At 38.7% G+C, this 72,089-nt stretch overlaps 1 protein-coding gene across 1 annotated transcript; it reads left to right on the top strand.

Annotated features, from left to right (window-relative positions):
• The first annotated feature begins 48,021 nt into the window (after nt 1-48,021).
• On the top strand, nt 48,022-48,654 carry LOC127218489 (claudin-34). Its single transcript, XM_051179529.1, has one exon. It carries the CDS (start codon nt 48,022-48,024, stop codon nt 48,652-48,654), a length of 633 nt encoding a protein of 210 aa, XP_051035486.1.
• Nucleotides 48,655-72,089: the final 23,435 nt, after the last annotated feature.

Raw genomic sequence — 72,089 nt, 5'->3', positions numbered from 1 at the left:
TCCTTATGGTGCCATGAAAGCAACTCCTGGAGGACGGGGCATTTAGGTCAGTTTCAACACAGAGGTCTCTGGGTGTGCTTTCTGAAGTATATGGTGTCTTTAGCAAGACTGATCTTCAATCTCCGATGAGCAACCAAGTGCAGCAGCAATAGGCTGTATGTTTTATTAGTCTCATAGACAGCCCTGTTCAACAACTCCAAACAAGGTTTCTCATATCTGGCATTGGAAGTTTTGTTAGGTGGTCTTTGTGTCTTGGAGGGAGCACCATTAGGCAAGATGCATTCATTAAAAATACATGTATATTTATGTACTGAGTTACAGGCATTTTAGATTTTTTAAAAACATATTTGATGGCATGATTCCTTGTGGCTTTCTCAGCCATCCATATTGTTATCTACTTTCCTTCTTATCCTGTATTTACCTTTCCCTTCTATAAAGTCCCCCCACCCATATTTCCATTTCCTCTAAGGTATCAGTTGTATCCTATCCACACTTAATCCTCCTAATGCAGTCTCTTCTGTATCTCTCCATAACTATACATTCAATTTCATCTTTCTTCAAAGTACCTCCCCCTGCCTTAGTTCCTTACTTTATACATAACCCTGTGGTTATACGGATTATAGCATTCCTATTGAAGGATTAAATGCTAATATCAACATATAAGAGACATACATATGTCTTTTTGTGTCTGAGTTACCCCAATCAGGATGATTTTTTTTTCCAGATCAATCATGGTCATATGAATTTTATAATTTTGGTTTTTTTTTTTTTAGTTACATTGTGTAAAGGTTCCAAAATATTCATTTTCCACTCATTTGTTAATGAACATCTCTGCTGTTTATTATTTCTTATTTCTTGTTTCTGGCTGCTATTAATAAAGAAGCAGTGAACATGGATGGGCAAGTGTCTCTGTAGTAGGATGTACAGTCCTTTGAGTGTATGTACAAGAATAGTATAATTGAGTTTTTAAGTAGATCAATTCTTAGCTTTCTATGGAACTACCACTTTGATTTCTATAGTGGTTGTACAAGTTTGCACACCCACTTTTGACACATTCTTGCCAGCATAAGCTATCATTTGTTTTATTAATTATCATGATTTAATAAGCATCAGGGAAACAAATAGGCCAAATAGATGTTTATTTAGGGATAAATAATTTACAACATAGACAGATGAACACCAGAATGTTCCTCCGGATGCTCTCCTGTCTGTGTGCTGCAAGCAAGAGAGCTCTCCCAGGCTCCTGCTCAGACCTAGTTTCCCCAGGTCATTTTCACACCTGTCTCCACCCGCAATGGGCATGATCAGTGCCACTGATGCAGACAAAGTGAATATCTCACTACAATTCCCCTTTTAGTCTAAATAAAACATTTAGGCTTGATACAAAACTATATACAAAACAGTGAATAACAAGTGTGCTCTAAGAGAACATAAAAAATTAATACCTACATATCTAGTCCTAGGGTGATGGCATAATGGAGTTTACAATAGACTTGCCCTAAGCTGGAAAGCTTAAGACTAATACCTAATATATCTAACTAGGAAGAGAGAATAATAGTTGTGATAGTTTAATCTTCAACCTCATCAAAGACATGAGAAGGAAAATAACAGTACTAGGGTAGACAGGAAGTGTGGATGGGCAACTTCCAAAAGGTGCAGTGAGGACAGAAACAGCAGGCTACCTGGACAGTCACCCAAGGTCTCACAGTAAAGTTGGTACAGCCAGTTTTGGCCAAGACCAAGAGTAGCTGACAGACCACAACAAAGCAGGGAGGTAGAAAGGCTGTCTTACCATGACTTGGCATGGTTCAGCAGTCTTCTTTGTCTACTGCAAGCACATAGGACAGCATATACAAAACAGTGGTTGAGGTGGGGGCCGTTTCTTTGCCCAAGAGGCCATTAGCCGAAGCGAGGATGGACTCCAGAAGGAGCGACAACAGTGTCCAACATATTTTTGGGAAAGTGCATGGTGCTGTCAGGAGCAATAGTGTCTCATGCCAATGGAGTACTAATATTAAAACATTTAAATGCCGTGTTGTGCAGGTCTATGAAGTGTTTGAAGATTAAGCATCTATGTCTGACTAATCTCATAGGTATAGGAAACATGGGTGAATATTCTGTAATACTCAGGAACTTAGCTAACAAAACTGATTGAAACTTCCCTGAGTAAAGCAGGGACAAATACCTAAGTAATATACATATAAATCCCTAAAACAGAGGTAGAGTAGAAATGTCTAGACAAGAGGTAGAACTATAAAGGACAGCATGATAAAAATATCCTAAATTGTATGAATATACAAAATGTCTTGAACATAAATAAAAGTATACATACATAGAATATGGTAAGGATAATGTGCATAAAACATCATAAATGGAAAGATTTTGCACAATATGACAAAATATAATATACAATTCTCCCAGGAAGGGAATATAAACTTAATTTTACATAGGTTGCCACATATAAGATTATATAACAATGTAAGCTGTATAACACTAATATCTATTTCTAAAATCATTCATAAGAAGATATGCGAATCTACCTATATCCCATCTAAACCATACTTTTCCCATCCATACCCTATTCCTGACTAAAAGAGATACCCAAGTCTAAGCATCACCTTCCATACCCAAACCTAAGTAACTAAAACCAACCCTAAGAAGGTGAATATTGTCCCTAAATGCCAATAGCAGGGAGTGGGGGCATTGTTATCTTAAGATTACCTTCTGCTGAAATCGGATGATGATTGCTCCATGGGATCCTGTAAGAAGAAAAATTTTAGCAGCCGAATTTCTTGACAGGACTGGCTGTGACCTATGTAGCTAGTCACTGTGTGGCAAGAAATGCTTGACTGGAGTTCTATCTGAATTTCTGACCAGGGTGTAATAAGAAGGAGCCCCATTACAGCTAGGTAGTCCAGAGTTGTCTCGAGCAAAACGGTCTCAAACCACAATTAGGGTGATGCTTGTCATCTAGAAGCATCAAGTTGAGTCAAGTGGAAATGACGAAGTGGGGCCCCATCTTCTTTCCAGAGAGTTCAAAGATTGCTGTTAGGAATTGTTATTATTCCTTGTGGAAAACTTAAACATCAATATCACGTAAAAGTTTCAAGTTTTAAGGTACACATATAGGTAAAGGCAACAGGAAGCATTAAAATGTATATAAGAAAATTAGGATGTCAGAGTGAAAATTGCATATAAGCAAATGATTCCCCAGAGTTTGTTTTCTTCTGCCTTACAACAATTGGCTTCTTGATACAAGACAGAAACTGTGAATTTAATCTTAACAACATGCTTGAATTTAGGGAAGGAAAGCCAAATCCAACTCCAAAGCCAGCATTGGTTTACATGAATTGGGATGAGAGGAATACTACATAGTAAAGAGAAAGAGATTTCTGTATAGAAATAGTTCACTATAATTAAATATTTTTTTTTTACCATAAATCAGATTACTCTTCATTAAGTGATTGTTTCCGGAGAGCTGTTTTCTCTTCTGTAGGTACCTACATTTTCAGTGTCGTCTTTTGACGGTTTGAACATGGGTATTCTCTGTTTTCCTGTAGGGAGAAGAACAGAACACTTCCCCTACCTTTGAGAGGTCTCCACACATCTCTTGGGCACCAATTTGTTGGATGACTTGTCATTTCTCTTCATTAAGATGTTTTTCTTGTCTAACTCGGATCTTGATCAACTTGGATGGTATCCATAGCTTTTCCTCTCCTGTAGATACAAATGAAAACCCCTACCCCAGCGTTTCTGGAGGAATGTTAATCTGTGTGTTCCATTGCTGTAATAGATCACGACCCCATAAATTTAGTGCTTTATCAGCCACATATGGTCTCAACATTCTTCTCTCTCCATCTGGTCCTATACATTCAATCCATCTCTTGCTCTGTTTTAACTGAGACAGGGTTCCAGTCCCTAATAATTGAACATTTATCTCTTGCAGGGGCCATCTTGGAGGCCAAGATTTATTAGTTATGATAGTTATGTCAGCACCCGTGTCAACAATATCTACAAACAGTCTGTTATTCATCTTAAATATGAATCTAGGCCTTTGACTATTTATAGATGTTTGCCAAAATATATGTTTTTTGATTCCTTCTTTCATATTTAATTCATCTTCCATCAGTAGTTTGTCATCAAGAGCAGTATGAGTTTTTACAACAGGCACTGGAGTTTCAAATTGTCCTGTGGGAGATTTTCCTCCACAGTGACGGGTAATGTTCGGACCATCTTTGACATGGGGACCTTCGAGAGCCCACCCCACTCCCCTAAGGATTTTCCCGATTGTAAAGGGATTCCTTGCTTGACTCTGGTTGATATACACCCATTTGTCCAGTGTTGGCCTTTGCCAAACCTTTCTACATAACCCAGAAGGCTAAGCCCTTCTGGGAGGGTTATTTATAGAAATGCTTTGCCTACAATTTCTTTTTAGATGTCCTGTCTAACCAGAGTTAAAACATCTGACATTTTGATTATCTTTTCAAACCTTTGTAATGGCTTCTCCTACCCAAGCTTCTATGTCAACATAGTTAAGACCTCTGTCATCTTAATGTCTTCTCAGACCTTCATATATGGCTTCTGCTATCCAGTCTTCAGTGTTATTTCATTATACTCCATGTTGGCTGTCTATAGGGTGCTGATCTGATTTTTAATGGCCAAAGCACTTGTTTGCATTGTTGATTCACATACTCATAAGCTAATGATTCTGAGTATTCACCTAGAATTTGTGTCTGCTACCTCTAATTGTACTGTCATAGACAACCTGTCTAGGAATACACTAAAGCGTTTTCTCGGTCCTTGCCTTATGTTGGTATAGGATTCTATCCTCTCCCCTAGTTCATGAACCTTATCCCAAGCATTCAAAGCAGCTGTACTGCATAGAGACAAGATGTGTTCATCATAGGCAGCTTGAGTTTCTGGGTCAGCATAAAGACCCTCAACAAGAATTTTATCTTGGGGGGAGCTTTATAAACTTTCTTTAAGCCCTGAAGTTCAAGAGCTTTTGCTTCCTCTCTCCATAAAGCCCTCCATTCTAATTGAGAGGTGTTTTCAAGAAGAGCTGATATTAACTGATCCCAATCCTTAGGGGTTACCTTGTTATTTCTTGCTCATGAACCTAAACTTGGTTCTGTTCTCCTCCCGCCACGCTAAAACTCTCCTGCCCGCCGCAGCTGCGGCCTGTCTCAGGGCAGCAGGCTGGCCTGAGGCAGCATCTGCTCAAGACAAAATTGTATCTCAAAACTTTATGATTTCTGCCAGCTGTTGGGAATATGTTTATGGCAGCCACCATCTTGACCTTGTGGCCTAGTCTCACCCCCCCCATGGTTCCTTCCTCTGCTACATCAGCCACCAAGACAGAGGGAGTCTAGCCAGCTTCTGCCCCCAACAGAACCTGTAATTCATTTACCTTTTGCCTTTTATTCTTTGTCTCTAATTTCTTTTTTCACTGACCATGTCATACATAGCTTCACACTCTAGTCCTTCTCAGTTTTACCCAGCCCTGTTTAATATACCTGTACTTTTGATTTAGATTTAACTTTATATACATGTAAGCTAACTTCATACAACTTAAATTCAACTGTATGTGCCTTTAAATGATGGTAACACTTAAGGTTATAAATGTCTATTTCAACCTAACAAAATATTTATGCCACCCAGTCTTTACTATAAGCTGTTTATTAAGGTTAAGCCTCTATTATCAAAGGGAGTTTTTCTCTACCTCTTTGTCCTCTACAGGTATAAGTCTAACCTACTAAGTTAAAACCAGTTACAGTCAGGCTGCCGGGCTCTGAGTAAAACATCCCTCCACAGCCTCTCAGCTTGGATCCAGTTTTCCAGACAGATTAATTAATTACAGGGATAAAGCCTTACCTAGCAACCTATGTTCTTAAGGCAAGTAACTAAAGACAAATTTTGTATACCAAGGTATGCTAAACAGTCAGACAGCCCTCAAATGCTCAGAGATCTAGAGTATATGGCATTTAAAATGTTTCATTAAAAAAGCTTTTAAAACAGAGAGACAGGCCAGCTGCTGGCCCCACCCATTTCCTCCAAGAAGACTGAAGGACACTGAAGAAGCTCCACCCACAAAAGTGGCAACACTAGCCACTGAGTAATCCTGCCTTTCATCTCAACTGCTGCAAAGGGCTCTAAGGACCGTGGACAAGAGGGCAGTGGAATCGATTTTCTTCACATTGCTTGGGCCAACGGTAAGTAAGACTTCCAAAAGCTCCTAATCCACAGGTCTCATGCCATTAGCAGAAGGCAGACATCCTTAAAGCCTAAAACTGTGGAGGACCTGGGGGTGGCTGTCCATGCTGCCAGCTAGTAAGTCCCTGTTACTTTCTAATCATTCAGGTAAAATTTTATAGTTACTTTCTAATCATTCAGGTAAAATTTTATCCTTCTCAAGAACTCTGATGCTTTTGACGACTGGTAGCTTTGTCAGCTTATAGCAGCAGCCAAGGCTCCAATTGTTACAAAACAGTTTCAAAAATGGACATTTTAATGTTGCTGCTGTTTATAGTCTTAACATTAATCAATAAAGTTTTAATAAGCTACTAATCCAATTCTGACAGTATTAAAAACCCATACTATGCCACTATATGATCATAAGCTTACAATTAAGGTGCTTTTCATTGTGCTAAAAATCTGCCAGTTGTATGTGTTAATTCTTTCAGCTAAATCATTTCTAACATGAGTATGCCGCTAATGTGCCTTAATATTTATGTTTTCACAAACTCAAAGGATTCTTCTAGGTTCCAGGGAGCAGAATTGGATCCAATTACAGTACAGGTCAGATTCACTCCAGATAAATATTACTCAACTTTTTCCTGGCCTTGAGACTTCCTAACCTTGTCCTGGGAAACCCTTGGGAGCCCCTCCCCCACCTTACTTCTCCCATTAAATACTTAGACCTAAGAGACAAAAACTTAACCTTGTCCTCTGCTCTGCTAACATCTTGCCAGGTCTCAAAAAGACACCAGCATTCCATACTGTCAGGACTGCTGTGAAACAACCAGCTACCAGGACTTGGCAGCACCCCAGCTTTCTCGGATCCCCCAAAGACAATCTAAGTCCCCAAGTCTGCAGGAAGTAGTCTGGAGAACTCAAGGTCCTTATTCCCTAACCTGCCATGCCCAACCCCCCACCTTTTTAATAACAATAAGAGGTGGGAATGTTAGGAACTAACAGCCAGCTGACCACTGCCCCCAAGGATGGGCAGGAGACTTATGGCCATGTCATTACTTCCTCAGCCTTACCTGGTGGCTCAAGCTTTACCTGGCTGCCAGAGGACTCAGTTAAGCATTCGCAAGCCCCCATTTTAAAGCAAGTGTGCCAAGCACCTCTCTCTCTTGCTCTCTCTTGCTCTTTCTTGCTCCCTCTGCCCCCTCTCTTGCTCTCCCTCTCTCTCTCTCTCTCTCTCTCTCTCTCTCTCTCTCTCTCTCTTTCTCTTCTCCTGCTTTTGGTTGGCCACCCGCTACCCCCCCTTTCTCTCCCCCTCTCTTAATAAACTCCACGTGGGTGCTGAGTCTAGTGTTTGTGTTTCTTAGGCATTAGCTGCATCAAAAGAACAACAAGATTGAATAGATACAGAGACAGTATACATCCTTGTTCCTGATTTCAGTGGTATCATTTTGAGTTTCTTTTCTTGTTGGTTGATGTTGCCTATGGGGTTGTTGTAGATAGCATTTATTATATTGAGGGCATATTCTTATATCTTTGATCTTCCCAGGACTTTTATCATGAAGAGGTGTTGAATTTTTGCCTAAAGCCTTTTCTGCTTCTAATGAGTTCATGTGCCACTAGCTAACCATAGAGTTCTGGAGATCTGTAGAAACAGAGAGGAAGTTACATGTCTAAGCTGAATCAGCAATTGTGTGTGTGTGTGTGACAGAAAGTGAAATGTCTGGTAACAGACAGGAAGTGAGATGCCTTGTCAGAGGGAGCATATAAGTGGGAAGAAACAGAAACTCACCCTCTTGTCTGCAGACACTTAGGAGTTAAGGTGTGTCTTGTTCCTTCTTCTCTCCGATCTCTCATCATTTCCCTCTATATCTGACTCTGGGTTTTTAATTCTTAGAGCAATTAAGAACTCCCATTTTAAATTTTGCTGCCCAAATGTGGGGCCAGCACATGCTGAGTGGAGTTTTTGTCCCACCAGGTCCTGCAGCTGTTTAGTCCAAAATAAACACACAGAGGCTTATATTAATTGTAATCTGTTTAGCCAATGGCTCACACTTCTTATTGGCCAACTCTCTCTTCTTATTAACCGATATCTATTAATCTGTGTGTGTCTTCACATGGTCTTGGCTTACCGGTAACACCTGGGCCTCCTGATTCCTCAGCAGCTACATGGCCTCTCCCTAACTCTGCCTACTACCTTTTCTCTATCCCTGTTTGCATTTTCTGCCTGGCTAAATCCTGCATGTCCATTGGCAAAAACAGCTTTATTCCTCAGCCAATAAGAGAAACATATATTCATACCACACAGAAGGACACCCCCATCACCAGTAGAAAGAACTAAGCAATGTTCCTTCAATTTCTATTTTGCACAATGATTTTATAAGCTATTCTTCACAGGTTTCATAGAATTCTGAATTGAGTCCATCAACCCTTGAGTGGTTTTTTGCCCTGGGGTCTTTTAATTTCTGCTTCTATCTCACTATGCATTATGGGTCAGATTAAATTTCTTCTCTGATTTTATTTAATTCTTTAAGGTTGTATATATAAAGAAATTTATCCATTTCTTGTAGGCTTTCTAATTTGCTAGGGTACAGATTCTTAAAGTATGTTCTTTTTTTTTTCTTTCTTTTTTTTTATGCATATAGAGTATTTTTTATTTAATTTTATATAACAAAGTCCAATTAAATGAAAACAAACATTTATACACAATATTTGGGAATTTGGGCGTCGTTCTTTCCAAACTACTTCCTGCTGGTAAGGGGCGCTGTCTTGGGGGATACGAAGAAGATTCAGATATCCTAGCTGTAGTCTGTAGGGCTGTTTTGTCCAGCTGTTTGGAATGTAGGATCAGCTTGTACTCTGTTTCAGGCGGTCTGGTGTGATCAAACCACATTAGTCTGGAAGGAATCCACATCTTTTCATTTTCTGTGGAAACAAAAATAGAAATACTTTTCCCCAGTAACTTGTTCTTCAACTTAAATTTTGGAGTCAAAGCGTTTTTTTTTTTTTTTTTTTTTTTATTATTATTTTACATGTCGATCCCAGTTCCCTCTCCCTCCCTCCATCCCTCCCCCCAAGCCTTCCCTCCCTCCTTCCCTCCCTTTTGCCCTCTCTACCCTCTCCCATGCACTCTAAACACCCTCCCCTCCCAACCCCCCACCACAATACAATATGTAGGGGAATGCCATCCAGTTGGGGTCATGTAGATCTGACAGGTCCTGTGAAGTAGGGACTAGGGCTTCTCTCCTATCTCTAGAATAAGGCAGTTATCCCTCCATGGGGGATATGTTTGCAAAGTCCTTTTGTGCACCAGGGATACATCCTGGCTCCACTGTCTGAGGTCTCTTAGACTGCTCAGACCTTCTGGCTGAGACCCATATTCAGGGGGGTCCGAGTCAGACCCCTGTTGGCTTCCCAGCTATCAGTCTAGTGGCCCTTAGCTCCTCCTTGTTCAGGTAAGCTGTCTCTATGTACTTCTACCGCATGGTCTTGTCCTCTCCATCTGCTTCTGGGTTCTAGTTTGACTCAGTGTTTATGTATGGGTGTTTGCTCCTGTTTTCAACAGGCATTAGTTGAGGACTCCATGGAGAAGTTAGTTGTTGATCTCACTCTCCGGGAAGGGTATTTATGATAGCCTTTCCACGGAAGCTGAGATTGTTAGTTGGGAGCAGTCTTGTAGTTCCCTCGACCTTTCTTTGTGTTCAACTTTATCTTCAAACCAATATTGGCTCCCTCTTTTATGTTCTCTCTCTCTGTCTCTGTCTCTCTCTCTCTTTCCTATTTTCCATTCCTAACCAGGCTCAATCCTCCTGGTCGCACATGCCTTCCTCTCCTCCCTCTCATTTTCTCCTACTTCTCTCTCCATTAGCTGTCCTCCCCCACTATACCTGAGGTCTGGGGGACTTGTCCCTTCCCAGTTCTGTGAGAGACTTTATATGAATCTCTTAGAATACAACTTGTATCCTAGTTCCTCTGGTGATGTGAATTATAGGCTGGTGATCATTTGATCTAGGTCTAAAATCCATATATGAGTGAGTACATACTGTGTTCCTCTTTTTGTGACTGGGTTACCTCATTCAGGAAGGTTTCTTCAAGTGCCATCCACTTGCCTGCGAATTTCAAGATACCATTATTTTTTTCTGCAGAGTAGTATTCCATTGTGTAGATGTGCCACATCTTCATTAACCATTCTTCAATTGAAGGGCATCTAGGTTGCTTCCAGGTTCTTGCTATTACAAATAGTGCTGCTATGAACATAGTTGAACAGATGTCTTTGTTGCATTGATGTGAATCCTTTGGGTATATGCCTAAGAGGGGGATTGCCGGGTCCTGTGGTAAACTAATTCCCAGTTTCCTGAGGAACCGCCATACTGATCTCCAAAGTGGCTGTATGAGTTTGCACTCCCACCAGCAGTGGAGGAGTGTTCCACTTTCTCCACATCCTCTCCAACATAAGTCATCACTGGTGTTTCTAATTTTAGCCATTCTGGCAGGGGTAAGATGGTATCTCAAAGTTGTTTTGATTTGCATTTCCCTGATAGCTAAGGATGTGGAGCATTTTCTTAAGTGTCTTTCAGCCTTTTTGATTTCCTCCATTGAGAATTCTTTCTTCAGTTCTGTACCCCATTTTTTAATAGGGTTATTTGGTGTTTTGTTGACTAGTTTCTTGAGTTCTTTGTATATTTTGGAGATCAGCCCTTTGTCGGATATAGGATTAGTGAAAATCTTTTCCCCAGTCAGTGGGCTGCTGTTTGGTCTTGTCAACTGTGTCCTTTGCCTTACAGAAGCTTCTAAGTTTGAAGAGGTCCCATTTATTAATTGTTTCTTTCAGTGTCTGTGCCCCTGGAGTTATGTTCAAGAAGCGGTCTCCTATACCAATTTGTTCAAGGGTACCTCCTACTTTCTCTTCTAAGAGGTTCAATGTGGCTGGATTGATGTTGAGGTCTTTGATCCATTTGGACTTGAGTTTTGTGCATGGCGACAGACATGGGTCTATCTGCAGTCTTCTACACACCCCCATCCAATTGTGCCAGCACCATTTGTTGAAGATGCTGTCTTTGCCCCATTGATTATCTAAGCTGTTTTGTCGAAAATCAGGTGTTCATAGGTGCGTGGATTAATATCAGCATTTTCAATTCCATTCCATTGGTCTACCTGTCTATTTTTATGCCAATACCAGGCTGTTTTCAGAACTATAGCTCTGTAGTAGAGCTTAAAGTCAGGAATGGTGATGCCTCCTGATGTTCTTTTATTGTATAGGGTTGTTTTGGCTACGTTTCTTTGGAATACATGGGTATCTGTAGTGATGCATTCCTCTTTTATCTCCAATTGCATTAATTTGGTTCTTCTCTCTCTGTATTTTAGTTAATTTGGCAGCAAGTATATCAAGCATTGGTTTTTCTTACAAATTTAACAAACAAACCTCTTTCTCTGATTCTTCAAAATTTTTATGTTTTAATTTCAACACTGACTTTGATTGTTTCTCGACATTTATTTTTTGGGGTGCCATATTCTTTGTTGTGGAGTTTCTGGTGATATGTTCTGTTACTAATTTTAGATCTCTCCAATTTTTTATGTGGGCACTTAATGCTATGAATTTGCCCTGTAGAAATACTTTCAAGAATTTCATTTTACCCCATATATTTGGGTATTTGGATTTTTAATTTTCATGTGATATTTAAAAATATTAAATTTCCTTCCTAACTCCATCATGACCCATTTTTCATTCAGTAATCACATGTTTAGTCCCCATGAATTTGTTTTTTCTGCTGTTGATATCCAGCTTTAATTCATGGTGGTCAGATAGATTGCAGGGTGTTATTTCACATTCTTTACACCTGTTGAAATCTGATTTGTGTCTAAGTACGTGGTCAGTATTGAAGAATGTTCCATGACCTGCTAAAAAGAAGGCATATTCTTTTATGTTTTGTTGAAACAATTCTGTAAATATCACATAGGTACATTTGATTTATGACATCAATTAATTCCAGAATTTTCTCATTTAGGAGTTGTTTGGGTCACCTATCTATTACTTGATTAAACCGATTCAGACCGGACCCAAACAGTTCAGACCGGTTTTCACCAGTTCAAACTGGATTGAACTTATTCTGACCCGTTCAAACCGGTTCTGACAGAATCAAAATGTTTCATACAGGTTCTGACCCGTTCAAACAGGATTAAAACCGGTGCAAGCAGGATTAAAGCAGTAGTGACTGGCTCAAACCGAGTTAATCTGGATAAAACTGGATTAAACCTCAGAGGACTGGATCAAACCGTTTCAAAACAGCTAAAACTAGTTCAATCCCATTCTGACCATTTCAGAAAAGTTCAAAGCAGTTCAAAAAATTCAAACCGGATCAGAACCGATTCGAACCGGGTAAGACCTATTCTAAATGGTTCAGACCTGTTTAGACTGGTTCAAACCATTTCTGACTGGTTCAGTCAGGATCAAACTGTTCTGACCAGTTCTGATTAGATCAAACTGATCATAACTGTTCAGACCGGAGTGACCGTTTCAATCCAATTCTGACTGGTTAAGACTGGATGAAACTGCTTCTGACCACCCTGAGGCCACACTCCTCTGATCTTTGGACCCTATTGCCTGTCCACTGCTGGAGGAGAGACCCTCAAGGGAGCTTGGGTCATGCAGACTTACAGACATGGAACTCCTGATGCACCTACACCCACAGGGAGAAAAGGATGTGAGAGAAAGGCTCCACCTGCACCCACTAGAATAAGTGATGGGTACATGACAACAAAACACCCAATAATAGAAAGACCAGTATGACACCACCTAAATCTAGGGACTCTAGACCAACTAGAACTGAACACACCAAAGGAGAGGAAACTGAAGAGGACGTCTAACAATTTACTTCATAAAAATAATAGTGGCCATCAAAGAAGATATGAGAAAATCCCTTAAAGGAATGGAAGAAAAAAAAAACAAATAAAAAATTGGAAGAAATAGAAGAAAGACCAAACAAAAATTGCAAAAAATGAACAAATCTCTTAAACGAAATAAGGAAAGCCAAGAAAATAATAATCAAACAGATAAAGGAAAGAAATAAAACCGTTCAAGACCTGAAAACTGGATAGAGGCAAAAAAGAAAACACAGAAAGAATGTTGGAAACAGAAAAACTGGGCAAATGATCAGGAACTACAGATGCAAGCATAACCAGCAGAATACAAGAGATCAAAGAGTGAATCTCAGGCACTGAAGATAAACTACACAAAGTAGATTCATCCACCAAAGAAAATCTTAAATTCAACACCACGGAAAGGCACAACCTAATATTAATAGGCATTGAAGAAGGCATAAAAGCCCAGCTCAAAGGTATAGAAAACATAACCAACAAAATCATTGAAGAAAACTTTTCATATTAGAAGAAGGACATGCAGCATATTGAACTCCAAATAGACTGGACCAAAGACAAAACACCCCCTCAACACATATTAATCAGTTGAAATCTGATTTGTGTCTAAGTATATGATCAGTATTGAAGAATGTTCCATGAGTTGCTAAGAAGTAGGCATATTCTTTTATGTTTGGTTGAAATATTTTGTAAATGTCAGATAGGCACATTTGATTTATGACATCGATTAATTCCAGAATTTCCTCATTTAGGAGTTGTTTGGGTCACCTATCTATTGGCAAGAATGAGTTATATTGAAGTAATTCACTATCACTGTATGAGTGCCAATATGAAATTTTAGCTGTAGTGGTATTCTTTTATGCTGATATGTAACCTTTTTGGTGCATATGTGTAGAGAATTAAAATGTCCTTTTGGTGGGATTTTACTTTGATGTGTGTATAGTGTCCTTCCTTATCTCTGCTGCTTAGTTTCAGTTTTAAGTCTATTTGTCAGATATTAAAATCGCTACTCCTGCTTGCTTCTAGGGCACATTTGCTCGAAATATATTTTTCATTATTTTATTCTGAGGTTATATTTATTCCAGATGATAAGGAGATGATAAGGCATATTTCTTAGATGCAGCTGAATGATGGAACCTGTTTGTCTTTTGTTTCTTTGGTTTTGGTTTATAAGACAAGGTTTTTCTGTATAGCCCTGGCTGTCCTGGAACTTGCTCTGCAGACCAGAGTGCCAGGATTCAAGGTGTATTCCAACACTGCCTGTCTGGTATGTATCCTTGTTGGTGGAAACTGTGACCATTAATATTGAGAGCTATCAATGAGCAGCATTTATTGATACCTCTTATGCTGTTATTATAATGTGGTTTTTACATCTTTCTTTTGATTTACTGTTCTGTCATTGTTTATTCTTTGCATTTCCTTGTACATATTTAGCTTTTGCAGACCGAAGTTTTAATTCTTGTTCCTTCTTTAGAGCTTGATTGGTATTTAGACATTGCTCAATTTTATAGACATGGGATGTTTCTCTATTTCCACTGTTCATGTTTGGTAGTTGTAGTCTGAGCTAGCATCTGTGGACTTTCATATTTTGGAGAACAACTGTGCAATCTCTTCTGGCTTCCTTGAGAAGTTAAGTTTTATTATAATGTACAGGTCTTTACATGCTCCTTTTTTTTTTCAACCCTTGCAGCTTTTAATGTACTTTCTTTTTTCTTCATGTTTTTGATTTTTACATGTTTTGAGGAATTTCCTTTCTGGTCCTGTCTATTTGTGCTCTCTATGTTTCTTGTACCTTGATAAGCACCTCCTTCTTTAGGTTCCTTGAATTTTCTTCTATGAATTTGTTAAAAATATTGCCTTTGCTATTGACCTGGGTTTATTCTCATTCCTCTATACCTATTTTTCATACCTTTGTTCTTTTAATAGATTGTCATATTTCATAAGTTATTTTTCTCCTGGGTGTTTTAAATTTAACATTTTATTTAATTGAGGTATCTCTTTCTTCTACCTCATCTTCTATGCCTGAGATTCTCTTTTCTGTGTCTTGTAATTGGTTAGTGAGCCTTAACTCTGAGATTTTCTTGACATGCTAGGCTTTTAACTTCCAATTTTATTTCAGTCTGTGTTTTCATCAGTAATTCAATTTCTTCTCTAAATTGAATTTTCATATCTTGAATTTTTTTCTTATCTTATCAACTTTCTTCTATTTTCAAGGTCTTCATATCTTCATAATGTCCTTGAACATATTGTTATTGTGAAGTCTGTACCTTGTACTTCACCTATATTGAATTTATCACGACCTATTACAGTAGAGTATATGGATTTTGATAGAGGCATATTGTCTTGTGTTTGTGTTTGTGGTTTCAGTTAGTGTTTTGGCATATACAATTGTGATAATTGAGGAAAATCTAGTTGTTTATATCAGTTATTGTATTTGTGTGATGAGTGTTCCTTATTTTAGTTTCCTTTGTTCTATCTGGATTTTAGGAGAGTGTGGTACCTATGCATTCCCTGGTATAAAGTTCTCTGGGAGGTTAGTTGGTGGTAGAGACAATAGAGATGGGCTAGTAGAAAAGGCTGGGAGGTGCTATGGTAAAGAGTTATGGGGATCCTGTCTACACCAGAAATGATATTTCCCAGGAACATGCAGTGTGGTGGCCGGAGGAGCTGCTGCAAGGATGATGCAATAGAATATTCCTAGAGAAACAGAAATGATAAGGCAAGGGGGACCCTGGTTCTGTATCAAGACACAGAGTCTCAAGTCAATTAGATTGGGGTGAGAATAAGAGGATCTTAATAGAGGAAACAAAGGAGATTGAAAATTGCCTACTGAGGAGATCTGACTATCTGTGCAGAAACTTCCCCAGTATCAGCCCAGCCTTTGTCCTCTTTCCCCAGCCATTGGCTAGAGGTGAGTCTGGGCCCAATTGGGGCAGCCTCTCCCCTACATTCTCACCCCCCCAAACTCCCTGGGTTGGCCTGTGATCCCGCTGCTCCTGTGTCCTGTCCCCATCAAGAGCACCTTTGGAACTCTGATACACCCCCACCAATCCCCGCTGCGAGCCTGCCCCCCTACCCTGTGCCCTACCCTGCCCACTGTCCCACTGCTCTGGTTGAGCACTGGGGCAGAGGGTGGAGCCAACAGTCCACCCTACTTCGGGGACTTCTCGGAGCAACTCTGAACAAAGGAGACCTGCCAATCCACACGGGACTACCTGTAATTTCCACCTGCTTGATATCTGACCCCCCCCCCTCCAGTCCTCTGCTGGAGTCCCGGCCCCTCCCAGAGATCGGCCTATTTCTGAGGGTCCGCTCTGAGTTCCCACAGGCAAGATCCTTGACCACCAAAGCAGGGCCTCTGCTAAAGAAAGAGGCCTCAGCTGGAGAGTGCCAGTTCCCAATGAGATCCAACTATCTGTGCAGAAACATCCCGAGTATCTACCCAGCCATTGTTGTCTTCTGCCAGCCATAGGCTAGAGCCATTGACTAGAGTCCACACTACTTCGGGGGACTTCTCAGAGCGAATCTGAACACAGGAGACCTACCTATCCACGTGGGACCATCCACAATTCCCACCTGCTTGGTCTCTGACCCCCACCTCCAGTCCTCTGCTGGAGTCCCGGGCTCCTCCCAGAGACCCATCTATCTATGCTGGACCACTCTGTGTTTCTTCAGGCATCTTCTACTTGATCCTTATCCCTGACCACATCCCTGGGAACCTGTCTGCAGAGAGACCTCCTATAGAGCTTGGACGACCCAGAGCTACAGATATTGAACCTCTGACCCACATATGCCCACCAGGGAAGTACCATAGAGAGAGGGGAGACCCCAACAACACCTACTGAAAGAAGCTATGGGAAGAGGGCAATACAAGAAAACACCTAACAACAGAAAGACAAGCATGATACCACAAGAATCTAGGGAATCTACCCCAACTAGAATGGAACACAACAAAGCAGAGGAAGCAGAAGGGAATGACTTAAAAATTACCATCATAAAAATGATAGAGGCCCTCAAAGAAGGTGTGAGAAAATCCCTTAAAGAAATGGAAGAAAAAACAAATAAAAAGGTGGAAGAAATGAACAAATTCTGTAAGGAAAGAAAAGAAAGTACAGAAAGCCAAGAAAAAAACAATTGAGCAGGTGAAGGAAATGGTTCATGACTTGAAAACTGAAATAGAGAAAATAAAGGCAACACAAACCGAAGGAATGCTGGAAATAGAAAAACTGGGCAAAAAAATCGGGAACTACAGACGCAAGCATAACCAACAGAATTCAAGAGATGGAAGAGAGAATCTCAGGCGCAGAAGATAAACTAGAAGAAATAGATTCATCGACCAAAGAAAATCATAAATCCAACAAATCTTTAACACAAAACATCCAGGAAATATGGGACACCATGAAAAGGCCAAACCCTAAGAATAATAGGCATAGAGGAAGGTGAGGAAGCAGTGCTATGAGGGAAGTTCATTGCACTAAGTGCCCATATGAAGAAAACAGTATCGTCACATAAGAAAATTAACAGTGCAAACTGAAAGCTTTAGAACAGAGAGAAGCGAACTCACTCTGTAGCAGTAGATGCCAGGAAATAATCAACTTGAGGGCTGAAATCTACAAAACAGAAACTAGTAAAACAATACAAAAAAATCAAGCAACGAAGAGTTGCTGTTTTGAGAAAGTCAACAAGATAGAAAAAACTTTATCCAAAATAACGAAAGAGCAGAGAGATAACATGAAAATTAACAAAATGAAAAACGAAAACGGGGACATAACAATGGACACAGAGGAAATCCTGACACTTTTCAGGTCATACTTTGAAAATCTGTATTGCACCAAATTTGAAAATTCAAAGGGGATGGACAAATTTCTGGATAACTATCACTTGCCACAATTAAATCAAGAACAGACAAACAACTTAAATAGATCTAATACCCACAATGAAATAGAAGCAGTCATTGAAAGCCTTCCAACCAAAAAAAGTCCAGGGCCAGATGGATTCAGTGCACAATGCTACCAGACATTTTAGGAAAAACTAATACCACTACTCCTCAAAATGTTCCACAAAATAGAAACAGAAGGTTCATTGCCAAACTCTTTTTATGAGGCCACAATAACCTGGGTAACCAAGCCTCAAAACACACCACCAAGAAAGAAAGCTACAGACCAATATCCCTGATGAACATCGATGCAAAAATACTCAATAAAATACTGGCAAACCGAATTCAAGAATACATCAGAGAATTCATCCACCATGACCAAGTAGGCTTCATCCCTGGATTGCAGGGATGGTTTAACATACTGAAAATCTATCAAAATGATCCACCATATAAACAAACTGCAAAAGAAAAACCATATGATTATCTCCCTAGATGCTGAAAAAGCCTTTGACAAAATTCAACACCCTTTCATGATAAAGGTCTTGGAGAGATCAGGGATAACATCAACATATCTAAACATAATAAGAGCAATATACAGCAAACCAACTGCCAACGTCAAACTGAATGGAGAGAAACTTAAGCCAATTCCTCTAAAATCAGGAACAAGGCAAGGCTGCCCTCTCTCTCCATATCTCTTCAATATTGTACTTGAAGTTCTAGCTAAAGCTATAAGACAAGAAAAGGAGATCAAGGGGATCCAAATTGGAAAGGAAGAAGTTAAACTGTCTCTATTTGCAGATGATATGATAGTTTACATAAGTGACCCAATACACTCTACCAGGGAACTCCTACAGCTGATAAACACCTTCAGCAAACTAGCAGGATACAAGATAAACTCAAAAAAGTCAGTAGCCCTACTTTTTTTGAGACAACAAAGAGACAGAGAAAGAAATCAGTGAAACATCACACTTTACAATAGCCACAAGCAACATAAATTATCTTGGTGTAACGCTAACCAAACAAGTAAAACACCTATATGATAAGAACTTTGTGGCTCTTAAGAAAGAAATTAAAGAAGATACCAAAAAAATGGAAAGATCTCCCATGCTCTTGGATAGGTAGGATCAACCTAGTAAAAATGACAATCTTGCCAAAAGCAATCTACAGATTCAATGCAATCCCCATTAACATCCCACCACAATTCTTCACTGACGTTGAAAGGATAATAATCAACTTTATATGGAAAAACAAAAGACCCAGGAGAGCCAAAACAGCCCTGTACAATAAAAAAACTTCAGGAGGCATCACCATTCCTGACTTTAAGCTCTACTATAGAGCTATAGTTCTGAAAACAGCCTGGTATTAGCACAAAAATAGACAGGTAGACCAATGGAATCTAATTGAAAATCCTGATATTAACCCACACACCTATGAACACCTGACTTTTGACCAAACAGCTTAAATTATACATGGGGCGAGGACAGCATCTTCAACAAATGCTGCTGGCACAATTATGAGGGTGTGTGGAAGACTGCAGATAGACCCATGTCTGTCACCACGCACAAAGCTCAAATCCAAATGGATCAAAGACCTCAACATCAATCCAGCCACATTGAACCTCTTAGAAGAGAAAGTAGGATATACCCTTGAACAAATTGGTATAGGGGACTGCTTCCTGAACATAACTCAAGGGGCACAGACACTGAGAGATACAATTAATAAATGGGATCTCTTCAAACTTAGAAGCTTCTGTAATGCAAAGGACACAGTAGACAAGACCAAACGGCAGCCCACAGACTGGGAAAAGATTTTCACCAATCCTATAGCCTTCAAAGGGCTGATCTCCAAAATATACAAAGAACTCAAGAAACTAGTCAACAAAACACCAAATAACCCTATTAAAAAATGGGGTACAGAAATGAAGAAAAAAATTCTCTGTAGAGGTAATCAAAAAGGCCGAAAGAACCTTAAGAAAGTGCTCCACATCCTCAGCTATCAGGGAAATGCAAATCAAAACAACTTTGAGATACCATCTTACTCAAGCAGGAATGGCCAAAATTAGAAACACCAATGATGACTCATGGTCGACAGGTTGTGGAGAAATGGGAACACTCCTCCACTGCTGGTGGGAGTGCAAACTCGTACAGACATTTTGGAGATCAGTATGGCAGTTCCTCAGGAAAATGGGAATTAGTTTACCACAGGACCCAGCAATCACTCTCTTAGGCATATACCCAAATGATCCACATCCATGCAACAAAGACATCTGTTCAATTATGTTTATAGCAGCACTATTTGTAATAGCAAGAAACCTGGAAGCAACCTAGATGCCCCTCAATTGAAGAATGGTTAATGAAGATGTTGCGCATCTACACAATGGAATACTAATCTGCAGAAAAAAAAAATAATGGTATCTTGAAATTCGCAGGCAAGTGGATACCACTTGAAGAAACCATCCTGAATGATGTAACCCTGTCACAAAAAGAGGAACATAGTATGTACTCACTCATATAAGGATTTTAGACCTAGATCAAAGGATCACCAGGCTATAATTCACACCACCAGAGGAACTAGGATACAAGGTGTATTCTAAGAGATTCATATAAAGTCCCTCACAGAATCGGGAAGGGATAAGTCCCCCAGAGCACAGTGGAAGTGGGGGGCAGTGAATGGATAGAGAAATAGGAGAAAACGAGGGGGAGGAAAGGAAAACACGTGCAACCAGGAAGATTGAGCCTGGTTAGGAATAGAAGCCAGGCGACAGAGACAGAGAGAGAGAGAGAGAGAGAGAGAGAGAGAGAGAGAGAGAGAGTAGGACATAAAAAGAGGGAGCCATTATTGGTTTGAAGATAAAATTGAACACAAAGAAATGTCTAGAGTACTACAAGTCTGCTGCCAACTAACATTTTCAGTTTCTGTGAAAAGGCTACCATAAATGCCCTTCCTGGAGAGTGAGATCAACAACTAACTTATCCATTGAGCCCTCAACTAATGCCTGTTGGAAACAGGAGCAAACACCCTTACATAAACACTGAGTCGAGCGAGAACCCAGATGCAGATGGAGAGGAGAAGACCAGGTTGTAGAGACACATAGAGACATCTTACCTGAACAAGGAGGAGCTAAGGGGCCCCAGACTGATAGCTGGGAATCCAGCTTGGGACTGACTCCAGCCCCCCCCCGAATATGTTTCTCAGCCAGAAGGACTGAGCATTCTAAGGGCCCTCAGAGAGTGAAGCCAAGATGTATCCCTGGTGCACAGAAGGACCTTGCAAAACACATCCCCCATGGAGGCATAACTGCCTTAATCTAGAGACAGGAGAGAAGCCCTAATCCCTACTTCAAAAGACCTGTCAGATCTCCATGCACCCAACTGGATGGCATTCTCTACATATGGAACTGGGGTGGGGGGGTGGGGGGAGGGTGGTTAGGGTACATATGAGTGGCCAGAAATGGTAAAAAGGAGGGAGGGAGAGAAGGAGGAAGGGAGGGATGTAAGGAGGGAGGGAGAGGGAACTGGGATCGACATGTAAAATAATAATTTAAATTAATAAAATTCATTGACTCCAGGACTAGTTACTGAGGAAAAGGATTTCTATTTTTGTTTCCAAAGAAAATGAAAAGCTGTAGATTCCTTCTAGGCTAATGTGGTTTGATCCAGCAGGACTGCCTGAAACAGAGTACCAGGTGATCCTACATTCAAAACAGCTGGACAAAGCAGCCTTACAAACTACAGCCAGGATTTCTGCCTCTTTTAGAAGCCCTCATGACAGTGCCCCTTATCAGCAGGAAGTAGTTTGGAAAGAATGACGCCCAAATTTCCAAATATTGTCTATAAATGTTTTTTTCATTTAAATGGACTTGGTTATATAAAACAAATAAATAAAAAATAAAATAAAAAAAGAAAATAAAAAAATCAGTGAACTTGTTAATCTTTTAGAGGACACAGTTTCAGTAGCCAGCCCTTATCTGGCAGTTTTTTAGAGGAGGGAATGATGTGGGGGTTGGATTCCATGCTTGTTGATATAATCCTGAATTGAAGTCAGCCACATAACATCAGACAGCTATATGGTGGGAAGAGGAGCTGTAGAGAAAGTGTCAGGAACTCCAAAGTACCAGGAGCTTAAGCATTCTTAGATTCTGTTATCCACCCCCCCCCCAAAAAAAAGACAGAAACAAAGAAAAATATTCATACCTTAGGACTCAGACAGGCTGGTAGATCCATTGCATCTCATGGTGGCTTTCCTAGGTTTCTGAGGCAGACTAAAGAAACAGGAGGCAGAAGACAGAACATTCTCTCTTCAGTATATGGAACTGTAATTCAAACAGTAAGGTAAATACAACACAGGAAATGGGTATTTGAAAAAAAAAGGAAGAGGATACTTGGAGTTTATATTGGGGAGTTAGAGAATGGGACGTTAAATGCAACTTTAGACAGCTATGAACAAAGCTTACAGTTTCTCCATCCTGAGTTGTTTTTCCAGCCAAGGGCACTTGATCTTTAGAAAGTGTCTTGCCATGGCTATCAGGATGCAGGTAACAGTGGGCAACTGAGTTATGTAATGGTAGTGAAGGGGAACAGGCTAAGGTTTCAACATGGGGCCTTGGTATGGGTCTGACTATTTGTTCAAGGTTTATTCTAACAAGGACTGCACCGGTGGTAGCTATTCCTTGAAGAGAGAGGAAAAGTACCTTATCTTTTGATGAACCTTCTTCCCTGGGATGGTCCCTTATCAAAGTCCTTGACTTATCTGCCCACCTGGAATATCTGTTAAGAAAATAGAAAAGGAATGTCTCCAGCTAGAGGTAGAGTCCTTCTTTATTATAGTATTTCCACCTCTGCTTAGTCACTATTCTATTGCTGTGAAGAGACACTGGACCAAGGCAACTCTTATAAAAGAAAGCGATTAATTGTAGAGTTCTTTACAGTTTTAGAGGGGTTAGTTCATTATCATCGTGGCAGGAGCAGACAGGCATAGTATTGGAGCAGTAGCTGAGAGATTTAAAGCCTGATCAACAAGCCACAGGCAGAAAAAAGAGATGATTTCCTTGGTGTGGGTTTTTGAAACTTCAAAGTCCACCCCCACCAGTGACACATTCCCAATGACAAGGTCACAACAACTCCAATAAGGCCACACCTACTTCATCAAGGCCATTCTTCCTAATTCTTGTAATCTAAATTAGTACCAATCCTTGGTGAATAAGTATTCAAATATATGAACCTTTGCAAGCCATTCTTATTGAAAGCACCAGAGGGAATAAAGGAAATATGGGAAATTTGGAGTATAATAACATATTGCGAAGATTCTTTAGAGCAAATTTTCAACTTCTCAGAATAGAATGGTATCATCGTGGTATGGGAATGAGACAATGTTCTGTTTTTTTTTTTTTGTTGTTGTTGTTTGTTTTGTTTTGTTTTTTGTTTTCTTTAGATTCAAAAAGCAGTATGAGAGTGGCTAACACACTCTGACACTCATTTCAATATGTACTAGGTTTGCTGGTTAAAATAAAACACAGATTTGACAAGTCCAAGGAGATAAAAATGTATTTAATGAAAGCCCACAGTGCAAACAATGAAATAGTGAAATGAAAAAGACAAAAGGCTACATTGGACATAGTTTTGAGTTATTTGAAAATGGACATAGACTTATGGAGAAATCTTGCTGTCATTCCTGGTAATTTTGAATTTTCAATGCAAGGTAAAGTGAATATTTAATTTGCAGTTATAGAATGCATTCTCATGCATGTGGTAAACTGAAAATAAGAAAAATTGTGTCATTTAATAGAAAGAAACCTGCAGGTAGACTTGCCAAAAACATGGCACTTCCAATTTTCTGAGTCTGTCTGGAAGAGAAGGTACATGGAAAGATGGTAGAAATACTATTGCCCCCTTTTGTATGATGAATAATTGATTGAACACTATGAAATGGTAAATAAAGATATTGGCAATGATATTCAGAATTCCTAAAAGTCCAAATAGATCACAGTGTGTGTTCTATATTATTCCCACACGTGCATTACAATGCATTTTATTGAAATACTTAAAACATGTCAAATCTTGAGACAATGGAGGAACATTAGTAATGTAGAGAAACTATAGCTTGATGGATAGTTTTGATTGTCCACTTTTAACGCTGGGAGAATGATGAAAGAAGACATGATGAGCAATTGTCTATATTTGGTTGGCTTGTAGGCCTACTTGTGAGAGGTTACCATGATTACATTCAGTAAAGTGGGAAAAACCTATCTAATATGGAAGAAGATTTTAGACTGCATGAAAGTGTAGACTCATCTGAATGTTAGAATGAATGCATTAATTCAATTCTATCTATTATGAATTGTGGATGTCATGTGCCTAGCTGCTTCAAGTTTTTGGCACCTAGATCAATCAATCTCTAGATTGATTGAAGTGAACCTGGAATTGTGAGCAAAATAAACCCCTTCTACATTAAATAGCTATTTTCATAGTATTTTATGACAGAAACATAAAGAGAAGATGAGCATATAGCATTATTTGTATCCATTCATGCTTATACTTACTTTTGTTTATATTAAAATATGTTCAATAGATTAAAAGTAGTCCTGGGTTTAAGAATGACTTTTTAAAAGATTAATTTATTCATTTATATACATGGTTCTGTCTGCATGTATGCCTGCATGCCAGAAGAGGGCACAAGACCTCACTACAGGTGGTAGTGAGCCACCATGTGGTTGCTGGGAATTGAACTCAGGACCTCTGGAAGAGCATCCAGTGCTCCTAACCTCTGAGCCATCTCTTCAGCCCCAAAAGTGATTTTTTTCTACCTTTGTTTTAGGTTAAAATTCTGTCATATTTATTGGTTTTCTGGGGAAAGTCTTCCAATGTAGGTTAGGCTTTTTGACATCTTATTATGTTGTCCACATTGGTCTCAGATTTCAAAAAACACATGCCTCAGATTCCAGGCTTGAGGTTAAGTTCATGACCACCACATATAGGTTGTGCAAGGCATTTAGTTGTTTTTACACTGACAGTGGTTTGGAAGTTATTTCTTTGTTTATTTATTTATTGGTGTGGTTGGTTATGGGCAGAATACAGAAAATTGCACATATTAGTCCAATATATACAACTATAATCTGAAGTATGTTTCCACAGAACATATTGTCAGGTATTCTGTATAGGAGTACCCTTCCTTGTTACCAGAAGGAAATTTAAGACTATATTTCAAGGTGGGACAAGGGGAAGTAAGGTCCCTCCATTTAACTAAGCCAGTAATGTATAACCCCATAGAAACAAAGATCTTAAGGTGATTCAATTTTCATTCATCAAGAAGAAGTTTTTAAAGGCAACATTCATTTATCTTTTAATAGTCCTTTATTAATTCCATAGAGATACTTGCTGCATGATTTTTTGATGGCACTTTCTGAAGAATGTTACTTCAGGAGTCAGTGTGGGTATATATGTATTTTCATGCTATAATTAAGCAAAAGATAGAGATGGAGCTATGTGTGGGTAGAAGTTATTTAAGAACTTTTCATCTAACTCAATCAAAAAGAAGACTACAAATGTTAGAAATGGGAGACCCCTACTTGTGCCTGAGACCCCCATCTGAATGGAAACATCAAAACGAACACCCTAGCCTTGGGTGCTTCTGAATGACACATGTAGGTTGAGATGAGTGAGGGAAGAGAAATTTTTAAAACTAATCATCTTTGAAAAACATTAAGAAGAGTATCATATGGTGAGTTATTGTTGAAAGTGTGTGTTAGAAACTCTGTACTGTAGGCATTCTGTGAAGGCCCTTACTAATATCCATCATTATCTTTGACCTCATATTCCTGAACATTTTCCTATTAGTGAATATTAAATTGAGATATAGTATGAATATTAGACAAGCACTATCCCATTGAAGTAGTATTTTGACACAAGGTGTTGAAAGGTGATTGGTGAAACCCCAACAATCATCATAGAGCCACCATCCAGTAATTGATGGAACCAGACATAGAGATCCACAACCAAGTACCTGAAATCAAAAGAGAGGGTGGAAGGAATATATGAGCAAGGGAAGTCAAGATCATGATGGAGAACTCTACATAGACAGCTGAACCAAGCTCATGGAAACTCATGAATTCTAGACTAACAGCTGTGAAGACTCCATAGCACCTAACTAGGTCCTCTTATGTGGGAGAGAGTTGTGAAGCTTGAACTGTATGAGGGGCATGTGGCAGTAGGATTAGGATATATTCCTGATGCATGAGCTAGCATGTTGGAGCCCATTCCCTATGCTGGAAGGCCATCCTCAGCCTTAATGCATAGGGGAGGAGCTTGGTCCTGCCCCAACTTAATGTGCCAGACATTGTGAACTCCTCATTGGATCCCTTACTCATGAGGAGGAGTGGATGGGGGTACGAGGGGTGGGCTGTGGGAAAGGTGAGGGTGGCTAGGATCAGGGGTGGGAGTGAGAACTATGGTTAAAATGTAAAATGAAATTTTAAAAAAATATTTAAAATGTTTTTAAAGTAAAAATAGAAACATTGCTTCAAAATTATAGTTCTCAGAGCTGTAAAGAAATCTAAGCTATGAAAAGTTCATTTTTCTGTTGAAGGCCTAGGATTGTTTCCCAGAATCCACATGATGATTCATAGCTTCCAGTAACTCCAATTCTTAGGAGATCTGATGCTATTTTCTGACCTAAGCTAAAACAAGGCATGAACATGGCGCATATACATACATTAAGGGCAAACACTCATGTATAATATATTAAGTAAATGAAATCTACAGTGAACTAGTAAAGTCAACCATTGTAGCTTTTCATAGCTTTAGTTATTTCATATTTAGTGATTTTAATTGGCTGAGCACACCAGTTGACCAAATGAAAATCAGTCAAAATCCACGATCAAATTATGCCAGGCCCCTTTCACGACCTGACTGGAAGGTTCTGCAAATGACTTCACATTTCTGACTGTCTATGCCCTCTTTAAACTTAGAAATAAACTGTAGTTAAAAGAGTGAATACAGTAATGGACTTGGAACTACAACCTGATAAAGACATTGAGTCCAATCTGTAGGGACATTAGTTCCCCCTGTTTGCAAGCATGTAGTCTAGGACACAATGACTACTGGAAACTCACACGGTGTTACAAATGTAGGGGGGAAAGTCATGTGTCATTGTTATTTTTTTTTCTATTGTCACAGGTATCCAATAGTCAAGAGCAAAAGTAGGTCAATATATTACAGAATTTTTAAAAAAATACATGGTTATTAATCTCAAAATAAATTATTAGATATTTAGGAATGTTTAAGAGGAAAATGCTAAAAATCCCAGCCTTCTTCACTGGAGCATGCTAGAACACAGTGTCTAAATGACTGGGAAATATATGGTGAGACAGTCTGAAATATTATGAAAAAGTCGAAGTGAACAATATGTTGGTATTTGTTCCATAATTTCCTGTCAGCCCTCACATCTCTTACATATTTTAAAAATTAATGTTTTAAAAAATATGTTTTACATGCATTGGTGTGTTGACTGTATGTATGTCTATTCATCACTTGCTCCAAATGCCCCTAAGGGACAGAAAAAGGCAATGGATCCCTTGGTAACACAGATGCAGATGTTTGTGAGATGCCATATGAGAATTGTGAACTGAAATCTGGTAGTGAGGAAGAGAAGCAACCACTATTTGCAGATGATATGATAGTTTACAAAAGTGATTCAAAAACTATCAGGGAACTCTTACAGCTGATAAATACCTTCAGCAAAGTAGCAGGATACAAGATTAACTAAAAAAAAAAAATCAGTAGCCATGCTACATATAGCATTGTTCAGTTTCCATGAATTTGTAGGGTTTCTGCAATTTGTATTGTTGTTGAATTCCAACATTAAAGCATGGTTGTCTAGATTCAGGAGGATATTCCAATGTTTTTTGTATCTATTGAGGTTTGCTAAGTTGCCAAGTATGTGGTTGATCTTAGAGAAGGTTACATGTGGCACTGAGAAGAAAGTATATTCTTTTGTGTTTGGATGGAATGTTCTGTAAAAGTCTGTTAAACCAAATTGGGCCATAACTTCTGTTAGTTCTTTGTTAATTTTCTATCTGGTGGCCCTGTCTAGTGGTGAGTGTGGGGTGCTGAAGACTTCCACTATGAATTTGTGAGGTTTTATGTGAGGTTTGAGTTTTATTATTATTGTTTTTTAACAAATGCGGGTGCCTTTATATTTGGGGCATAAACATTCAGAATTGCGACTTTGTACAGATTAATATGTGTGATTAATATGAAATGACCTTCTTCATCTCTTTTGATTGATTTTGGTTTGAAGTCTAACTTGTTACACTTGCTTGCTTCTTGGGGCAATTGGACTGGAAAAAATCTTTTCCCAAACCTTTACTCTGAGGTAGTGTCTGTCTTTGAAGCTGAGATGTGTTTCTTTTATGCAGTAGAAGGATGGATTATGTCTTCTTCTTCCCATTCTGTTATCCTGTGTCTTTTTATAGGTGAGGTAAGACCATTAATATTGAGGGAAAGAAGGACCACTAATTGATAATTCTTCTTTGTTGGTGTTGGTGGTACTGTAAGTAGATTTTTCCCTGCTATTCCTTTGGGGTTCTGTTAAAGTGGGATTATTTGTTGCCTATGTTTTTTGAGTATTGTCAACTTCCTTCGTTTGGAATTTTCATCCCAGATCTTTCTTTAGGGCTATATTTGTGAATATGTATTGTGAAAAATCTGGTTTTGTTGTGGAATATCTTGTTTTCTCCATCTATAGTGATTGATAGTTTTTCTGGGTATAGTAACCTGGGGCAGCATATGTGGACTCTTAGTGTTTGTATAACATCTATCCAGGACCTTCTGGCTTTCAGAGTTTCCATGGAAAAGTCAGGATTAATTTTGATAGGTCTGCCTTTATATTTTACCTGGCCTTTTTTTATTCACTGCTCTTAATATTCTGTCTTTACTCTTTATGTTAGATGTTTTCATTATTATGTGTTGAGGGCTCTTTTCTTTTTTGGTCCAGTCTACTTGGTGTTTGCCATGTATCTTGTACTTTCATAGGCATGTCCTTCTTGAGGTTGGAAAAGTTTTCTTTAATGATTTTTTTGAATATTTTTGTACCTTTAAGCTGGCCTTCTTCTATGCCTATTACTCCTAGGTTTGGTCTTTTCATGGTGTCCGACATTTCCTGGATATTTCGTGTTAAGGGTTTGTTGAATTTAAGATTTTCTTTGGTCAATGAATCTAGTTCCTCTAAGTTTATCTTCAGCACCTGCAATTCTTTCTTAGATCTCTTGTATTCTGTTGGTTATGCTTGCATCTGTAGATACTGATCATTACCCAGTTTTTCTGTTTCAAGTTTGTGGTTTTTTATTGTCTCTATTTCTGTTTTCAGGTCTTCAACTCTTTTAATTGTTTTCTTCACCTGCTTGATTTTTTTTTTCTTGGATTTCCTTGGGTTCTTTAATAGATTTGTCCATTTCTTGCATTTTGAGTTTGGTCTTCTCCTCTATTTCTTCCAATTATTTTTTCTTACATTTCTTTAAGACAAATCCATCCTTCTGCTACAAACAAGAAATACATCTGAGCTTCAAAGACAGATATTACCTCAGGGTAAAGGGCTGGGAAAGATCTTCCAATCAAATGGACCCAAGAAGCAAGCAGGTATACCTATCCTAATATCTAACATGTTAGACTTCCAACCAAAATCCATCAAAAGAGATCAAGATGGTCACTTTATATTCATCACAGGAGAACCCCATCAGCACAAAATATCTATCAATTCTGAACATCTATTCCCCAAATACAAAGACACCCACATTCATAAAAGAAACACTTAAAGCCCAAAGCTCGTGTGAAACTCCACACACTCATAGTGGGAAACTTCAACACCCTACTCTCAACTCCAGACAGGACAATCAGACAGAAACTTAACAATGAAACAAAAGAAATAACAGGAGCTATGGTCAAATTGTATTTAACAGACATCTGTAGAATACTACATCCAAACACACAAAAAAATTATACCTTCTTCTCACCTCTATGTGGAACCTCACTAAAATCGACCATGTATGTACTAGGTAACATAACAAAACTCGACAGATAAAAAAAAAAAAAAAAAGACAATAATTCCCTGTATCTTATCAGACCACCATGCTTTAAAGTTGGAATTGAACAACAACACAAATTGCAGAAACCTTAAAACACATGGAAACAATGCACAATTTCACCATTCCTGGCTAAAGGAAGAAATAATGAAAGGAGTTAAAGATATCCTAGCATTCAACAAGAATGAATACACAATATACCTGAACTTATGGGAAACTTTGAAAGCAGTGCTATGAGGGAAGTTCATTGAACTAAGTGCCCAAATGAAGAAAACATAGGATAGTCACATTAGAGACTTAACAGCACAATTGAAAGCCTTAGAATGAAAAGAAGCAAACTCACCCTGGAGGTGTAGACAGACTCCAGGAAATAATCAATTTGAGGGCTGAAAGCCATACAGTAGAAACCAGGAAAAAATACAAAAATAAAAAATCAATGCAACAAAGAGTAGGTTTTTCAAGAAAATCAACAAGAGAGATAAACCTTTATCCAAACTAACCAAAAAGCAAGGAAAGAACATGAAAATTAACAAAATCAGAAAAGAAAAGGGGGACATAACAACAGACACTGAGCAAATCCATACAATCTTCAGGTCATTCATACTTTGAAAGTCTGTACTCCACAAAATTTGAAAATTGGAAGAAAATTGACAAATTTCTAAATAAATATCACCAAAATTGAATCTATAACAGACAAACAACTTAAATAGACCTATAACCCATAGCGAAATATAAGCATTCATCAGGAGCCTTGCGACTAAAAAAAGCCCATGGCCAGATGGCTTCAGTGTAGAATTCTACCAGAACTTCAAGGAAGAGCTACTACCAATACCCCTCAAATTGTTCCACACAAGAGAAACAGAATGTTCATTACCAAACACTTTTTAGGAGGCTGCAATCATCTTGGTACACAAGCCACACAGAGACACAACTAAGAAAGAAAGCTACAGACCTCGTGATCATTGATGCAAAAATACTCAATAAAATACTGGTAAAACAAATCCAAGAATAAATCAGAGAAATCATCGACCATGACCAAATAGGCTTCACTCTTGGTTGCCAGGATGGTGTAACATGAAAATCTATCAACAAGATCCATCATATAAGCAATCTCCCTAGATGCAAACTCCTCAGGATCTCCCTAGATGCTGAGAAAGCCTTCAACAATATCCACCCTTTCATGATAAAGGTCTTGGAGAGATCAGGGATAACAGGAACATACCTAAACATAATAAGAGCAATGTACAGTAAACCAACAGCCATCATCAAACTGAATGGAGATAAAGCTAAGATGACTCCTTTAAATCAGGAATAGGACAAGGCTGCCCACTCTCTCCATATCTCTTCAATATTGTTCTTGAAGTCCTAGCTAAATCAATAACACAATAAATGGAGATCAAGGGGATACAAATTGGAAAGCAAGAAGTCAAACTGTCACTATTTGTAGATAATAGTTTACGTAATAGTTGACAGTTTACGTAAGTGACCCAAAAAACTCTACCAGGGAACTCCTACAGCTGATAAACATCTTCAGCAAACTAGCAGGATACAAGATGAATTAAAAAAAAAAAATCAGTGTCCCTACTTTATTCACACAACAAAGGGACTAAGAAAGAAATCAGAGAAACATCACCATATACAGTAGTCAAAAACAACATAAAGTATCTTGTGGTGACACTTACCAAACAAGTGAAAGACCTGTATAATAAGAACTTTGTGTCTTTAAAGAAAGAAATTAAAGAAGTTACCATAAAATGGAAAGATCGCCCATGCTCTTGGATAGATAGAATAAACAGTAAAAATGGCAATCTTGACAAAAGCAATATATAGATTCAATGCAATCCTCATTAAAATCCTGCCACAATTCTTCACTGACCTTGAATGGATACCAGTCAATTTTATATGGAAAAACAAAAGAATCAGGATAGCCCAAACAACCCTAATAAAGGAACTTCTAGAGGAATCACTATCGCCGACTTTAAGCTCTATTACAGAGCTATAGACCTGAAAACAGCCTGGTATAGGCACAAAAATAGACAAGTAAACCAAAGAAAATGAATGAAAAATCCTGATATTAACCCATATACCTAAAACAGCTGATTTTTGCAAAACAGTTAAAAGGATACAATGGGAGGAGAAGAAATGGTGCTGGCACAACTGGATGATGGTGTGTAGAAGACTGCAGATAGACCCATGAATATCGCCACACACAAAACTCAAGTTCAAATGGATCAAGGACCTCAACATAAATCCAGCTACACTGAAACTCTTAGAAAGAAAGTGCGAAGTACCCTAGAACAAATTGGTACAGGTGACTGCTTCCTGAACATAACTACAGTAGCACAGACACTGAGATCGACAATTAGTAAATGGGACCTCCTGAAACGGAGACGCTTCTGTAAGGAAAGGACACAGTGGACAATACCAAATGGCAACCCAAAGACTGGGAAAAGATCTTCACCAACCCTTCATCTGACAGAGGGATGATCTACAAAATATACAAAGAACTCAAGAAACTAGTTAACAAAACACCAAATAACCCTATTAAAAATGGGGTACAGAACTAAATAGAAAGATCTCAATAGAGGAAATCAAAATGGCTGAAAGACACTTAAAATACTCAACATCCTTAGCTATCAGGGAAATGCAAATCAAAAGAACTTAAAATACCTACTTACTCCTGCCAGAATAGCTAAAATTAGAAACACCAATGACACCTTATGATGGGGAGGATATGGAGAAAGGGGAACACTCCTCTACTGCAGGTGGGAGTACAAACTTGTACAGCCATTTTGGAGGTCAGTATGGCAGTTCCTCAGGGAAATGGGAATCAGTCTACCACAGGATCTGGCAATCCCCCTCTTAGGCATATACCCAAATGATCCACATGCATGCAACAAAGACATCTGTTCAACTATGTTCATAGCAGCAGTATTTGTAATAGCAAAAACCTGGAAGCAACCTAGATGCTCCTCAACTGAAGAACAGATAAAGAAGATGTGGCACATTTACACAATGGAATACTACTCTGCGGAAAAAGACAATGGAATCTTGAAATTCATGGGCAAGTGGATGGACCCAGAACAAACTATCCTGAATGAGGTAACCCAGTCACAAAAAGAGGATCATGGTATATACTCTCTCATATATGGATTTTAGACATAGAGCAAAGGATCACCAGCCTATAATTCACACCACCAGAGAAACTAGGATTCAAGGAGGATTCTAAGAGACTCATATAAGGTTCCTGACAGAAGGTGAAAGGGACAAGATCTCTTGAGCATATGGGGAGTGGGGAGGCACTAAGTGGAGAGGGAACTAGGAGAAAGAGAAGGGGAGGAGAAGAAAGCAAGTGGGACTAGGAAGATTGAGTCAGGGGAGAAATAGATGAGAGAAAAGAGACAGAGACAGAGAGAGAGAGAGAGAGAGAGAGGAAGAGAAGGAGAGAGAGGGAGAGAGAGGGACAGAGAGACCATAAAAGACAGAAACATTATAGGTTTGAAGTGAAAACTGAACCTAGAGAAATGTTCAGAGACCTACAATACTGACTCCAACTAATAACTTGAGCAACAGTGGAAAGGCTACCATAAATGTCCTTCCCTGATAATGAGATCAAAGACTAACTTATACACCATCATGGAGGCCTCATCCAGTAGCTGATTGAAACAGAAATGTTCTGGCAAGGTGGCTGGGATTTGACCTGGGTTAGGGGTAGTTTGGCACTCTTTGTTCAAAACTCTCACTAGAACAAGAGATGTCATGCTAGTTTCCCTGACACTTTTTGAGCAAGGAGCACTTCTCCCTTCCAGACAGGCAATAAGGTATATACAGTCCAGAGATGACTACAAAAGAGACTGTAATGGGCATTATTTCCAAGTTTCTTCGTGGGTGTATGGGGGGACAGGACTTTGATGTCAGTAAGTCAGGATGATCTGAGCTCTCTTGGAGGTCTCTCAAGCAGGGCCAATGATGTGGGGGAATGTAGGCTCTGGATAGTATCAAGCAGAAGGCAAAGGTGTCCAAGGGTCAGATAAGGGCAGGTTCCTGCTGGTTCCACATGGAGGGGAGTGTCCAGAATCAGCAGAGTCAACCCAGGAAGTTCCAAGGAGAGAATGGGGGTGTAGTCCCAAGCTCTGGTCAAACACTCATCCCATGAAGTGGGCCCAGCAGGGCCAAGGATGAGGGGAAGGCAGGCTCCAGATGACCCAGTGTGCCAGGACAGGACCACTCAGGCCAAAGCATAAGAGCTGACCCAGGAATTTTGAAGGAAAGTATGTGTGGGGGGAGGGGTTCAGCCTGGGCTGGTTGCAGACTCACCTCAGGCAGAAGGCAGGCAAAGGGCCTTAAAGGTCAGGTGAAGTCAGGCTCCAGATGGTCCTGCTTGGAGGGGCAGTTCCAGTATGAGCAGGAAGTTCCAAGGAGAGGGTGGGGTTGTTCTATAATAGAGTGAAGTCTGGGAAGGTGATACCTCCAGAAGTTTTTTAATTGTACAAGTTTGTTTTGACTGTCCTGAGGGTTTTTTTTTTTTTCATAACAAGTTGAGTATATCGTCCTTTCAAGGTCTGTGAAGAATTGTGCTGGCATTTTGTTTGGGATTGCATTGAATAAGTAGATTGTTTATGGTATAGGTGATATTTCTATTTTCTGGTATCTTCTTTAATTTCTTTCTTTAAAGATTCAAGGTTTATATTACATAGTGCTTTCACTTTTTTGGTTAGAGTTACCCCAAAATATTTTATGCTGTTTGTGGCTATTGTAAGGGGAGATGTTTCTCTGATTTCTTTCTCAGCTAATTTATGGTCTGTATCTAGTAGGGCTACTGATTTTTTTTGGGGGGGGGGGTAATCTTGTATCCTTCTACTTTGCTGAATGTGTTTCTCAGCTGTAGGAGTTCCTAGGTAGTGGTTTTTGTCCACTTAAATAAATTGTAATATCATCAGCAAATAGTGAAACTATGATTTCTTCCTTTCAAATTCGTATTCCCTAGATCTCCTTTTGTTTTCTTTTTGCTTTACTGAGATCTTCAAATACAGTATTGAAGAGACGGAGTGAGTGACAGTCTTGTTCCTTATTTTCAGGAATCATATTGAGCCTCTTTCCATTTAGTTTGATATTGCCTGTTGGTTTACTGGATTTTGCTTTTATTATCTTTAGGTATGTTCTTATTGACCCTGAAATCTCCAAGATCTTATTCATGAATTGGAGTGGGATTTTTTTCAAAGGCTTTTTCAGATTCTAGTGAAATAGTCATAAAGTTTTGCTTTTTCAGTTTGTTTATATAGTGGATTACATTGATGTATTTTTATATATTGAACAATCCCTGCATCCCTCAGATGAAGCGTACTTGGCCATGGTGGATAATTTCTCTGAGGTGTTCTTGAATTTGATTTGCCAGTATTTTATTGAGTATTTTTGCATCAATCTTCATGAGACATATTGGTATGTAGTTCTCTTTTTTAGTTGTGTCTTTGTGTGGCTTGGGTATCAAGGTAATTGTAGCCTCATAAAAAGTGTTTGGCAATGAACCTTCTGATTCTGTTGTGTGGAACAATTTGAGGAGTATTGGTATTAGATCTTCTTTGAATTTTTGGTAGAATTCTGCACTGAAGGCATCAGGCCCTTCCTTTTTTTGATTGGGAGGCTTTTGATGACTGCTTCTATTTTGTTAGGGGTTATGGGTCTATTTATATTGCTCATTTGCTCTTGATTAAATTTTGGTAAGTGATAGGTATCCAGAAATCTGTCCATTTCCTTTGAATTTTCAAATTTTTTGGAGTATAGATTTTCAAAATGTGACCTCAGGAGTCTTGGGATTTTCTAAGTGTACTTTCTTTTGTTCCCCTCTTCATTTCTGATTCTGCTGGTTTGCATATTCTTGCTCTGTTTTTTTTTTTTTTTTTTTTTTTTTTTTTTTTTTTTTGGTTAGTTTGGTAATGGTTTGTCTATCTTGTTGATTTTCTCCAAGAACCAACTCTTTGTTACATTGATTGATTGTATTGTTTCCCTAGTTTCTACTTTATTGATTCCAGCCCTCAAATTGGTTATTTCCTGGTGTCTACTCCTCCAGGGTGAGTTTGCTTCTTTTTGTTCTAGATGTTTCTAATATGACTATCCTCCAATTTCTTCATACGGGCACTTAGTACAATGAACCTTCCTCTTAGCATAGCTTTCAAAGTGTTCCATAAGTTTGGGCATGTTGTGTCTTCATTGTCATTGAATTCTAGGATGTTTTTAATTTATTTCTTTATTTTATCCTTGACCAAAGAATGGTGCAATTGAGTATGTTCAATTTGCATGAGTTTGTAGGGTTTCTGCAATTTGTGTTGTTGATGAATTCCAACTTTAAAGCATGGTGGTCTGAGAAGATACAGGGGCTTTTCCAAGTTTTTTTTTTTTTTTTTTTTTTATTTGTTGAGGTTGTTATGTTGCTAAGTTGATCTTAGAAAAAGGGTCCATGAACACTCCTCCACTGCTGGTGTGAGTGCAAACTCATACAGCTATTTTGGAGATCAGTATGGTGGTTCCTCAGGAAAATGGGAGTTAGTTTACCACAGGACCCAGCAGTCCCCCTCTTAGGCATATAACCAAATGGTCCACGTCCATGCAACAAAAACGTGTGCTCAACTATGTTCATAGCAGCATTATTTGTAATAGCAACAACCTGGAAGCAACCTAGATGCCCCTCAATTGAAGAATGGATAATGAAGATGTGGCACATCTACACAATGGAATACTACTCTGCAGAAAATAGTAATGGAATCTTGAAATTCGCAGGCAAGTGGATAGCACTTTAAGAAATCATCCTGAATGAGGTAACCCTGTCACAAAAAGAGGAACATGGTATGTACTCACACATATATGGATTTTAGACCTAGAGCAAAGGATCACCAGCCTATAATTCATACCACCAGAGTAAGTAGGATTCAAGATGTTTTCTAAGAGATTCATATAAAGTCCGTCACAGAAGGGGGAGGGACAAGTCCCCCAGAGCACATGGGAATTGGGGCGGGCAGTGAATGGAGAGAGAAGTAGGAGAAAGTGAAGTGGAGAGGAAAGCACATGCAACTAGGGAGTCAGTAGGAATAGAAGATGGGAGAGAGAGAGAGAGAGAGAGAGAGAGAGAGAGAGAGAGAGAGAGAGAGAGAAGGACATAAAAGAGGGAGCCATTATTGGTTTGAAGAGAAAACTGAACCTAAAGAAAGGTCTAGAGACCTACAAGACTGCTGCCAACTAACAATTTGAGCAACCGTGGAAAGGCTACCATAAATGTCCTTCCTGGATACTGAGATCAACAACTAATTTATCCACCATCATGGAGCCCTCATCTAGTACCTGTTGGAAACAGAAGTAAACACCCATACCTAAACTCTGAGTTGAACTAGAATCCAGATGCAGACGGAGAGGACAAGACCAGGTTGCAGAAACACAGAGAGACAGCTGACTTGAACAAGGAGGAGCTAACGGGCCCCCAGACTGATAGCTGGGAATCTGGCAAGGGACTGACTCAGGCCCCCCTGAATATGGGTTTCAGCCAGAAGGACTGAGCAGTCTATGGGACCTCAGACAGTGTATCTAGGATGTATTCCTGGTGCACAAAAGGACCTTGCGGACACATCCCCCAGGGAGGGAGTGATACTGCTTAACCTAGAGACAGGAGAGAAGTCCTAGTCCCTACTTCAAATGGCTTGACAGATTTTATATGACCCCACCTGGATGGCATTGGAATTGGGGGGGATGGGAGGGATGGGAGGGATGGGATGAGAGGGTGGTCAGTGTCCATGTGAGGGGGGCAGAGAGTGTAAGATGTAGGGAGGGAGGAATGGAGAGAGGGAGAGACAATTGGGATTGACTTGTAAATTTAAAAAAAGGACATACTAAGGAGAAAAAAAAGAATCAAATGATACTGTAGTAAAGCAAAATTGACTTTTAATGTTTGTTACCAGATCATTAAAAGAAAAGAAAAAGGTTTTATGTGGCCTGAGAAGAAGGTATATTCTTTTGTGTTTGGATAGAATGTTCCATAAATGTCTGTTAAAACCAATTGAGACATAACTTTTGTTATTTCTTTAGTTTCTTTGTTAAGTTTGTGTCTGTTGGTTGTGTCTAGTGGTGAAAGTGGGGTGTTGAAGTCTCCCACTATGAATCTGTGAGGTTTTATGTGAGATTTGAGTATTGGTAATGTTTGCTTTATATGGGTACCTTTGTATTTGGAGCATAGATGTTCAGAATTTAGAATTTGTACTCATGGATTTCTCCTATGATGAATATGAAATGACTTTCTTCATCACTCTTGATTGACGCTTGCTTCCTGGGTCCTTTGGAGTGGAACATCTTTCCCCAAACCTTTACTCTGAGGTAGTGTCTGTCTTTGAAGCTTAGATAAATGTGTTTCTTGTATGCAGCAGAAGGATAGATTCTTTCTTCATATCCATTCTGTTAACCTGTTTTTTTTTAGGTGAATTAAGACCATTAGTGTTGAGGGAAAGTAAGGACCACTGATTTTCAAATCTTGTTTGTTTTAGATTAGTTGTTGATAGTGGTATTGTGAGTCTATTTGCCCAGCTTTTTCTTTGGGTTCTGGTAAAGTGGGATTATCTACTACCTATGTCTTTGCTAATGTAGTTAACATCCTTGGATTGGAGTTTTCCTTCCAGATCTTTCAGTAGGGCTGAATTTGTGGATACATATTGTATAAATCTGGTTTCATCATGGAATATTTTGTTTTCTCTATCTATTGTGAGTGACAGTTTTTCTGGGCTGTCATCCGTGGCATCTGTTGTCTCTTATTGCTTGTATAACATTTATCCAGGATCTTCTCCTTTCAGAGTTTCCAGAGAAAATCAAGTGTAATTTTCATAAGTCTGCCATTGTATGTTACTTGGCCTTTTCCTTCACTGCTCTTAATATGTTTTCCTTATTCTCTGTTTTAGGTGTTTTCATTATTATTTGGCAAGTTTGTGTCATTTTTGTTAAGCTTCTTGTATTTTTGTATGCATGTCCTTCTTCAGTCTAGGCAAGTTTCTTCTATGATTTTATTAAATATGCTTTCTCTACATTTAAGCTGTGCTTATTCCCCTTCTATTCCTATTATTCTTAGGTTTGGTCCTTTCACGGTGTGCCACAATGCCTGGATACTTTGTGTTAAGGACTTGTTGGATTTAAGATTTTCTTTGTTCGATGAATCTATTTCTCCTAGTGTATCTTTAATGACAAATGTTCTCTCTTCCACCTCTTGTACTCTATTGATTATCCTTGCATCTGTATTCCCTGATTGTTTACCCAGCTTTTCTATTTCCAACATTCCCTCAGTTTGTGTTTTTTTCTTTCTTTCTTTTTTTTTTTTCTATTTCAGTTTTCAGGTCATGGACTATTTGAATTGTTTCCTTCATCTGTTACTTTTTCTTAGCTTTCCTTGCTTTCTTTAAGAGATTTGTTGATTTCTTGCATTTTGATTTGTTTTTTATTCCATTTCTTCAAGAGTTTTCTCATATCTTCTTTGAGTGCCTGTATCATTTCCATGAAGTTGTTTTGAAGGTCATTCTCTTCTGCTTCATCTGTGGTGGGATATTCAGGTCTTGCTCCCACAGAATCCCTAGATTTTGGTGATGTCATATAAGTCTTTCTGTTTCTGGATGTATTCTTATATTGTCCTCTTCCCATCTCTTCTTCCAGTGGGTATATGTGGGGTCTCTGTCTCTCTTCTCTAGAGGAGAGTGGAGGAGCAGGGCAGGAATGGCACCTAATGCAGAGTCCTTTGTTCTGCCTCCAGTTCCCTCTGGGGAATTCAGTGGCAGGAAGTGTCTGGCAGTTGCAGGTCAGGGGACTCAATGAGAGGGAGGTGGGGGTTGGGAGAGACACAGGTACTCACCTCTGTAGTGGAGGTTGGAGAGGCAGGGCATAAATGGTGTCCAACGTTGTGTCCTTTGCTCTGCCTCCAGGTCCCTCTGGGGTATTCAGTGGCAGGTAGGGTCTGACAGCCAAAGGTCAGAGCAAAAGAAGAGGTAGACTCTAAATTCTTAAACTTATATGTGTGTATGTGTGTTGATGGGAGTGCATGCCATATATGTGGATATACCTTCAGAGAACAGAGGAGAGAATTAGGCATGCAAGAGCATTAGTTATAGGTAGTTGTGATCCATGTGACATGGGTGTGTTGGAATTAAATTTGCATCCTCTAGAGGAGAGGCAAATGATCCTAATTTCTCATCTCTCCAGCCCCACAGGGACACATTCTGAATATCTGATTTTTACTAGGCGATATGAAAAACATTCTTCCTGTATATTTCCATGTAGTACAAAGATGCTCTATAATACTCTGTAACAATATAATTGTTTATTCTTTGTAATTTGTAAATGTGTGAGAAGTTTCCCCCTTTCAATGCTACTATTATTTCATTGGCTATAGAAGTCACCTGGACCATTGTAACAATCTCTGATGAACTAGCCAGGTGCTTTCTTTGAGTGTTGATGCCAAGTCTGCTTTTCCACTAATTAGGGACCAAGCATTTCTACATATGAGCCTATGGTGGCCATTCTCATTTATACCACTACATCCCACACCCTGGCCTCATTAAGCTTTGTAGCAATATAATTAAGAAAATGAATTAGATCCAACTTCAAATGACCCTGTAGTTCTTTGTAGTCTCAAAAGTACATAGCCTTTACTGATATTCAATGCAATGTCTTAACTATAACCCATTATAAAAACAGAAAGCAAACCACATATTTCCAACATAAAATGCATCTTTACATGGCAATGAATTTCCTAAAATATCACCACCTCCAATGAAAGAGGTTAGAAACTATTCTTCAAACAGGGAGAAAAGGAAAAGCAACTGATGACAGGTCTATATAAGTCAGGTGTATAATGACCATGAACACAGAATCCCATTTGTAAACAGCAAATACTGAAAATGTTGTAAAGACTGTATATCACAAAAGAAAGCACAGACAATACCCATCTCCCCCACCCAATTAACAGTGTCAAGATTCAAACATTGATGACAGAAAGTAGGTAGGTGAGATTAGTGTGGTTTGGAATTTGATGACACAATAGGATTCTTAGAACTAGAAGTAATCAATAATAGGCCAAAAGCTCAGAGCTCACTGTGAAGGCAGTGAGGCTCCTCAAAGGACAAGTGAAAGGAGCTGATTCCTTGTCATCTGTAATTGTCTACATAGCTGGCTGCCCTGTCACGTCACCTACCATCAGATCACTTGACAGTAGCATCTCTGGTTAGTAGAGCTTATATTCATCTTTATTGTATACTCTGAATATTGCAATCAAAATCTCATTCAAATCAAAATTCACCACTGACCATTTTCAGTGTATAGTTTCATGACAGACCATTCATTGTTGTTTTGTGAAAACATCATGACATCCCATACTCTGTAACTAAATTCTATACTTATCAAAATTCACTCCTTATTTATCCCTGTCCTGGGCCCTAGCAACCACCATTATAATTTTTTACTTTGTGGTGTTGAACCCCCAGGGACTTCTTTAGTATAGCCCCATGGTATTTGAGATAACTTATACCTTACTTACTTTACTATTACTGTGGAGACACCATGATCAAGGCTACTCTTATGAATGTAAGCATTTAATTGAAAACTTGCCTACAGTTTTAGAGGGTTAATTTTATAATCTCATGTCAGGAAGCAATGACTCCATAGCTGAGATCTCACATCTGATCCACAAATTGCAGAAAGAGAGAGAGGTGGAGAGAAAAGAGAAAGGAGAGAGAGACAGAGACAGAGAGAGATTGAGATTGGTACTGGTTTGGGCTTTTAAAACCTCAAAACTCAGCACAGTTAAATAACTTTTTTTTAACAAGGCCACACCATCTAATCCTTCTCAAACAATTCTGCTATCTAGGGACAAAGCATTCTTTCATATTAACCTATAAGGGTACTTCGTTTTCACACCACTATATTCTACTCCCTGGCCTCCTTAGGCTTTGTAGCATTATCAAAATGCAAAAAGCATTCAATTCATATTCCAAATCTCTATAGTGTTTTCTCGATACGGTTTCAAAGCCCAAAATCTTTCCTGAGACTCAAAGCAACCTCTTACATGAAACCACGTGAAAAATCAAAAGGTATATCATATATTTCTAATATATAATGACACATAATATACATTACCATTTCAAATAAGAAGAGAAAGGGTATGGTGAGGAAATACTGTGGTAATCCAAGAAAAAACAAAAACAAAAACAAAAAAAGAAACAAAACAAAACAGCATTTAAATTCTAAGTCATGTCTCCCAATGTCTTATGGCAAAGGATATAGAGATTACTCTTCCTTTCCAGCTCTGCTGACTGAAACACATTTCTCTTTCTTTGACTGGTTTCCTGCATTGATTACAGCTGCTCTTGGTAGGTATTTTCATCTCCAACATGTTAGAGTCTCCAATACATGCCAGGTTTCACTTTCACTGCTTCACAAAATAGCACCTCTGTGTCTCCATGCTCCTGCAATTGAACATGCCTTCATGGCTTTTCTTGACCACAGTGGGAGATTCCACAAACTTTTTTCTGTGTCCATCTTGGCAATAAACCCACAACCATGTGGTTGATGTTTCCAAGTTATGCTATTTGCTGGGGCTTGATCGAGGCCCAGTTTTTTGAATTACATTTTCATAAGATTTCAATTACTGATGGATTCCATTTCTGGTTAAACTTTCCTTTAATTCCTTTCTGAAATTGGGGATTTAGCTGAATGGAGTATTTCCCTGGGGGCAGCATTCTTTTATTCCACTTTCAGTCAAGTTTTTCTTTAAAATTTTCATCTGCTTCAGAACATGACTTGGCTCCAACATTACATAACTTGTCTCCTTTTCCCCACCTAACTGTATATTCTGTATTTCGATTATCCCTGTTTTCTTTTTTTTTTTTTTTCACTGTAGATCCATGTAACAATGATCACTAAAGTCGAAATGTTGCAGTCAATAATAGGCTGTGATAAAAATTCCTCTGTAATTGACATTAATCTAAAACTCTTCAATTTCAATTTAGCCTCTGGCAAAAAGACAAGGGCAAAAAGAAGCCACCTTCTTGGTAAAATGTTTCCCAAGAAGCATATCCATTTGAACAACTGCGATTTGATCCCTTCTAAAATCTTTTGACAGGATCCTACATACTCCATAAACCTCTCAGCATTACTATCCTCCATGTTCCTACTAGGATGGCTCATTAAGCCTGCCTTAATGCATTCAACCACTTTTCTAATACAAAGTACAGAATTCTTTCATATTCTGTTCTAAGGCTGTGAAGAGCCACTATGATCAATACAAGAATCAACAAAGGTTTTAGATGATTAGTCAGTGATCATCACGACAGGGAGCAGATAGGCATGGACCTGGAGCTAACATCTGATTCCCAGATTTCAGGCAGAGGGAGAGTGTGTGGAAGGCTGGGCTTGTTATGGACTTTTAAAAATCTGAAAACCTACCTCCTTTAACATATCTTTTTCAAAAATTGCATACTTTTCTGACAAGGTCATACATCCTAATGTACCCCAAACAGTTCCACTAACTTGGGACCAAGCATTCAAGCAAGCATATGGGGTGGGGATATGGGGACCATTCTCATTCAAAACATCAGACTATGATTAGCTTATTTTAATTACCACAGTGTTCTCAAGGCTCATCCATGCTGCCACAGAAGGAATTTCTGTCCTTCTCAAGAATGTGACTATGAATAATCTATAAACAGTATAGTCTCCTGCTTATCATGTTTTAGTTGGGTTATAACTTGTTCCCAACAAAGTGTCATATATTAAATCCTAGAACTCTCCCTGGTGGTTTTAGGACATTCTGGTATAAGAGGCATACCTTTGAGGATTACCCTTCATCCCAAGTCCTTACTCTGTTCTTAATTCCTTCCCAGTATAAGGTAAGTAGCCACAAACACCTAATCCTATCACAGAACTACTCTGCTTTTTTATCCCTGAAAATCAGAGTTAAAGTTACTTAAAATATCTGAAAATGTGACATAAATGGAATAGTTCATAGTCCCCTTTAGTTTTCCTTAGAAATACAGTGGTCTTAGCAAGATGATAACAAGTAGAGAATATCTAAGTTATGGTGTTTCAACAACATCAAACTATTAAAACAACAAAATGCAAAAACCAATATTATGTGAATGAATTTATGTGCTTAGTAGAAGTCATTCTTGAATGTTTAAGTTTGACCTTTACTTGTCTGACTCTGTCCACTAAAGCTGCTAGTTGGTTCTACCAGTGTACTACTTGTTTTTTGTGTTTTGTATTTTTTCTGGGGTAAATGCTGAAACATCAGAGAAGTAAAGGGACCATTCACTAGGAAGACCTTTTACCTCTACCAAATCCTCAGACCAAAGTGGGCAAGATCCTTTCTTCATAAATCCTCAGACCAAATGAGCCATCCGTCTCTAGGAAACTTCAGAATGAATGCAATGCTCTCCTGACTTCTCCCGCCTTATATTCCTCTCTCTGCCCAGCCACATCCCTATTTGTCTCCACCTCCTTAGTGCTGGGAAAAAAGAAATGTGACTCCAAAATACTTGGATTAAAGGTGTTTCTCTTTTAGAATGGATCAATCTCCTATAGCTCAGGGTGGCATTGAACTCACAGAGATCTGCCTGTCTCTGCTTCCTGAGTGCTGGCATTAAAGATGTGTGCCATTACTGCCTGGCCTCTATAGCTAACTAGTTGCTAGCTCTGCATTCACTCTAATCTTTTGGACTTAAGATTTTCTTTGGTTAATGAATCTATTTCTCCTAGTGTATCTTCAATGCCTGAGATTCTTTCTCTCTTTTCTCTCTTGTATTCTGTTTTGTTTCATGCTTACATCTGTAGTTCCTGATCATTTATCTAGCTTTTCTATTTCCAGCATTCCCTTAGACTGTGTTACTTTTTTTAATTGTCTCTATTTCAGATTTCAAACCTTGAGTGTTGGAATTGTTTCTTGTAACTTTTGGTTTGTCTTTTCCTCCATTCCATTTCTTGAATTTTTGTTTGTTTTTTCTTCCATTTCTTTAAGCAATTTTCTCCTTACCTCTTTGAGGTTATCTATCACTATCATAAACTTTTTTTTAGGGTCATTCTCTTCTGTTTCATCTGTGTTGGGATGTTCAGGTCTTGCTGGTGTGGAGTTCCTAGACTCTGGTTGTATCATATTGATCTTTCTGTTGTTGATTTTTTTCTTATATTGCTTTCTACCCATTTCTTCTTCCAGTGCATACCTGTTGGCTCTCTCCCTCCCCTGGTGGGTATGGGACCAAGGTTCTCTTCTGGTGGATGCAAGCAGGTCCAATACTTAGATGGCTCTCCTCTTCCAGTGGGTGGAGGTGGGACTAGGGTGATGGCAGACTCTGGATGGCCTGGTCTGTTGGGATGAGTTCCCCTGTGCACAGTCCCCAGGCCTCAACAGTCTCTGAGCAGGGAACCCTAGAATGATGATTATGAATAAAGTCCTTTGCCAAAGGATTCTGGCTATAATAATGAGATTCTGGCTACAAATTTCAACAATCCCTCACCATATGCCACTGTTCAAAGTATTACTAAGCAAGACTCATAGACACTCCCACAAATGTTTTCCAAACCTTGGTTTGGATGACTTCTTTAGCCTCACTCTCTCCATTAACCTTCAACTACACTGGCCATTTTTCTGCACCCAAGCTAGACTGATAAGTTGATCCTTGATTTAAGAGCAATTCTCAGGCACACGGTGACATCCACTCTCCTCAATTATAATACTTTGAGTCCTCTACTTAATTGAGTTAGGGGAAATGTACATTAAGAACTCCTGCCCACATGTGGTCTTAACCTCTTTATCTTTTGCACAATTAGAACATTATTTGCATATATACCCACACTGACTCCAGGAGAGACCACCTTTAATAAGTATTGTCTAGAAATCATGCTACTATTGCAATCTGTGGTACTAAAATAGGAGTATTAAAAGCCACACCCATGTTGCCTCTAGATGCTGCTTCTTTATCAATAAAGGAGGGAATGCCTTTAGATCCTTGTTTCTAGTTGTTAAATCCTCCTGATTTGGTAGAGTGTTGACTACAGGGACATGATTTCTCTTTGTCTCACTTTGAAATGCATTCTTAAATTTCCTTCTTGGAAGCATAATGAAGGAACACATGTACAAAGTTTCGGAAAACCCAGTCTACGAGAAAGCTCTTCCTATTATAGGGATATAGATTAATGGTACAACATCTCAGTAACATGAAATAGTCCAGGGGATCTTTCACACACACACATACACACACACACACACACACACACTCACACACACACACACACACACACAGTGCAAGTGTCTTCAACATAAATAAAACTTACACAAATTATGTATGGTGGTCATGCATATAAATAACCTCAGGTCTGGGACTCTGAGGAAGAATTGTTTCATGTCTGAAACCAATGTGGACTACATATCAATTTGGAGAAAATTTTGGCTTACATGTAAAACTCTGGCCAATATAAACAAACAAACAAACAAAAAACACAAAGCAAACAAACAAAAAGCTCAATGACAGAAACAATGACAGATTTCTAGCTTAAAACCAACATAGAACAATGTGATTTCAAGGACTTAAATTTATCATTTTCAATATCTACTCCACATATTTAAAGGTAGAATGAGTAAATACAGACATGAATGAACAGATAAAACTTAGCTGTGTATCTTAATTTTCCTTTGTGTTTATGACATGAAATACTGGAAAAACAAAAACAAAAACTAGCAACTTACCATAGAAAGGGTTTATTTGGCTCACATTTCCAGGTCCATCAATCTGGAGAAGTCAAGGTGGCAAGAACCTGAAGCAGCTAGCCACATGACAGCCACAGTCCAGAAGAGCTAGCAATGAATTAATGCATTCCTTTTGGCATTCAGATGCATTTCTACAATCACATGCAGCTCCTAATCCCATTCCTGGAGACTGGTGCTACCCACACTGGTTAGGACTTCCTACTTCACGTAATATTATCAACATAATCCATCACAGACAGGCCTACAGACCAACCTAATCTAGATGATTCCTCACTGAGTCTCCCCTCTCTGATCATTCTTACATTGTTTCAAGTAGACAATCAAAACTAACCATAATACTATGAATGTATTTATAGTTTCTTTGTGTTACACAATTCCTGAAACGTGAGCATGATCCATGTTCACAATTTTTCTTAAGATTTACAACTTGCAAGTATTATAGTATAATAGATTACTTTAAGATAATGTATAATATCAATTATACTGTATACACCAAAGCAAGTGAATTTTATATTACTTCATGAGTTTTCACTCATTTGCTGTTTTTCAGTATAGATGTGTTGGTGTACTGCACATACCCAATGAGAAGGAAGTTATAAAGCAGCTGAAAACTTCCAGGTTTGCTGCTGGGTATGTAAAAGTCATGCAATCTGTATGAAATAGTTCTGTAAATTCCACAATGCAAACTCTATGCATTTGACACTGTCTCCTTCAAATTGAATGCCTTATTTACTCAAAAGAAATAGTAACACAATGTGTGAACACAAAGTCTCATATATCATGCTCGTTCATACTGTGATATTCTTAACAGGCAAAGATTTAAGCTAATCTAAATGAATGAATGATCAGGCAACATTTGACATATCAGTAGGACAAACTTCTCACATTAGCTTACCATGGGTGGTCCTTGAAAATACCATTATACTGATGAGATGCAGGGTCTCATGCCTCTAAGTAGCCCTTGGGAGGGAAAGGCAGCAGGATTTCCAGAAGTCCATGGAAAATGTAGAATTACACATTATAGAGTGTGTATGAGTTATCTACCTATATAAATATTTTACAACTGGAGCCTTCTCAGCCTTTTCTCACACCACATCCAAGTCAGCAGATCTCCAGGCCGATCCCCACTCTCTCAAACATAACACCATTCTCCTAGTACTATAAACCCAGTATATTGTGCTTGTCTAGAGTAACCATCTTCATATTCTGCTGTATATCTTTGCAGTTCACTGTCACATCATGTTGACAAAAAACTACCATCACCAAATGGGAGGTTTTGTTTTAACCACAGTGGCCTGGCTACTTTGCTGCATCTCCATGGGGCTTCCTCAGTGGCGAGTGTGGTACTATGAAGATCCAGTGATTTTCAAGCCTACAGTGGCTTTTGTGGGCATATGGAGATCCTGTGTTTTCTACAATGGCAACAACACCAGGGACATCAGAATATGTCACCGATACAACTACCATGACTCCTTCCTGCCTTTGTATATTCGAATAAACCAGCACCTGCTGCTGGTGTCCAGCTTTCTGGGCCTCTTTGGGAAAATCACCATCATTATTGCTCTTTGGAAAGTGTGTATTGGAAGAGAATGGAGGAATGCCACCTGCAATCCATTCAGCCTTTCGGGGATTTTGAACATCATTGCTAGCAGCTTTCTTTATCTTGCTGTTCTTTTCAATTACATATCCATAATACGCAAATGGGGGATTGCCTTTCCACCATATTTCCACATGCCTTCTCACCCAGACACTCAGAAGATTGGTAGTGCCATGGCTCTGGCAATTATTGCTGCAGTTTTCTTTCTAATAAGTGGTATAATTTGTCTTTCTTCAAATTTAGCCATAGGCAAGACACCCCATTCCAAAATTTAAAAGTAAATTATTACCTTATGCCATCTTGAAAATCAAGCAAAGATAGCAAGCATTTGTCATTGTGTCTACATAAATTTTTAAAGAACTCAAAATGATGCCAAAGGTGGCCAGTAACAAAAAATGCTCAAGTTGGCCTTTGCTTTTCTTTTTTTGTCATTTTATTGTTTCCTTAATTCATTATTTGGGGTATGGACTTTCATTAAATAAACTCTTATTTAATTGTCATAAAATCTGTGTTTTATTTCCTGTCAACAAATGTAAATAATAAAGTTAATGCATATTGATATGAGTGTCAAAGTACCTAACCTTGAATCCAAAGCTAAAAACAGAATCTGAACTATTTCTCCTTGCCCTCTCATTCATCTGTGTCTAACCACTCCAATTTCCTTTCCTAGGGAAATTTACCCCTCATGCATGATCCACTGTTCTAGCTAATCTCTTTGCTTCTGTGGATTATAACCTTCATAATGAAAACCTAACAGCTAATATCCACACAAGTAAATAAGACAATGTTTGTCTGTCTGTATCTGAGTTACCTCATACTGATTATTTTCTAGTTACATTTATTTACTTGAAAATTTCTTATCCTCTCAAGTCCCCAGAGCCTCTGCTCTTGAAAATTTAGAGACGAGCAATGTGCACCTCACCTGGCCTCTGCTGCCCAAGTTGTTCTTCTGTCTTCTGGAATATTATAAGTAGCTGTCTTTTAAGAGGATAACCAGATTAGGAAATGTGAGCTAAATCATAAACAACATCTGCACTATTTTAGCACTAAGGGATTAACTGTTCATCTGTAGTCTATAATGGGCCAGGTCATGTGACTCAAAATTTGAATGGCAGTGTCTCAGTGTTTCTACTTCAGTAAAAGTCCTTCAGTAAATACAGGGAAGTGGGACATGGTAGAGCTGGCCTATGTCCTAGCAACTAGGAAGCACAGGTAAGAGGACAACTGGAACTTTCAGGCCAACCAAGTCTGTATTTTGAGTTTCATCTTGCCAGGCCTTCACAGAGAGACATTAGAGAAATGGAAAAAAATCAGTAATAACTTTAATGAAAGAATTGCATAAGACACGCGAAAAACCAATAAAGGCATTAAAAAGCTGACAGTGTGCCTAAGTTCAGAAGAGTACAATGAAGATGTAGCTTGCTTTCTGTTGTGTAAAACTTAACTTTGATGTTTAGCATACACTATCTTCAAACCAGCCTCTACTTCAACCTTCAAGGTGTTAACACTACTGGATGTATCTCCAAGTCCAGTTGAGGTGGACTTGGAAGGGAAGACTCCATACTCTAGTGTGAAGTCACTATTACCTCAACTACTAAATTTTGATAACAATTAAGTCTCTCTGAGAGACTAGAGCTGTTAGAACACATCCTTGTCTTACTCTCAGCATGAATTCCACCCTTGATAACCCAGTATTACTACCTAGCAAGGTCCTCTTTATCAGCAGGCCTCTTTGGTGCTAAAACTTTATGTGTCAAGGACATGTTAGATAAGAGCCTGAAAAGTTGCCTACCCATTTTCTGTTTTGTAATTTCCCTTCTAATTATGAATATCTGAAAACACAGCTGCATTCTCAGCTGTAGGACTTCAGGTTAATGGTAGGGAAAGTGCCTGTCACGCACAAAGCTCTATGGTGCACTTCTAGCACTACAAGTGAATAAATGAAATCTAGGAATGGATTTTTTGTTTGTTTTTAACATTAAAAAAGGAAATTATGTCAATGACCTGTGCAGCAAAAGCTTGTGCTAGAAGCACCAGATCAATTCAGAACATGTGTCATGTGTGAAGCTCCCAAAAGAACTGTGCCAGTTAATAAGCAAGAGCCCTGGAAGTCACCAAACATGATTAGTGTTTAATCTGTGAGAAGCTGGACAAGAAGTTCACCCTAAATCAGAATGAGACCCAGAAGAGGTAGCTTTCAGCTTTCACATTCTTGGGTGTTTCTGCAAACAAAAAGACACACACACTGAAAAGGGGGGCAAAGGGGAGAGAGAGAGGGAGGGAGAAACGCAAATGTGGACTTTGAATTATCTGATAACAAGAAAAGACCCCTCAATTGGTTATAAAATACACAAAGATCAGCTATGAAATCATATATGTAAAATTAATATAAAGACTGAGCAGATATCTTGAAGAGTGTGTGTGCGCACACACGTGCGCGCGCACACACACACACACACACATACACAAACACTAAAGAAAAGGAGGCCACAATTTTGTCAGGGCATAGGAGTTATGTGGGAGGAGATGGAGGTAAGAAAGGGAAGGAGAGAAATCATGTAATTACATTATAGGTTCAGAAAACCATGTTAAAATATAAAAGAGTCTGAGTCTGGGGATAAATGTCATGTTTGGTGCAGTCAAATTGTGTGAAATGTAGTATCCAGTGACAGGACTACAATGTTCCTCCTGGTACCATCTGTCTCGTTCTCATGGAGAAAGGTTTTCCTGGTATGTAGATGATGAAATCAAATTGGCTTCAGTTCACTGCATCTTCACTGTAACTCCTGTTTATTGGGTACATGCAGTTTGCCATGCTGACAACAGACCCTCAGTATTCCAGTCTTCTTTCTGCCAGTACTTGAGGCAGAGGATGCTGCTGTTCCTGTTTTGCCCAAGGACCCTCTATCCTCAAAAACGTGGACTGGATTTGGAGTCTTGCCTTAGCCTCCGTGCCTGCCTGCTCTGTCCTAGCATCTGCTAATTCGCCTTGGGATTAGAGTATAGAAGTTGGTGTTAAGAGTTCCATTCCTGGACTCCCATTTTTGGGCCAGAAGGTGGGTTCAACAATCCTACCACCTCCAGGGAACTTCCTGGATCTGCTCTGAGAACACTAGACCAGGCTATCAACTATCCCTAAAGCAGATAAAGCAGAAGAGAATAACATAAAAAATAACTTCATAAAAATGATAGAGACCCTCAAAGAAGATAGGAGAAAATCCCTTAAAGAAATGGAAGAAAAAACAAGCAAAAAATAGAAAGAAATGAACAAGTCTCTTAAAGAAAGTAAGGAAAGACAAGAAAAACAGGTAAAGGAAACAGTTCAAGACTTGAAAACTGAAATAGAGAAAATAATGAAAACAAAAAATGAGGGAATGCTGGAAATAGAAAACTGGGCAAACAATCAGGAACTACAGATCCAAAAATAACCAAAGAATACAAGAGATGAAATAGAAAATCTCAGGCACTGAAGATAAATTAGAGAAAATAGATTCATTGACTAAAGAAAATCTTAGATCCAACAAAACCTTAACACAAAACATCCAGGAACACCCAGGGACACAATGAAATGGGAAAACCTAAGAATAATAGGCATAGAGGAAGGTGAAGAAGCCCAGATCAAAGGTGCAGAAAACATATTCAACAAAATCATTGAAGAAAACATTCCCAATCTGAAGAAGGACATGCTCATGAAAAGTAGAAGAAGCATAACGAACACCAAACAGACGGGAACAAAGAAAAAAGACTCCTTGACATATAATAATCAAAACACCTAACATACAGAATAAAGAAAGAATATTGAGAGCAGCAAAGGAAAAAGGCCAGGTAACATATAAAAGCAGACCTATCAAAATTACACCTGACTTCTCCATGGAAATTCTCAAGGCCAGAAGGTACAGAGTCCACAGATTCCAGCCCAGACTACTATAACCAGCGAAACTCTCATTCATTACAGACTAAGAAAACAAGATATTCAATGACAAAGTAAGATTTTTTTCACAATATGTATCAACAAATCCAGCCCTACAGAAAGCTCTCAAAGGAAAACTCCAACCGAAGGAAGTTAACTATGGTCACAAAGACATAGGGAATAGATAATCCCACTTCACCAGAACCAGAAGGATAAAGCAGGGCAAATATATTCACAATACCACCACCAACAACAAATCTAAAACAAACAAGAATTAACAATCAATATCCTTACTTTTCCTCAACATTAATGGTCTTAACTAGCATATAAAAAGACACAGGCTAAAAGAATGGATATGAAGACAGAATCCATCCTTCTGCTGAATAAAAGAAACACATCTCAGCTTCAAAGACAGAAATTACCTCAGGGTAGAGGGATGGGAAATGATCTTCCAATCAAATAGAGCCATGAAGTAAACAGGTGTGCCTATCATAATATCTAAAATGTTAGACTTCAAACCAAAATCAATGAAAAAATATGAAGAATGTCATTTAGAATTCATTACAGGAGAAATTCATCAGCACAAAGTCTCAATTCTGAACATCTATGCCCCAAATACAAAGGTACCAACATTTTTAAAAGAAACACTACTAAAACTCAAAGCTCACAAAAAAACCTCACACATTCATAGTGGGAGACTTCAAAACCCCACTCTCACTGCTAGACAGGACAACCAGACAGAAACTTAACAAAGAAACAAAAGCAACAACAGAAGACATGTTCCAGTTGGACTAACAGATATCTATAAAACATTCCATACAAAAACAAAAGAATATACCTTTTCCTCAGCTCCACATGGAACCTTCTCTAAAATTGACCAATACTAGGCAACATTACAAACCTCCACAGATACAAAGAAAATTGGAATGGTCCCTTGTATCTTATCATACCACCATGCTTTAAATTTGGAATTAAAATAAAACCACAAATCACAGAAACACTACAAACTCATGGAAACTGAACAATGTGTAATTCCACCCCACCTGGGTCAAAGAAGAAATCAAGGAAGAAATTAAAGACTTCCTAGAATTCAATGAGAAAGAAGACACAACACAGCCGAACTTATGGGACACCTTGAAAGCAGTGTTACAAGGAAAGCTCATTGCATTAAGTGCCCATATGAAAAAAACAAAAACAAAAACAAAGGATAGTCACATAAGAGAATTAACAGCACAACTGAAATCCTTACAACAAAAAGAAGCAAACTCACCCGGGAGGAGTAGATGCCAGAAAATAAACAAATTGAGGGCTGAAATCAATAAAGTAGAAACCAGGAAAAACAAGACCAAAAATCAATGCAAAAAAGAGTTGTCTTTTTGAGAAAATAAACAAGATAGAAAAACCTTTATCTGACAGGTCATGTGAAGTAGGGACTAGGGCTTCTCTCCTGTCTATAGGTTAAGGCAGTTATCCCTCCATGGGAGATGTGTTCGCAAGGACCCTTTGTGCACCAGGGATACGTCCTGGCTCCATTGTCTGAGGTCCCTTAGACTGCTCAGTCCTTCTGGCTGAGACCCATATTCTGGGGGGGGCTGTGTCAGTCCCATGCTGACTTCCCAGCTGTCAGTCTGGGGGTCCATTAGCTCCTCCTTGTTCAGGTAAGCTGTCTCTATGTGTTTCTGTAGCCTGGTCTTGTCCTCTCCATCTGCATCTGGGTTCTAGTTCAACTCAGTGTTTATGTATGGGTGTTTGCTCCATGGATAAGTTAGTTGTTGATCTCACTATCCGGGAAGGGCATTTATGGTAGCCTTTCCATGGATGCTCAAATTGTTAGTAGGGGCAATCTTGTAGTTCTCTAGAAGTTTGTTTGTGTTCAATATTCTCTTCAAACCAATATTGGCTCCCTCTTTTATGTTCTCTCTCTCTCTCTCTCTCTCTCTCTCTCTCTCTCTCTCTCTCTCTCTCTCTCTCCTGTCTTCTATTCCTAACCGGACTCAATCTTCCTAGTCACACATGTTTTCTTCTCCTCTCCCTTGCTTTCTCCTACTTCTCTCTCCATTCACTGCTCCCCCCACTTCCCCTGTGCTCTGGGAAACTTGTCCCTTCACAGTTCTGTGAGAGACTTTATATGAATCTCTTCGAATACACGTATCCTAGTTCCTCTGGTGGTGTGAATTATAGGCTGGTGATCCTTTGCTCTAGGTCTAAAATTCATATATGAGTGAGTACATACTATGTTCCTCTTTTTGTGACTGGGTTGCCTCATTCAGGATTGTTTCTTCAAGTCCCTACTTCACGTGACGTGTCAGATCTACATGACCCCAACTGGATGGCATTCCCCTACATATGGAATTGAGGTGGGGGGATGGGAGGGGATGGTGGTTATGGTACATGTGAGAGTGCAGAGAGGGTAAAAGTGAGGGAGGGAGGGAGAGGGAACTGGGATCGACCTGTAAAATAATAAATTAAATAAACAAAAAAAGAAACATTAGGAACAGGCCAACAGCTTATATCAAAAAAAAAAAAAAAATGAAAAACCTTTATCTAAACTAGCCAAAAAGCAGAGAGAAAACATACAAATTAACAAAATTAGAAATTAAAAGGGGGTCATAGCAATAGACACTGAGGAAATCCAGATAATTTTTATGTCATACTTTGAAAATTCAAAGGAAATGGAAAATTTTCTGGCTAACAATCACTTACCAAAATTTAATCAAGGACAAATAAGCAGCTTAAATAGACTTATCACACCTAATGAAATAGAAGCAGACATCAAAAGCCTCCCAACCAAAAAAAATAAGCCCAGGGGCAGATGACTTCAGTGAAGAATTCTACAAGAAATTCAAGGAAAAGGTAATACCAATACTTCTCAAATTGTTCCACACAATAGAAGCAGAAGGCTCATTACTAAACTCTTTTTATGAAGTCACAATTATCTTGGTACACAAGCTACATAAAGATACAACTAAGAAAGAGAACTACAGATCAATATCCCTCATGAACTTTGATGCAAAAATACACAATAAAATACTGGAAAATGGAATCCAAAAACACATCTGAGAAATCATCCACCAGGACCTAGTAGGCTTCATCCCTGGGTTGCAAGGACGGTTCAATATACAAAATTCAATCAATGTGAATCACCATATAAACAAACTGAAAAATAAAAGCCACATGATCATCTCACGAGATGCTAAAAAATCCTTTGACAAAATGCAACACCTTTCATGATAAAGATCTCAGAGAGATCAATTGTAACCGGAAAATACCTAAAGGTAATAAAAGCAATATACAGTAAACCAACAGCCAATATCAGACTGGATAAAGAAAAGCTTAAGGCGAATCCTCTAAAATCAGGAACAAGACAAAGCTGCCTTCTCTCTCCATATCTCTTTAACCTTGCACTTGAAGTTCTATCTAAAGCAAAAGACAAAAGAAGAAGATCAAGAGGATCCAAATTTGAAAGGAAGAAGTCAAACTTTCACTATTTGCATATGATATGATATGATAGTTTACATAAGTGACCCAAAAAACTCTACCAGAGAACTCCTCCAGATGATGAACACCTTCAGCAATCTAGCAGGATACAAGACGAACTCAAAAAAATAAGGAGCCCTACCACATACAGGTAACAAAGGGGCTGAGAAAGAAATCAGAGAAACATCACCCTTAACTATAGCCACAAACAACATAAAGTATCTTGGGGTAATGCATACCAAACAAATGAAAGAACTATATAGTAAGAACTTGTGTCTTTAATGAAAGAAATTAAAGAAGATACCAAAAAATGGGAAGATCTCCAATGGTCTTGCATAGGTAGGATAAACATAGTAAAAATGACAATCTTGCCAAAAGCAATCTACAGATTCAATGCAATCCCTATCAAAATCCAAGCACAATTCTTCATTGACCTTGAAAGGATAATACTCAACTTTATATGGATAAACAAAAGACCCAAGATAGCCAAAACAACACTGTACAATAAAGGAACTTCAGGAGGCATCAACATCCCTGACTTAAAGTCTTTACTTATAACTGTAGTCCCGAAAACAGCTTGGTATTGGCACAAAAAGGACAGGTAGACCAATGGAATCAAATTGATAAGCTTGATATTAATACACACAATTATGAACACCTGATTTTTGAGAAAAGTATATAATGGGAGGAGAAAAGCATCTTGAATAAATGGTGCTGGCATAACTGGATGATAGTGTGTAGAAGAGTGCAGATAAACCCATATCTATTGCCATACACAAAAGTCAAGTCCAAATGGATCAAGGACCTCAACATAAATCCAGCCACAATGAACCTATTAGAAGAAAAAGTGGGAGGTACCCTTGAACAAAATGGTACAGGAGACGGCTTCTTGAACATAACTCCAGTAGCACAGACACTGAGATCAACAATTAATAAACGGGACCTCCTCAAACTGAGAAGATTCTGTAAGGCAAAGGACACAGTTGACAAGACCAAATAACAGCCCAAAGCCCAGGAAAAGATCTTCACCAATCCTACATCTGACAGAGGGCTGATCTCGAAAATATATAAAGAACTCATGAAACTAGTCAACAAAACACCAAACAACCCTATTAAAAATGGGGTACAGAAATGAAGAGAGAATTCTCAATGTTGGAAACCAAAAAGATGAAAGACACTTAAGAAAGTGCTCAATATTTTTAGCTATTAGCAAAATCAAAACAAAACAACTCTGAGATACCATCTACTCCTGCCAGTACAGCTAAAATTAGAAACATCAATGACAACTTATGCTAGAGAGGATGTGGAGAAAGGGGAACACTCCTCCACTGCTGTTGGTAGTGCAAACTTGTTCAGCCATTTTGTAGGTCAATATGGTGGTTCCTCAGGAAAATGGGAATCAGACTACACAGGATCCGGCAATCTCACTCTTAAGCATATACCCAAATGATCCATATTCATGCAACAAAGACATCTGTTCAACTATGTTCATAGCTGCAATATTTGTAATAGCAAGAACGTGGAAGCAACCTAGATGCTGCTCAACTGAAGAATGGATAAAGAAGATGTGACACATTTATACAATGGAATACTACTCTGCAGAGAAAAGTAACATGAAATCTTGAAATTCACATGCAAATGGATGTGACTTGAAAAAAATCATTCTGAATAAGGTTACCCAGTCACAAAAAGAGGAACATTGTATGTACTAACTCACGGATTTTAGATATAGAGCAAAGGATCACCAGCCTATGATTCACACTGCCAGAGAAACTAGGAATCTAACAGATTCATGCAGGGTATCTCACAGATGGGGAAAGGAATAAGATCTCCTCAGCATATTGGGATTGGGGGGGGGCAGTGAGCAGAGAGGTAACTAGAAAAAAAAAAGAAGCAGAATAGAGGAAAGTACGTGGGACTAGGAAGATTGAGTCTGGGGATGAAAGGGAAAAAATAGAGAGGGAGAGATACCATAAAAGAGGAGGCCATTATATGTTTGAAGAGAAAACTGACTCTAGAGAAATATCCAGACACCTACAAGTCTGACCCGAACTAACAATTTGAGCAATAGTGGAAATGCTAACATAAATGCCCTTCCCTGACAACGGGACTGATGACTAACTTATCATAGAACTCTTATCTAGTAGCTGATGTAAACAGAAGCAGACACCCACAACTAAACACTGAGCCTATCTGGAATCCAGTTGTAGAGAGGGATGACAATACCAGGCTACAGAAACCCACAGAGACAGCTGACCTGAACAAGGAGGAATTATTGGGCTGGGAATCCATCATTGGACCAACTCAGATCCCCTGAACATGGGTCTCAGTTAGAAGGCCTGGGAAGTCTAAGGAACACTGGTATTGGAAACAGGATTTATCCCTGGTAAACAAAAAGATTTTAGGAGCACATTTTCCATGGAGGGATACTCCCTTAACCTAGAGGCAGGAGGGTGGGCCTAGTCCCTACTTCAAATGACTTGACAGATTTTGTTGACATCACCCTACCTGTGGAGTGGGGGTTAATGCGATGGGAGGGTGGTTAGGGAGAATAGGAGGGTGTGAGAGAGGGAGGGAAGGAGGGAGGGAGAGAAAGAGGGAGGGAGAGAGAACTGGGATCGATATGTAAAATAAGAAAAATAAATTTTAAAAAGTTGCATTCTTATCCTTGTTTGCATACTTGAGTTAATTTTTCATTCAGATTCAACTCAACATGTACTCTGTCAATATATGCAAGTAGGTTCTGAATTTGTTCAAAGACTCCTTGATCTTGGAGCAGTGAATTATATCAGTAACACTTTCCTAAAGCAGTTCTCTGACTTGTTTCCTGACCATCTTTTTCCCAGTTCTTGGGATAAAAGCTGGGGCCAAAATCATCTATGAAAACACTATAAAACTAAGCTATAACTTAAAAATAAATGGTGTGTGTGTGTGTGTGTGTGTGTGTGTGTGTTCATGTGATGCATGTATGTGTGTGATTGTGTTTATATCTGAGTTCATTTTCTTGCCTTGTTCTGTGTGTGTAGAGGCCATGGGTCCACTTCATGTGTAGTTCTCTATTATTTACAATCTCCATTTTCAAGACTCTTGCTGAACTCAAGGATTTCTGTTTTGGCTAGGTTACCATGGCACCAAACCCAGGGCTCTGTCTGTTCCCCAGTCCCCAAGTGCTGGTGTCACATTCTCATGCCATCATGCCTGGCTTTTCTGTGGGTACTATAAATCTATATTGCTATTGTGAAAGCTTCTTCCCAGCCCCTGGCATCCATACCCAAATAGTCTGGGATGTTGTGGTAGAGGTTCCACCAAAGCCCTCTCCCTTATCTCTCTCCAAACCCTGCTGCATCTCCAAAAGCCTGCCAAATGATGACTCCTCCCCTAGAGATGCTCAAGACAATTCCCACAGTGTATTTTAACTGTCCCACAGAAAACAGACCTGTGGTTTTCTGGCTTCTCTTTCCCATCTCCACTCTAGGGTGGGCTGGAAGGTATTCCAGGAGGGTTGCATCCATTAAACATGGGATTTTTCTAATTCGGTTTGATTTGGATGGATTTGAATTGCTGCGTTGGTGGGAAGGCTTATTGGGTTGTAGAAACTTTTCACAAACATAGGTCCTTACGGTGACAGAGCAAGCCTTTTCCTAGCTCCTCTTACAAATTAAATTTATTTATGTTGCAATTTTCAATAGAATTTTGTTGTATACTTGAGATCATGATTCCATCTGAAGCCCAAAGAGCTGGGAATTTGTCTTCCTAAGAAATGAGCAATATCTGAAGGTACCAGGAAAATGAAAGTAAATGTGAAAGGCAGGAGTAGGAGAGCCATAGACACAAAGAATGTTCATGCATCTTCCTGAGAGAGAGAGAGAGAGGGAGAGAGAGAGAGAGAGAAGAGAATGAAAACATTTTAGAACCTACAAGCAGCTCACATGAAGGGAGGGGGTGAAGTTGGCCCATGGGCCCTGAGTAATAACTTGTCACAGGCCTTTAATCCCAGTCAGATTTAGACAGATGTCTGAATTTGTGGCCAGCTAGGTCTTCTTAGGGAGTTCTAGGAGAGCCAGGGCTACACAGAGAAACCTTATTTCAAAAAAAAAAAAATGACAACAAAAACACCAAAGAACAAAGCAAAGGTCTCATGTGGCCTACCCTTTCCCAGGATTCTCCTAGAACAAATCCTCTCTTCTCTCCATTAGCAGTTTGTAACAGTTGTAGTATGTGACTGTTGTAACATCTTGGTGTACTGGGTATAAAACTAGAAACAAAGATCAGTTGCTCTTAAAGGAACCTGTGCCTGTTTTTCTGATCACTCTAACTTCAAATAATGTGACTAGGGAAAAATTAAGGCTACTTTCCATTACTGGAAGAGAAAAGTACTGAAAAAGGAAAGAAAAAGAAAATTATCAGCAAAACTCTGGAGACGTTTTCATATGTCAGCAAGGCTGGCTGACTGCCTTGTAGTCATTGTCCTTTGCAAAGGGTACATCATGTAGAAAAGCCACCAGTTTTTTCAAGAGATTTAAAAATTTCTAATCATTCAACTCAAGTTCAGAGTTTGGTTACCAATGTCTCTTCCATAATCAACTAATGAATATCATTAAGATATAAAGGTTAATGAAATTCTCTTTGTCTTTAATGTTTTATGATTTTTTGAGAATTACATATATTTTAGTTATATTTTTCTCCCCCCCAAGCCATGCTACTTCATCACTCACCTCCTGACTCACCCATCTTCCTGATCTTTCTCTCTCTTAAAAATAAATTATACCCACAAAGAAAGCATAAAATACAATGGAGTACTATTTTTCTTGGCAAACTACCACACCTACATCAAACATAGACCAAGAATATGTTCCAAAAGCTTTCTCACAGGCCAATTTGATAGAGGCATTTTTCTCATTTAAGATTGCATTTTATCACATGACTATAGCTTATGTTGAACTGGCAAAAAACTAACCTAACATTAATTTGGAAAAGCCCAGAATGCCTCAAACCTACACAAAAATCTTCAGGCAAGTAAGTCATGCTGAAAGTATGAGAAATAGTCATACCTAGGTAATAACATGCAAATTGTTTACCAAATACCATATGTGTGTGTGTGTGTGTGTGTGTGTGTGTATACTTGTGTGTAATATTATGCAGACTGAGCAGGTTATACATAGAAGCATATATGTATATACATATGCATATATGTATGTAACAACAATGGAAAAAGAGGCCATGAAATTGAAAGAAAGCAAAGGGGTATATATGGGAGGGTGTGTAGAAAGTAAAGCAAAGGGCTAAAGTATACAAATATATTTTATATTAAAAGTAAGAAATAATTGTAAAAGCTAACTAGTATAGAGACATTTTTTAACTCTCTTTCTCTTGAAGTGATCTATTTCAGTTCCACTGTAATTTTAGGTCTATACAGATTCTCCCTAGTACTTCCTTTCTACTTTAAGGAGAGGCAAGAACATTTTGGAACCTTTGAACCAACATTTTTATTGGCCAGTTCTAACATAATCATCAGATAAACTGGGTCTTCTGACAGATCATGGCCTGAGTACATTTTGGGTGTGATGTGCTTGGAACACAGAACTATCCTACTGAAGGCTAAATGTAGGTTTCCAGTGATTTCTGGCCTAAAAGGTGAGGTTAGTGTAAGAAGACTTCTAAGTCCATTTATGGCCAATAGATCAAGATATTTTTTTTTCCATTTTACAGGTTATATGTGTAATACACCACTGATGTCACTATCTGGGTCAAATGGTCCAGTCTCAATATCTAACTTAGCCATCAGGTTTTCAGTTTTCCGCAGCTATCTGGGAAAGGCTGAGTCCGGAATTTGTCTGTAGGTATAACCTCATCCTCCAATGACACTGAGTCCACATTACTGTGCTTCATGATTGTTTCCTTAAGCTTCTGGGAGAACTTCATAGGTTACTTCTACTTTTGGTAAACTTAAACCTCTAGAGAAGGGGTTTTAATTCTTGCCTGATTTTGGCCTTCTGATAGGTAATAAAGTGCTTCCCATTCCATGCTTCTAGTTATCCAAGTTGTTACAAGAGTTCAATAAGGCTACTATTGTTGCAGCAATGTGGTTCACTACATCAGAACTACTGCCATTGGATTTATGGATATCATTACCCATGGTAATTGCCTTCTCTGGGACATTCTCCAAATGAAATCAGAATATGATGATCTAGATTTAGAGTAACATCCTTTCAAGTAAAGTAATGGAGGGTCTTTATCAGGAAGCCTCTAAAACATTGCCTCGAATTTCAGTGTTGTTTCTCAGTTCCTGAACTTTAGTGATATTTCTCAGCTCCTAAATACCTTTCCTTGCAGATAGAGAGAAAATCCTTAGGGCAAAGTTGTAGCATTATTTGCTTGTTCTAAACTCCCACAAAAGATCTTCCTGCTTTTTTACTACTCTATTTGTTTTATTTTAATTTCTTTTTGGTTCTTTGACACAGGGTTTTTCTATGCATCTTTCAGTGTCCTGAAACTCACTCTGTAGACCAGGCTGGCCTTGGAACCACAGAGATTCCCCTGCCTCTGCCTCCAGAGTTCTGGGATTAAAGGCGTGCCAACATGCCCAGATACTCTATGTCTGTTTTAAGAACTTTCTCTATCCATTTTCCTTTCTCTCCTAAGCCTGTGTATATTTTTAAACACACTGTAAACCCTTTAGAAGTTTTTCTTTACCTGAATCAGTCTTTACTGTATACCTCTATATTTTTCTGACCATGAGTCTTTAATCTGTTAAAAAGCATGGCTAAGATTAAAGTGGATGCTTTGTCTGCCCTCCAAATTTGTGGGGGTACGTTTACCACAAACTATAGGAGCTGTATTCACTACCTCAACTCTGGTCTATACCACCATCAAGCAGCTTGTAGCACATTGCCCATAAATCTTTTTAGTCTGTATGAGTAAAAGCTAAATCTGCCATGCAGCATGCTGTGTGACTTGTAACACTGCTTCTGTGTACTCATGCAGGAATCTGCCATGCTTACCAGAGGATGCCCAGGCCTCTTTCTTCCTTGGCAGCTACATGGCATCCACTCATGACTCACTCTCTGTGTTCCTCTTCCCAGAATTCTCCTAATCTCTGAACAGTGCCTATACTTCTTCCCTGGTTATATCCTGCCTGTCCATTGGCAGAAACATCTGTATTCTTCAATCAATAAGAGAAACATATATTCACAGCATACAGTACATCCCCCATCAAACTCTGAATATTGTGGGTCTCAATTCCTAATAAAAAGACAAAAACTAGCTAATTGAATTAGAAAATATGGTCTACTCTTTTGATATCACAAAAAAGCACATCACTGTAAAAGATTGACAGTAACTCAAGGGTGAAAGGATGATAAAATATTGTCTTTTCAAACAAATGGAACTAAGAGAAAAGCAGGCATCGGCAGACTAATGTTTGGAAAGATAAAATTCAACCTAAAAATTATTAGGGACCATTTCATACCTGTTAAAGGGAAAACCCATTAAAATAACAATAAAGTTGTAATCATATTTGCAATAAGTAAAGGCACATTAGATTGAATAAAAGAAAATCTACTAGATATAATACCATAGAATAGCCCCCAACACATTGATATTGGGTAATTTCAATATCCTACACTTACCAATAGATAAGTCATACAAAGGATAAAAATGCACAGAAGGAAACACTGAAGTTAAATGGCATGGAAATCAAATGGACCTAACAGATATGTATAAAAAATTTCATCCATACATTAAAGAGTTTGCTTTTTCTAAGCAACCCATGAAACTTTCGCTCAAATTGATGGTGTAGGGCATAAAGCAACCATCATCATTTAGGAAAACTAACAAAACAACCTGTATTCCATATGACCATAATGGAAACAGGCTAGTTACCTACAACAACAGTAATTAAAGAATGTACCTAAATACATGGAGATCAAACAGCATAGTACTGAATGATATATTCTTCCCTGGAGAAATCAGGAAAGAAACAAAAATTATAGAAATAAATGATAATAAAGACATGACATGTCACTACAGGGGAATTCTTGGACCTGCTCTGAGCACACTAGACCTGCCTATCCACGTGGGACCACCCATAATTTCCACCTGCCTGGTCTCTGACCCCCACTGCCGGTCCTCTACTGGAGTTCCAGACCTTCTCAGAGATCCTTCTATCCCTGTGGGGCATCTCCGAGTTCCTACTGGCTGGATACTTGACCACCATCGCAGGGCCTCTGTCAAAGAGGCCTCAGCTGGAGAGTGCCAGTACCAGGCTAGATCTGCTAATTAGCTTAAGGAACATCCTGAACCCCAGCCTTCGATATATCCTATGCTCTTGGATAGGTAGGATAAATATAGTAAAAATGGTAATCTTTACAAAAGCAAAATACAGATTCAATGCAATTCCCATTAAAATCCCACCACAATTATTCACTGACATGGAAAGGATAATAATCAACTTTATATGGAAAAACAAAAGACACAGGATAGACAAAACTACCCTGTACAATAAAAGAACTTCAGAAGGCATCACTTCTGAACATCTGATTTTCGAAAAAACAGCTAAAAGAATATAATGGGGGAAGGAAAGCTTCTTCAACAGATGATGCTGGCACAATTGGATGAGGGTGTGTAGAAGAATGTAGATAGACCCATGTGTATTACCATGCACAAAACTCAAGTCCAAATGGATCAAAGACCTCAACATAAATCCAGCCACATTGAACCTCTTAGAAGAGAAAGTGCTAGGTACTCTTGAACAAATTGTTATAGAAGACCACTTCCTGAACATAACTTCACTAACACAGACACTGAGAGATACAATTAATAAATGGGACCTCTTCAAACTTAGAAACACCTGTAAGGCAAATGACACAGTAGATAAGACCAAATGGCATCCCAGACTGGGAAAAGATTTTCACCAATCCTACATCTGAAAAAGGGCTGATCTACAAAGAACTTAAGAAACTAGTCAACAAAACACCAAATAACCCTATTAAAAATGGGGTACAGATCTGAAGAACGTATTACCAATAGAGGAAATCAAAAAGGCTGAAAGACACTTAAGAAAGTGGTCAACTTCCCTAGCTATCAGGGAAATGCAAATCAAAACAACTTTGAAATACCATCTCACTCCTGCCAGATTGGCTAAAATTAGAAACACCAATGACAACTTATGCTGGAGATTATGTGGAGAAAGTGGTACACTCCTCCACTGTTGGTGGGAGTACAAACTCGTACAGCCATTTTGGATATCAGTATGCTGATTCCTCAGGAAAATGGGAGTTAGTCTACCACAGGATAGAGCAATCCCCCTCTTAGGCATATACCCAAATGATCCACATCATGCAACAGAGACATGTGCTCAACTATGTTCATAGTAGCATTATTTGTAATAGCAAGAACTTGAAAGCAACCTAGATGCCCCTCAACTGAAGAATGGATGAAGAAGATGTGGCACAACTACATAATGGAATACTACTCTGCAGAAAATAATAATGGAATCTTAAAATTCACAAGCAAGTGGATGGAACTTGAAGAATCCATCCTGAATGAGGTAACTCAGTCACAAAAAGAGGAACATGGTATGTACTCACTCATATGGATTTTAGACCTAGACCAAAGGATGACAAGCCTATATAATTCACACTGCCAGCAGAAGTAGGATACAAGTTGTGTTCTAAGAGATTCATATAAGGTCTCTCACAGAAGAGAGAAGGGACAAGTCCACCAGAGCATATGGAAAGTGAGGGGGCAGTAAATGGAGAAAGAACTAGGAGAAAGAGAAGGGGAGGATAGGAAAGCACGTGTGACTAGGAAGATTGAGTCAGGGTAGGAATAGAAGATGGAAGGGGGGGGACATAAAAGAGGGAGCCATTATTTGTTTGAAGAGAAATCCGAACCTAAAGAAAGGTCTAGAGACCTACAAGACTGCTGCCAACTAACATTTTGAGCAACAGTGGAAAGTCTATGGTAAATGCCCTTCCCTGATAATGGGATCAACAACTAACTTATCCACCATCATGGAGCCCTCATCTAGTACCTGTTGGAAACAGAAGCAAACACCCATAACTAAACACTGAGTCGAACTAGAATCCAGATGCAGACAGTGAAGACACAATCAGGTTGTAGAAACTCAGAGTCAGCTGACCCGAACAAGGAGGAGCTAACACCCCTCCCCCTCAAACTGATAGCTGTGAATCCAGCATCGGACTGACTCAGACCCCCTGAATATGGGTCTCAGCTAGAAGGACTGAGCAGTCTAAGGGACCTCAGACAGTGGAACCAGGATGTGTTCCTGGTACACAAAACGACCTTGCAGATATACCCCCATGAAGGGATAACTGCCTTAACCTAGAGACAGGAGAGAAGTCCTAGTCCCTATTTCAAATGACTTGTCAGATTTACATGACCCCACCTAAATGGCATAGCGTAGGAATGGGTGTGTGGTGATGGAAGGGGAGTGTGTTCAGGGTACATGTGAAGGGGGAGAGAGGGTAAGAAGGAGGAAGGGATGTACAGAGGGAGGGAGAGAGGAAGAGAGGGAGGGAGGGAGGGAGAGGGAACTGGGATCTACATGAGAAAAAAAAAACTCAGTCATAGAAAAACATTAAAAAGGACTTTTAGGCTAGGTAGATAGAGCTCTTTCCTGCACTGCATGAAATGATGAGTCATTTCCTAGTACCTTGGGGAGAGGATGAAATGAATCTTAATTACATTCAGAGGTACTGTGGCTAATTTAGTTTCTTTGCTCTATTAGTTAAAAATTTAGTAGTGAATGCATATGGATTTATATTCAGGAAATAAATGGTAAACATAAAAAAATGCTAAGATTTATAAAATGGCAAAAAAAGATACGACATGTCAAAATCATTTGGACACAATGAAAGAGTCTTAAGAGGAAAATGTATAACTCTAAATTCACTATAAAAAAATAAAGTTCTAAGATAAATAAATTTGTGATATTTTATAATATCTTAAAAAACAAAGACAAACTAAACCAAACTCAAAGATGGACAGAAATGAACAAAATCATATAGCAATGAATGATATAATACAGAAAGACAAAAAAGTATATAAATTTAATGAATCAAGCACGATTTCTTTGTCAAAGTAAATAAAATTGTCAACATTTAGCAAAATTGTCCAAAATGAGGGAGAATTCCCATATTAACAAAATCAGAGATTAAAAAGGGGACATTACAACAAATAAAAATGAAATTTAGGATTTTACCATAACTTTATGAACCTATAATCTACTACTCCATAAAATTTACAGCAAATTAATAAATTACAGATGCATGTGAATAGCATATTGGAAATGGGACCAAACAATAATCTAAAAACCTCTATAATTAGTAGTGAAATTGAAGTAGCATTAAGAAGTCTCCCAATTGAATAAAGCCCATAACCAGGTGTATTCACTGTAGCATTCTACCAGAACTTCAAGGAAAAACAAATACCAACTCTACTTAACTCACCTCACAAACTAGAAAAAGACAGAATGCTTCCAAATCGTTGTATGAAGGCAATTTTTTGTGGATACCAAAATCAGGTAAGGCTAATACACACACACACACACACACACACACACACACACACACACGAATTATAGAATTATTTCCTTCATGAACGAAGATGCGAAAATCCTCCAAACTTCACTTGCAAACTGAATTCACTATCACATGAAAAAAAGATGATTCATAATGACTAAGTTATTTTTATTCCACTAGTGCAGGACTGGTTCAACGTACATAAATACATGTAATTCCTAATGTAAACAGAATAACAACATGCTGAAAACATGTCAGCATCATAATGGATGCAGAAAACATCTTTGATAAATGACAGCATTCCTTCATGATTTAATTCATGGAGAGTTAGCTAGCATATGAGTAGCTTATCCCATTAAATAAAGGCTGCCCATGACAAACCTATTTCCAAAATTATACTAAACAGAGACACACTCAGGGCATTCTCAGGAATATCCGGAATAAGGCAAGGATGGCTACTCTCTTGAACTCTCTAGTATATTTAAGTGACCCTTAGCAAGAACAATATCAGAAGAGAAATAAATGAAAATGATATAAGTGGGAAAATAAGTGGCAAAAATACCATCCCTCTTTGCAGATGATATGACACAATACATAAGAGATTCTAAAGACTCAACCAAAATCTTCTTACTCCTGATAAGTACTGTCATTAAGAGTGCAGGATGAAAAAAACAACATGGAATAATCAGCAGTCTTCCAATTTAATAATGTCAGGCAGATTGGAAAAGAAATGGGTAAATAAATCCATCTCTCATTCTCACAGCCATAAACAAGTTCAATATTTAGGAATATATCTAAGGTAATGAAAGAACTCTGCTAAGAAATTTTTCAGTGAAAGAAGAAATGGTAGAATACATTAGAAGATGGAAAGATATCTTATGATCATCAATTGGAAGAATTAACATTATGAAGTTATAATCCAACTGAAGCAGTTTACAGATGCAAAGCAATTCCCCTCAAAATTCCCGTGCAATTATTCATAGTCCCAGAAAACAATTTAAAATGTATATGGAAGCACAAAGGTAAGGACCAACAAAGCAACTTGGAACAAAAGGGATGCCATAGAAGGGGTCACCATATCTGTTTTCAAATTATACTACAGCATCATTGTTAGGCAAACAGCATCATACTGGCATGAAAACAGACACATTGATCAATGGAATGGAATTGAAGTCACAAGTATCAGTCTATATTCCTATAGCCATCTGATTTTTGACATGTAGGCCAGAAATAAAGTAGGAAAAATAGTATATTCAACAAAAGGTACTCGGGAAAGTAGATTTCTTTTCTTTTTCTTATATTTTTTAAATTTATTTAATATAACAAAGTGCAATTAAATGAAAACAAACATTTATACACAATATTTGGGAATTTGGGTGTTGTTTCTATCTTGTGGAACAGTTTGAGGAGTAGTGGTATTAGTTCTTCCTTGAATGTCTGGTAGAATTCTGTTCTGAATCCATCTGGCCCTGGACTTTTTTTGGTTGGAAGGCTTTTGATGACTGCTTCTATTTCATTGTGGGTTATAGGTCTATTTAAGTTGTTTGTCTGTTCTTGATTTAATTTTGGTAAGTGATAGTTATCCAGAAACTTGTTCATTTCCTTTGAATTTTCAATTTTTGTGGAATACAGATTTTTAAAGTATGACCTGAAAATTGTCTGGATTTCCTCTGTGTCTGTTGTTACATTCCCCTTTTCATTTCTGATTTTGTTAATTTGCATGTTCTCTCTCTGCTTTTTCATTAATTTGTATAAAGGTTTGTGTATCTTTTTGATTTTCTCAAAATGAACTCTTCGTTGCATTGATTTTTTGTATTGTTTTCCTGGTTTCTATTTTGTTGATTTCAGCCCTCAAGTTGATTATTTCCTGGCTTTTACTCCTACGGGGTGAATTCGCTTCTCTGTGTTCTAAGGCTTTCAGTTGTGCTGTTAATTCTCTTATGTGATTATCCTATGTTTTCTTCATACGGGCACTTAGTGCAATGATCTTCCCTCGTAGCACTGCTTTCAAGGTGTCCCATAAGTTCGGGTATGTTGTAGCCTCATTCTCGTTGAATATTAGAAAGTCCTTAATTTCTTTCTTTATTTCTTCTTTGATGCAGGAGTGGTGCAATTGCACATTGTTCAGTTTCCATGAGTTTGCAGGTTTTCTGCTATTTGTGTTGTTGTTGAATTCAAATTTTAAAGCATGGTGGTCCAATAAGATACAGGGGACTATTCCTATTTTCTTGTATCTGTTGAGGTTTGTTATGCCACCTAGTATGTGGTCGATTTTAGAGAAGGTTCCATGTGGAGCAGAGAAGAAGCTATATTCTTTTGTCTTTGGATGGAATGTTCTATAGATGTCTGTTAACCCCAGTTGAGACATAACTTCTGTTAATTCTTTTGTTTCTTTGTTGAGTTTCTGATTTGTGGTACTTTCTAGTGTTGAGAGTTGTGTATTGAAGTCTCCCACTATAAGTGTGTGAGGTTTTATATGAGTTTTTAGTTTTAGTAGTGTTTCTATTACGAATATGGGTGACTTTGAATTAGGGGCATAGATGTTCTGAACTGAGACTTTGTGTTGATGGATTTCTCCTGAGATGAATATGAAATGACCGTCTTCATATCTTTTGACTAGTTTTGGTTTGAAGTCTAACTTGTTAGATATTAGGATAGCTACGCCTGCTTGCTTCTTATTTCCATTTGATTGGAAAATCTTTTCCCAACCCTTTACCCTGAGGTAATGTCTATGTTTGAAGCTTAGATGTGTTTCTTGTATGCAGCAGAAGGATGGATTCTGTCTTCGTATCCATTCTGTTAGCCTGTGTCTTTTTATAGGTGAGTTAAGACCATTAATGTTGAGGGTGAGTAAGGACCATTGATTGTTGATGCTTGTTTGATTTAGGTTTGTTGTTGGCAGTGGTATTGTGAATATATTAGTTCTGCTTCACCCTTGGTTTCTGGTGTTGTTGGATTATCTGTTGCCTACATTTTTGTGGACATAGTTACCTTCCTTGGATTGGAGTTTTTCTTCGAATACTTTCTGTAGGGCTGGATTTGTAGATACGTATTGGGACAATCTGGTTTTTTCATTAAATATCTTGTTCTCTCCATCTATATTGACTGAGAGTTTTGCTGGATATAGTAGCCTAGGCTGGCATCCATGTTCTCTTAATACTTTTAGAACATCTATCCAGGACCTTCTGGCCTTCAGGATTTCCATGGAGAAATCAGGTGTAATTTTGATAGGTCTGCCTTTATATGTTATCTGTCTTTTTTCCTTCGCTGCTCTTAATATTCTTTCTTTATTCTGTATGCTAGGTGTTTTGATTATTATATGTCGAGTGGTCTTTTTTCTTTGGTCCAGCCTATTTGGGGTTCGGTATGCTTCTTGTACTTTCATGGGCATGTCCTTCTTCAGATTTGGAAAGTTTTCCTCGATGATTTTGTTGAATATGTTTTCAGCACCTTTGAGCTGGCCTTCTTCACCTTCCTCTATGCCTATTATTCTTAGGTTTGGACTTTTCATGGTGTCCCACATTTCCTGGATGTTTTGTGTTAAGGATTTGTTGGATTTATGATTTTCTTTGTTCGATGAATCTATTTCTTCTAGTTTATCTTCTGTGCCTGAGAGTCTCTCTTCCATCTCTTGAATTCTGTTGGTTATGCTTGTGTCTGTAGTTGCCGATTTTTTTGTCCAGCTTTTCTATTTCCAGCATTCCTTCCGTTTGTGTTGCCTTTATTTTCTCTGTTTCAGTTTTCAAGTCTTGAACTGTTTCCTTCACCTGCTTAATTGTTTTTTTCTTGGCTTTCTGTACTTTCCTTAAGGAATTTGTTCTTTTCTTCCACTTTTTTGTGTGTTTTTTCCTCCATTTCTTTAAGGGATTTTCTCACATCTCCTTTTAGTGCCTCTATCGTTTTTATGATGTTAATTTTTAAATCAGTCCCTTCTGCTTCCTCTGCTTTGTTGTTGTATTCCATTCTAGTTGGTGTAGATTCCCTAGATTCTGGTGGTGTCATGCTTGTCTTTCTGTAGTTAGATGTTCTCTTGTATTGCCTTCTTCCCATAGCTTCTTCCAGTAGGTGTTGGTGGGTTCTCCCCTCTCTCTATGGTACTTCCCCAATGGGCTTATGTGAGTCTGAGATTCAATATCTTTATCTCTGTGTGGTCCAAGCTCTCTAGGAGTTTTCTTTGCAGACAGGGATCCAGGGATGGGGTCAAGGATGAGGATCCAGTAGAAGATGCCAGCAGGTACTCACAGTGGTCACACAGAGATAGGTGGTCTCTGCCAGGGGCCCGGGACTCCAGCAGAGGACTGGAGGTGGGGTCAGAGACCAAGCAGGTGGAAATTACAGGTGGTCCCGCGTGACCACCTTTGTTCAGGTCTCCTTTGTTCAGAGTTGCTCCAAGAATTCTCCAAAATAGGGTGGACTGTTGGCTCCACCCTCTGTCCCAGTGCTCAACCAGAGCGGCAGGACCATGGGTAGGGCACAGGGTAGGTGGGGTAGAATGGCGGTGGGGATGGGTGGGGGTATATCAGAGCTCCATGGATGGTCTTGATGGGGACCAGAGACAGGAGCAACAGGATCAGGGGCCAACCCAGGGAGTTCTGGCGGGGGAGGGGGGAAAAGAGGTTGTAGGGGACAGGCAGCCCCGATTGGGCCCATACTCACATCTGGCCAATAGCTGGCAGAAGAGGACAAGGGCTGAGCTGGAACTTGAGAAGGTTTTCCAGCATAGTTGGATCTCACTGGAAATTGGAACTCACCAGCTGAGGCCTCTTTCTTTGGCAGAGGT

The sequence above is a fragment of the Phodopus roborovskii genome, unplaced genomic scaffold, assembly GCF_943737965.1.
Source record: "Phodopus roborovskii unplaced genomic scaffold, PHOROB, whole genome shotgun sequence".
NCBI classification, from domain to species: domain Eukaryota; kingdom Metazoa; phylum Chordata; class Mammalia; order Rodentia; family Cricetidae; genus Phodopus; species Phodopus roborovskii.
The sequence above is the reverse complement of the archived record's forward strand: the minus strand, read 5'-3'. Positions and strand labels throughout refer to the sequence as shown.

Coding starts and splice junctions, on each gene's coding strand:
- LOC127218489 (XM_051179529.1), top strand. CDS start 48,022: ATGTTGACAAAAAACTACCATCACCAAATGGGAGGTTTTGTTTTAACC.